Source organism: Ptychodera flava, chromosome 16 (assembly GCF_041260155.1).
Source record: "Ptychodera flava strain L36383 chromosome 16, AS_Pfla_20210202, whole genome shotgun sequence".
NCBI lineage: Eukaryota > Metazoa > Hemichordata > Enteropneusta > Ptychoderidae > Ptychodera > Ptychodera flava.
In genome coordinates, this window is record NC_091943.1 from 18,529,293 (window position 1) to 18,589,782 (window position 60,490).

The 60,490-nt window shown below is 38.8% G+C and overlaps 2 protein-coding genes across 3 annotated transcripts; one reads left to right on the forward strand and one right to left on the reverse strand.

Moving 5' to 3' along the window:
• Positions 1-3,817: 3,817 nt before the first annotated feature.
• LOC139114197 (uncharacterized) lies at positions 3,818-20,543 on the reverse strand. The gene is made up of 7 exons (XM_070675775.1): positions 20,396-20,543; positions 16,079-16,346; positions 15,214-15,270; positions 13,659-13,757; positions 13,264-13,392; positions 6,849-7,110; positions 3,818-3,997 (listed from the first exon to the last, which is right to left on the reverse strand). The coding sequence occupies exons 2-7, from the start codon at positions 16,334-16,336 to the stop codon at positions 3,990-3,992; spliced, it is 813 nt and encodes a 270-aa protein (XP_070531876.1). The 5' UTR covers positions 16,337-16,346; positions 20,396-20,543; the 3' UTR covers positions 3,818-3,989.
• Positions 20,544-32,116: 11,573 nt separating this feature from the next.
• Positions 32,117-42,634, forward strand: LOC139114198 (bifunctional peptidase and arginyl-hydroxylase JMJD5-like). Of its 2 annotated transcripts, XM_070675776.1 has the most exons (7): positions 32,118-32,725; positions 33,400-33,546; positions 35,059-35,243; positions 36,067-36,199; positions 37,656-37,709; positions 39,185-39,439; positions 41,208-42,634. In XM_070675776.1, exons 1-7 carry the CDS (start codon positions 32,243-32,245, stop codon positions 41,370-41,372), a joined length of 1,422 nt encoding a protein of 473 aa, XP_070531877.1. In that variant the 5' UTR covers positions 32,118-32,242; the 3' UTR covers positions 41,373-42,634. The 2 variants fall into 2 exon arrangements, with proteins under 2 accessions (XP_070531878.1, XP_070531877.1); XM_070675777.1 differs by lacking the exon at positions 33,400-33,546 and having other exon boundaries at positions 32,117-32,725; positions 41,208-41,730.
• The last annotated feature ends 17,856 nt before the right edge of the window (positions 42,635-60,490 follow it).

Sequence of the window (60,490 nt, forward strand, 5' to 3'; positions counted from 1 at the left end):
TTTTTTGCAAGGCGTTTGATTTCTTGTGAATTGAAAGACTAGTTTATTGTTTCTTGTGAATGTTCGCATTCTCATCGTACAGACATAGTATAGTCATTTGTGTCTTTCATCTCTTTTGTGTTTGGCTGTTTTGCTTTGGGGATAAATCTAAGCTCTCTGCTCGGAGATTACTTGGAACTAATTTCGGAGAATTAGATCTTTATATTTTTTCAAATTTTAAAAAGTACTAGGTGCCCAATAGCTGAATGTAGTCTTTCTTTCCAGACCTCATTCACTTCGCTGTCGCAATTTGAACTATCAAAGTAAAGTGCCCCGCTGGCGGTAGGACAGACATGTTGAGGAGCGAAAGATTGTGTAACCCGAACAACATAATTTTCATTCACCTAGTATATTCCAGCGTATACACATTGAAATGTGCTCTTTTATCACGCGGGATGAGGGCGCTATAGTAAGCACATATTCGTAAAAGAATTTAATAATATATTCATATTCGTCTACAAAGCATGGCTTTGTAGACGAATATGAAGTACTGGCAAGTCAAGTAAATGTGACCATTTTAATGAATCGAAAAATTACAATTTTATCACATGTACAGACCAAGTTATTCACCTGGTACTATATCACACAATGGGACATAATTTCGAAGAATCCGTATTCCCAATGAGTTTGAAACTATATATTATCGGTTGAATACTAGGGTTTATGTGCCTGAGAGCAGGTGACAATTTGCCCGACGCCAGGAGGGCAAATTGTGGCCTGCTGCGAGAGCACATAGAGACATGTATTCAGGCAATATTATTTTTTTAACATGCCTCTTCACAGTTAACGCTATATGACCGCATGGGCTCGTCCACCTTGTTTTCTGTGTGTGTTTGTTTGTGTGTGTTTGTGTTTGTTTGTTTGTTATTTTTAATAAAATAAGAGCGAAGAGCTCTTTTGTTTATATTTGTCAATAAAGAGTGGTTTATTTATTTATTTATTTATTTATTTATTTGTTTGTTTGTATTTATTTCCGATGGTTAGGGTTAGAGTTTGGGCTAGTAAGGTTTAGGTCTTTGGCTATATTACCATATAGAGGGAGTGAAATAAGCCTAACCTTAACCATTGGAAATACATACAAACAAACAAATAAATAAATAAACAAACCACTCTTTATTGGCAAATATAATCAAAAGAACTTTTCGCTCTTATATTATTAAAAATAGCAAATAAACAAACATAAACACACACAAACAAACATACACACATAAAACGAGACCCCTGTGATATAACATTTAGTTATGTGCAGGGCATTCTCAAACAATTTTACCATTATCGACCAGACTAAAACAGATTTTAAAGAAAGTCAAAATAGCAGTTGCGCATGGATATTGTTGTCTAAATATATTCTATCCACGCAAAACATTCTGTCAACACATTCTAAAAATATACATAAGGAACATCACTAGAACAGACGTGTTTAACGCAAATTGCAGACCAATAAAATGTTATATGACAAAAAGTTTTACAGACTTACATTGTACATCCATCAAGGATCCAATATGCAAATTTAAATTTAGTTTTTTATATCACGCCAGGCTATCCATCACCACAAATCTATAAAATACATAAAATACATGCAAGGAACTTTTACTAGAAAAAGACTTATTTTAAAATGTACTTCGTACAGATACATTTTTGAAACATTCTGAATTGTAGGGATAACGTACAATTTTTTTGTAGAAACAGGAAATACATAATGAAATTCTCTCTCTCTCTCTCTCTCTCTCTCTCTCTCTCTCTCTCTCTCTCTCATACCCTCAGATTATTATTGATAATGTATCCAATTAATTATCCAGCATTGTGTCCAAAGATGTTTTCAACATCTACAAATTCACTGACATCACCAAAACTATAAAAATAATAGCAATAATGTACCCTCTCCTTGCCCATAATGCATGAAAGCAAACTTTACACTCCATGGTGTACTCTGCTCCACAATCGTACATAATTTTGTGCAAAGTTTGCTGTCTTCCATTATTGGCCAGGAGGGGGTGCATTGTTGTCTAAATATATTCACACAGCAAAACATTCTATCAATATATTCTACGAACTATACGTAAGGAACAATACTAGAAACAGACATGTTAAATGCAAATATCAGAGCAATAAAATATATGACAAAAATGTAGTTTTACAGACTTACATTGTACATCTATCAAGAATCCAATATACAAATTTAAATTTAGTATTTTTATATCACGCCAAGCTATCCATCACCACAAATCTATAAAATACATAAAATACATGCAAGGAACTTTTACTAGAAAAAGACTTATTTTAAAATGTACTTCGTACAGATAAATTTTTGAAACATTCTGAATAGTAGGGATAACATACAGTTTTATGTAGAAACAGGAAATACATAATGAAATTCTCTCTCTCTCTCTCTCTCTCTCTCTCTCTCTCTCTCTCTCTCTCTCTCATACCCTCAGATTATTATTGATAATGTATCCAATTAATTATCCAGCATTGTGTCCAAAGATGTTTTCAACATCTACAAATTCACTGACATCACCAAAACTATAAAAATAATAGCAATAATGTACCGTCTCCTTGCCCATAAGGCATGAAAGCAAACTTTACACTCCATGGTGTACTCTGCTCCACAATCATACATTGTGTTGTGCAAAGTTTGCTGTCTTCCATTATTGGCCAGGAGGGGTGCATTGTTGTTAAATTATATTTTATCACAGCAAAACATTCTGTCAACACATTCTATAAAATATATGTAAGGAACATCACTAGAAACAGACATGTTTAACGCAAATTGAAGACCTATACAATGTTATATGACAAAAATGTAGTTTTACAGACTTACATTGTACATCTATCAAGAATCCAATATACAAATTTAAATTTAGTATCTTTATATCACGCCAAGCTATCCATCACCACAAATCTATAAAATACATAAAATACATGCAAGGAACTTTTACTAGAAAAAGACTTATTTTAAAACGTACTTCGTACAGATACATTTTTGAAACATTCTGAATGGTAGGGATAACATACAGTTTTATGTAGAAACAGGAAATATATAATAAAATTCTCTCTCTCTCTCTCTCTCTCTCTCTCTCTCTCTCTCTCTCTCTCTCTCTCTCTCTCTCTATATATATATATATATATATATATATATAAAGTGTACAAATGAACTCATGAGAAATTACAGTACTTGTTATGAAAAGCAGGGCATGATAGATAAAAAGGAAGGGGACATCTGTTACACAACAGAGAAACAGAGAGAGAGACACACACACATATCAGTTACTTTAATCAACTGATAACTAGACAAAGCTCATTAAAATGTCTCTTAAGATTGTACACACCCTAGATATCCAATCTAGGATGTAGGGAATATAAATGGCTTAATGGTTCAAAAAAGAGTAACTGTTCTGTTATGCAGCAGTTTCATTGATGGCACTGAGTGTGAATTCCTGTATGTGACAGTATAGAGTTCTCCCCAGAGCAACTAAAGCATAGTGGCCACCACTCTTGAATTTTGGTAAAACAATAGAAATTCATTGACATAACAATTATATTGTTATGCAAATTAGCCACTATCATAAATTCCTTGGGAGAACACAGAATTGTGAATACACATAGAACAGTACTTTCATTTGAAATTTCAACAGAACTGTCTATACACTTTCTAACCACTAATGAGAACCGGAAAGTACAAACACAGGCGGGAAATGCCACCATATCTACATCTGATTGGATAGGAAACTGATACATGAAAGCTCAATATCTAAAACTCTTCAAGTTCTTTTTCAACTTTGTGACCTTACATGTCTCCATAGTCAGACCATGTCCAGTGAACCACTGTGCAGTTGTCAAAAACGAAAAGATCTCCACGTTTATCAGAGTCTGTGTCATATGTAGATGAGAAATATTCAGACACTGTAAGGTACCTGTACAAGTCTTTCCTGTTCAACCCGGACTGTGCTTTAATATCCTGAAAAAAAGATTTGAAAGAGGAGCCAATTTCATATGTTTTTATCAACAGACTGATCAAAAGAACTCTTGAGATATACTGCATAGAAAAACAAGTCATCGTTGATGACACAGTCCCCACTTGTTAATGGGTATTTTGATTACATGTCCTCAGAGAGGATAGAGTCCTCTTCATTAATTAGGTCTGTGATAAAATACTTCGATACAGATGGCACTCAATGGCCAAGAATGAGTTCTATGGTGATGAAAACATAAAACCAAAGTAGGCCACCATCCTAAAGTTCATAAAATGAGTCTACTAGAAATTAATCAACAGGATGTTGCAAAACATTTTTGCATACAATCCTAACACTTAACAGATTATCACTTGTACCATATTTCATAAAGTTTGATGCAGTATTTACAACACTATGAGATCAACATCTGTATCAAGTTTCATCACATTTGACGTTGTATTAATTTGTGGCTATATCACCCTAATTAGGAAAGTTCATTACTTATGCAATTACAAATTAATTAAAATGACACTGATAAATGTCTTTTTCAATGTTAAAGCAATGTGAGCTTAACATCTGTACAAAGTTTCATGAATTTGATGCAGTATTTCTTGACATATCAGCCTATTTACGAAACTTCAATAATTGACATGTTACTGCTACATGACGTGAAACAAATTGAGGAGCATATGTATGAAATAGGTCAATGTCCTTGTACCAACTTTGAATGATACTGGTGGCAATATGTCTGAGTTATGGCTCTGTACATAAGAAAATTGTAACAAATTCACCGCCATGCAGCGATATTTGATCTTACTGTTTAAAAATCAACAAGTATATGTACGACATAAGTCAATGTACATGTACCAACTTTGAATAAGATCAGTTGAGACTTGCCAGAGTTATGGCTCTCGACATGAAACAACCATAACGAAATTGTACCATGTGGCCATATTGGACCATCTCGTGAAACAAATCGACATACATATGTATAAATAAGTCAATGTCCTTGTACCAACTTTGAATAAATTTGCTTGATACATGTCTGAGTTATGGTTCCGGACATGAAAAAATCGGAAAAAATGGCCACACGGCGGCCATATTGGATTGTATCACAAAACAAACAATGTGCATATGTATGACATAGGTCGATGTCCCTGTACTAAGTTTAAATAAAATCGGTGAATAAAATCAGTTGAGACGTGCCCAAGTTTTGGCTAAGGACACGAAAAAATTGTAACCAATATGGCTGCCATGCAGCCATATTGGATCATATCATGAAACAAATTGACGTACATATGTATGACATAAGTCAATGTCCTTGTACCAACTTTGAATAAAATCGGTTGAGATATGCCTGACTTATGGCTCTGTACATGAAAAAATCGTTAGAAAATGGCTGCCTGGCAGCCATATTGGATTGTATCACAAAACAAATTGACGTGCATATCTATGACATTGTTCAATGTCCTTTAACCAACTTTGAATAAAATCGGTTGAGATATGCCTGACTTATGGCTCTGTACATGAAAAAATCGTTACAAAATGGCCGCCTGGCGGCCATATTGGATCGTATCACAAAACAAATTGACGTGCATATCTATGACATTGGTCAATGTCCTTTACAAACTTTGAATAAAATCGGTTGAGATATGCCTGACTTATGGCTCTGTACATGAAAAATCGTTAGAAAATGGCCGCCTGGTGGCCATATTGGATCGTATCACAAAACAAATTGACGTGCATATCTATGACATTGGTCAATGTCCTTGTACTAACTTTGAATAAAATCGGTTGAAACATGTCTGAGTTATGGCTCTGTACATGAAAAAATCGTTACAAAATGGCCGCCTGGCGGCCATATTGGATCGTATCACAAAACAAATTGACGTGCATATCTATGACATTGGTCAATGTCCTTGTACCAACTTTGAATAAAATCGGTTGAAACATGTCTGAGTTACGGCTCTGTACATGAAAAAATCGTTAGAAAATGGCCGCCTGGCGGCCATATTGGATCGTATCACAAAACAAATTGACGTGCACATCTATGACATTGGTCAATGTCCTTGTACCAACTTTGAATAAAATCGGTTGAAACGTGTCTGAGTTATGGCTCTGTACATGAAAAAATCGTAATAAAATGGCTGCCTGGCGGCCATATTGGATCGTATCACAAAACAAATTGACGTGCATCTGTATGACATATGAAGTAATTCTTGTACCAAGTTTGAATGAAATCGCTCCTTGCATCTCTGAGATATCTGCGTGAACGGACAGACGGACGCACGGACGCACACACGCACGCACGCACGCACGCACACACGCACGGACACGACCAAACCTATAAGTCCCCCCGGATGGTGTCCATGGGGACTAATAAAAATTTGACTGACGGATAATGCCTATTATACCAGAGGAATCAAAGTTGCAGTTCGTTGATTTCCAACAGAACAGTTTTGTTCTGTTTCAGTATATCTCAGGCTTTGTTACACATACTGCACCATGAACAACTTGTACACATATGCTGTGGGGTTGCATTGTGACCAGAAGACCTGTCACTCATGGGTCTCCTTCTAGTTCTATGTACCCCTGTAAGAGGGATGTGTAGATGAATTGAGTTCCCTTAAGCCTCAAGTATATGTCGACTACATCATGTACTGATACTTGCAACAAACTGATCAGTGATCTGATTCTGTAACCATATGGTCTAAAAGCTGTTCATATACTGGTATCTAACCTCACAACAGTTAATTCAGGGGACTCCTTTTACTGTGTTTTGATGCATGTTATTCAACATATATTGCGGCAGAAAACAATTATGAGATACACAATGGTGATGGGGTTCAAGCATACCTTTTTCATCAACAGGGGCCGAAGGTGGGTTTTGTGGATAGTATTGTCCAGTTGCAGCCACTGGCTGGTTTGGTGCATAGGCAACCTGTTCGGTTGGGGCCATCGGTTGGTTAACCATATAAGGTTGTCCAGCTGGGGCCATTGGTTGGTTTGCCATCATGTAAGGTTGTCCAGCTGGGGCCATTGGTTGGTTTACCATATAAGGTTGTCCAGTTGGAGCCATTGGTTGGTTTTGCGCATACGATTGTCCATAGTAATAAACCTGATAAAATTAAATGACAAGGAAAACTATTACCACAATACAGGTTGCCTCACTGCCAAACAAACAAACATGCAAAGGGCGTATCTGTCAACACTGAAAAAGGGTGGTCCTTCTTCCATAATAAGTGTGCCTGCAGGTACTGCATTATCAATAATATAAAAATAATGTTTGAACATATTTTAGTTCTTTCATTTGATGATAAAATTCTCACGAGAGATAGAACAAGTCAATTTAGCGTATACAGCCAATGTAAATCAAGTGTATACCCACCTGTAAAAAGGGTTAGTGAAATTAAATATTGATATATGTGTTTCTGATATTTTTATTTGCTTTTTTCTAGTTTTTTAATCACCAAAAACAGAGAAAGCAGATTTTAACGTATAAGACTGCCGTTGAACAAAAAGTCACACCCTGACTGAATCCGCAGCAGGCCCTATAAAAGAGACTGGAGCAACGCGACAAAAGCAAAATGGCAATTCTACTTGGAACCACCCAAAGGACAATGCCACCTGCCTGCAAAACTGCCCTATTCCTCATACTAGAAGCACGAGATGACAACAAGGCAGGTAAGACGTGAGAGGATGAAATAAAAGATGCCCCAAACCTTTGAGAGATTCTGCACTGACTCCAGACATAACAGAGGCTTCGAAACAATAACGGCTTGGCATGAGTTACCCATAGCCAATGCACGTTGCTGACCAAAAAACTTTCAAACTGAACAACATGAAAAGAAAACCAAAACTACTGAAAACTCTCATAACTCAAAGAACAGGAGAAGACATGGCAGACTCTGAAACTTGCCCAGGAGGAATAGGAGACTGTAAAACAGGGTCGTAAGCCATGAAAAATGACAATAGCAAAATCCGGAAAGTTTGAGCACACAAACTCCGCACGTCTCCCATACATAAATCACTATAAACAAAGAATGTACAAAAGCACACAAAGAAAGCAGAAAACTACTTTCTAACACTAACACAAATCAAAGTGAATCTTGAGTGGACATCATGGCCAATCGGTATGTATTAGGGAGATAGTGCAGTGGCAAAGAAAATGAAATCCAACCAAGCACTAAATGCAGTCACTATTATAGGAAGATCAAAGTATGTGCATAGAATCATCATGTTGGCTTGAGTAAATTTGAGAAATGGCCTAATTATGAAAAAAAGCAAATTTGTGATTTATGTACAGGCGAGGCTCAACTAAACTGAATAACAGGTTACACTTTTGATTTTTGGTAATACTATATCATAGCATCTACAATGCACACAGCATCTACAATGCACACAGCATCTACAATGCACACAGCAAGTTTTGTCAACTTTCAAGTCAGTCCAGATATATATCCCCTTATTAAGAAAGTTCATTAAATCCGCAAATTAGTAATTGGCTAATGTAAAAATGCTAAATAACTTAATGTTACATTGTAGTTTCTTTAATGTTTATAGCATGTTTTGTCAACTTTGATTAAGCAAATCTAGATATATTTCTCTAATTAGGAAAGTTTGTTGAATATGCAAATTAGTAATTAGATGTTCTAAAAAATCTAAACCGACTTTTGGTCATTCTAGTTTCTTCAATGCACACAGCATGTTTCATCAATTTTGATCAAGTCAATCTAGATATATATCCCTAATTGGGAAAGTTTGTTAATTTGGAAATTAGTAATGACCTGAAGTTAAAATACTAAACAGCTTTCAATGATGTATTAACTGAGTATCTTTAATGTTTATTGCAAGTTTTGTCAACTTTTGATCGTGTCAATCTCGATATATATCCCTAATACGGAAAGTTATTTAAATATGCAAATTAGCAATTAGCTGAAGTAAATTACTTAATTACTTACAATAATGTTTAAACTTTGTATCTTCAATGTCGAACACAAGTATTGTCAACTTTGATAGAGTGAATTCAGATACAAATCCCTAATTAAGGAAGTTATTTAAATATGCAAATTAGTAATAAGTTTATCTAAAACAGCTAAAACAAGTTTCATGATTGCTATATCAATGTTTATCATCTGGATTCTGAATCAATTAGGCACGAGTTCCCATCTTGAAGATTGACTTTTATGTAATAGATATGTAATTTACAATTAGTCAATCACAAATATCAGGTCTTTTGACACAACCCTACATGGCTAATATCAGGGCCCTCTAAATTCAACACCAAATATGATGAATATTTACAACAAAATAGGTGCACAACTCAAGTTAAACCTCCCAAAGCTGTTGTATTTCATATGCTTTTCATTATGTTTCATTGTGTTTGCAAAATACAGCATCTTGAGCCACTTCACAAATCATGTCTGAATGCTAAATGTTCATCTTATCAATACACTCTGTATGCATGTATATGTCCAATGTTGAATGTTATGGTTAAAACCTGAAAAATGTTTTTAGGCCTGCAGCAGAATTAATTTGTCAATGATAACATTGTATGCTATGTGAAATGCGATGAGCATGGTTGCAATTTGTATTTCAAAACGCTCAACTGGAATGTGGGTATCTGATTGGCTGGAGCCAAGGTTTATACTCTCAACAAGAAGATTGATGTGCGTAACAGTTGGAAGCTTGTGCTATTTTGAACTGCAGCTTGAGATCTCAATGCACTATTATGTCAGACAGGTCTACAGTTTGCGGTTAACTTTGGTTGCTAAACTTTGGTCTGGTGCAGCTTGATGAACTCACAAATGAAGAGTCTACGTACAAGCAGCTACGGTAATTAACAGCTTGACTACCTTGAACGCCGGATATATCCGGCGCCATATTGAATTACCATATACCTTTAGTGCCGGAAATATCCGGCACAGTTAAATAGGCGTATTTGCTTCGTTTTTGTCCCTAAAAATCCCGTAATTTCGGCATCGGCACGCAGCGCAGACTAAGATTGATGTATTCTGATCTGGCCTGAATGTGATTGCGCCCCCGTACGTCCGAGTATGGCCAAAATCCGGAAGCAAATGTCGTGACCCATGACCTCGACCCTGAAAGGTCAGGCTGATCACAGAAGCGTCGCGCTGATTGTTTACAGTTTTCAGAAGTACGGACGATCGCGAAGATTTTTATGGGGTTTTTTTAATGAAATAAAATGTTTATTTATTGAAAACAAATTATTAATATGTAAATGTGTTCTATTAACAGCAATATTCTTTGAATGAAACTGGAGGAAATACAATTTTTTACTAAAAACCCAGTGAAATTTTATAGCAGCCATATTGTCAATATTACTGGTCACATGACTGGTCATCTGATTGGTCATGTCATATGTTGTTCCCTAAAATGTATTTTTAAATATTGTGAATTATTTTTTGATAAATCATAGCCATTTTAGATGCATATTTCTGCAAGGAAGACATAAAGCAGGTGTTTACATATAAAATATGTTGATTTTCAAATACAGAATCATGTCAGATGCTGATGTTTGTGGTTCATTTACTGTGCCTTTTGTGAGAAAAATCGTAAACAGGCACATCTATAAATAAAGTAAAGGGTAGTTATTATTACATATGTGTAAAGACAATGGCATGAAAATTGCAACTGTATTCAAATTTGCATCATTTTATGGATTCAATACACGTCCTGATGCTTCAAATATTGCACCAACTCTGGTCACATGATGAGTCATGTGACCAGTCACGTGACCTGGAAATACAAAACTTATGTATAAAAAGTGCAAATTTCATGCTGATTCAGAAAATATATGGTTTATTGGTACTTTCTTAATTTTTACTCTAAGCAGTGTTGATGCAATGACCACACCCCAGATTTTATCAATATTTACATAAGGGGCCTTGTATCATCAGTTGTATATAGGAATACATTGACCTTGGTAGTCAAGGGGTTAATGAAACAATAACATAAATTTTAAAATGTCTTTTTGAGCGTTTTTCAAGAAAAATTTTCAACATTCATGCATAATCTATGCATTCTGTTACCATATTGTAGGGAATCAACTGTGCACTCATGCATGTTCTGACACATTCTTTTTAGAGTTTGTGCTGAGGCTACTAGTAGGCTCCTGAATCCTCGTCCTAAATAATGACATTGTCTTGTATTTAACCTCTGCGGGACAAAAGTATGCCTGATTGTTATATTGATCTGTCTCTGCCAAGACCATAACCCCTGATATGTTTTTGTTGCAAATTAAAGATACATCTTTCCTAAGACCTGAAAGACTCCCATGTTTTTTTGACCAGTAATTACATGAGTTGGCAACTTTAATGTCTGCCTTATCAACACATTTTGTATGTGCTTTAGAAGAAAATGTGTGTGATGAACATGCGAGTGTAAACACTGATCTTAAATTCCCTCTGTGTGTGTATATATATATATATATATATATATATATATATATATATAGTCATCATATATATATATATATATATATATATATATATATTTATATTTATATATATGATGACCTGGTGAACCATTATGTACTTCTTATAAAGCTTGAAATCTATAATTGTGATATAATGTCCATAAACTGCTTTCATTCATATCTCTCAAATAGGAAACAAGTTGTCTGTTTTCAAGATCAAATTTCTGATGCTTTACCGATATCTACTGGGGTTCCTCAAGGAAGCATACTTGGCCCCCTTTTTTCATATTGTTTATTTATGATTTACCTTTAGCTGTCAACAACACCATTGAAATGTATGCCGATGATTCTAAATCATGGAAAAAGGAAAGAATCTGGCAGAAATTGAAAAAACACTGAATGATGATCTTGAATCAGTAAGACATTGGTGTATGCAAAATAAAATAGTTATAAATACAAGTAAAACAAAGACCATGCTTGGCACACATCAGAGATTGTCACGTCTACCAAGAAATGTTCTTCATTGTATACTTGGTCTGAATATTTTAGATTCTGTAAATGAAGAAAGACTTCTGGGAATAGTTGTAGATCAACACTTGAACTGGAAGTCAAATACTGTTTCAATTTATAAAAAGTTCAATTCACGTATAGCTCTACTTAGACATATAATACGGTATTTACAATTAAGTACTAGACGAACATATATATGTACTTGTCATGTTGTAGTGCATGGGGTGCAAATATAAACAAGTTATTCAAATTACAGAAACGCGTTGTGCCGTATATAGTTCCCCATTTGGACTATTGTTGTAGTGCATGGGGAACTAGTGCAAATATAAACAAGTTATTCAAATTACAGAAACGCGTTGTGCCATATTATATGCATATATACTTCCCCATTTGGACTATTGTTGTAGTGCATGGGGAACTAGTGCAAATACAAACAAGTTATTCAAATTACAGAAACGCGCTGTGCTTGTTATGATGGGCATTATCCGACCGATGGAGTTTTTAGATCATCACATATTATGCCTTTACCTGATAGAATTTTATACAAAAATATTTGTTTAGTTTTTTAATCCTTGAAAGGTATAGCCCCATTATATATGATGGATATGTTCCAATATGTCAATCAGTGTCATGTCAAAATAAGCTTGATATCCCTAGAGCCAAACTGAATGTTTTTAAAAAACACATGGTCAGTACAGGGAGCTATGGAATGGTATAAGTTGAAAACAGAACTATATCTTCTGAGACACTTGTCTCTTTTAAAAGCAATTATTTAAAACAATATTGGGCAGAATTTTAATTTTTTCTAGTTATTCCTGTTAAATGTGGCAGTTGTTATATGTGGTTATTTGTCTTTTCACTTTTGAAAATTGTTTTTGTGGTTTTGTATATATTTGTTGTAATGTCACACACACACACACACACACACACACACACACACACACACACACATACATGTATGTGTGTATATATATATATATATATATATATATATATATATATATATATATATATATATATATATATATATATATATATATATATATATATATATATATATATATATATATATATGCATGTACGGCTAGTTTTCAATCGGGTTCGAACCCACAACATATACGGCATCAGTCGCCTAGCGGAGAGGCAACAAAGAGAACCGCTCGGCTAAATCCCCACTCTCAAAAAAGAGTGGTTCAATAGCCGGCTATGTTTGTTACATTTATCTGACTGAGACCGCTCCACACGTTGAAGAGTTGTAGAGTTTAACTGTGCATGCTATGCTAAACCTATTCAAATATAACGCACATATACCGGTATACTCACCGCTTGTCGAGGTTGTTGCTGATATCCACAGCACACAGCCCTGCAGCAAACCACGGTATGGATTATTGCCAATATCATTTCAGTCACTGCTACAAGCAGTATTATCACACAAATGGCAACCAGAGGTGGCTGCAAAAACAAAGATTTTAACATCTGAAATACATATTTTTAAGTCTAAGACTGTATAACGGCAAATCATTTATTCAGCAATGATAAGTGGCAATTGGAGATTTAAGATCTTTGGAACTAAAATTGACTGGATTATTAAATTAAAATTTGTTGGAAACACCATTTGTATGTTATGGAGTATCTGTGTAAAAAATTGGGCGATTTTTCATGAAAAAGTAAAGTAAAAGATATTGCAAAATTATGATTTAACTATAGTGGCCACTAACCCATATACTGGCTCCCCAAACCAACGCTATGATTGTTCCTGGCAGCAGGCCAAATGCAGCAAGAGAAGATAGGACGGATAGCACCAAAGTAGCAGTAATCTGTGATAGAAAAAACAGGATTTTCAATATTCAATATAATTGGCTTAAAGGTATACAGTCACCTGTAATATAAATACACCCATATATGGTCAAAGGGGCGTCGCAAGTTCCTTGTATTAAAATGCCCATGTGAGGGCGCTGTTTTAAAAAGTAGCTACCCACTTAAAATCTGTGACTGGTTAGATTTTCTCTTTCTATGGTAACTGGGGCAAAATTGGAACAGGTGACAGTATACCTTTAACATTTTATTGTTCTATTTCTTGACCCACCATGGCTATTGTTTTGACCTATTGATACCCTAACTACAAAGTCGGCTCCATGACCTTGTCAGTTCTGTTTGTTGTCCTTTGAGTTAAGTATTGTTTTTCTGATTGCAAGACAGGACAGGTGACAGGAGTGTCGACTGATCCACTCATCCTACTTTGACAACTATTAATGTTTGAAGCGGCTGTTTTCATTTCCTACAATATTTCTGACTCATCTTCACTTATAATTATAGTTGAATGACACAGTAATTATGATATACAGATTTATAGTCTATATTTGTTAACTAACCACTTTGCCCAGAAGAAATTGTATACCGGTTTATAGTCATATGCCATAGTTGTAGATACTGTAACATGTAACATTTTAGACATGCATGCTCTAAGGGGCCGTCGATAATAAAAGCTGATGCACGACAAACGTAATTCTTTCGTTTAGGGGGGAGGGGGTAAAAGCTCATTTCGTTTTGTGTGTGTAAAAATCGCATAAGGATTTTCTGTTGTTTTCGAAGTGTGACTTTGCAGCGAGAAGGCAAAATTACCTTCGCATTCATCAAGAACAGAATGACCACAAAATTCGGAGACAGAAAAGACAACAAAAAGACATTAAGGTGAAATAAAAACTTGTATGGTTTTTCAATGTGAAACATGTATGTGAAACATTTTCCTACGTGCGAAATACATGTGCCCTTCTGGTATTTTTTCATGGGCGTGCAGATCGGAGAGGTGCGTGTTGGTTTGTCAGAAACGGCATATTATACGAAATTGATATCGCATAAGAACTTTCGTTTTGAGGGGGGAGGGAGGGGGTTTCAAGTAAAACAAAGGAATTGTGTTTCTTGTGCGTCAGCTTTAATTATTGACGGCCCCTTATGTTATCAATGTTTCTACAGTAACTTAAGAATGAAAAGGAGGCGATGTGTTCTACAGACTCCTTAGAGTGCCCAAAAGATCATGTGATTGCGGTACAAATAAATCCTTGTGAACCACTTGCACACATATTTCTATGCAAGTTTTCACACATGGGTTTCTTTGTACCATGGTCCATTTGAATTCCGGGTTTAACCTATATATTCCATGGAAATTTATCCTGTAGGCCTTATAGTTCACACAGAAGTACAAACACTGATAAATGGAGTAGTTACTATACTGAGATACATGTATTATATCCAATACAGTGAAATTATACTTACAAGACAGCGATTCTGGTTTGTGGCTGCACCAATACCTAATGATCCCGTGATAATGGACTGCAGATATTAACCAATCAAAACAAAAGATCATAGGTCAGATGTACTGACTGCATTATGAAGGTCATTTGTAAAGTAGATCATTTCAATTCAAAAGCCTGCCTCTTCTGAGGAATGAAAGTCATCATGTCTCTCATGTTCTATAAAAAAGAATTCCACACTATACCAACCATTTAGTGGAAGCTCAGAGTAGATTCTTTTGATACTTGTAAACAAATATTCCAGTTCACTGGTTAAAAAACACATATTCAATCCTTTCACCACCATGATTTAGCCAAATTTAACTAATAGTTATCAATGGTTAGTGTAGATCTGCTTATTGGGGATTATTGGGGTGGACAGGTTAATAGCTACGTACTTGCAAGGTACCTTGCAATTTTACTGGTACAGTACATGTACTTGGGAAAATGCTTGTGAATTGACGGTTTTGGAAATATGTGTATCCTCTAAATCAAGCTTGCTCGTACAATTTACTTCACAACACTTTTGTAATTTTGACAGAACAGATACACAGTGCTGATGTAAGGTGAATTACACACAAGTGAACTAAAATTTTACACTTACAGACTGAAATGTCTTTTTTAGAACTCTGTATTTAAATTTTAGGTGCGCCCATTCTGCTATACTATTATTACAATGATGTAAGGTGAATTACACACAAATGGACTAAAATTTCACACTTACAGACTGAAATGTCTTTTTAGAACTCTGTATTTAAATTTTAGGTGCACGTGGCCCATTCTGCTATCCTATTTTAGCTCACATGCTCCTTATATTCAAATGCTACAGAAAAATGATGCACACTTACAAATATTCCAGAAGTGAATAGGTTCCAAAGAGTCGTATAGTGAGATCCAAGTGAAAGCAGAATAACAGCAAGTAGTATCAGCATGACACCACATACAAGTTGGCCTATTCCAAGACCACGGCAAGAGCCAACTGCAAGATTAGGGGCTGTATTCCCATGCGACTGCTGTACCATCACTGTTTGTTGTGGAGCAGCTATTACAGTTGTAGTCTGCTGTTGGCCATAAGAGCCAGTACCTTTAAAGTCTGTGTTTTCCATCTCTTTTTATCTGAAAATATAAAATAAAACCAAATATGAGCTAGAAACAAGTCATTGACAATGACATAGTCCCTACTTGTAATAGGAGTATTAGTCTTGATGGGGCAGGGAAATGTGGTCATTAAGAAGTATCACTGGAGTGTATATGTTCAGATCTATGGGCACATAGGTTTATGTCATATATTTTTCCCAATTTTTAACCAGAGGCTTGTCTAAGTTATGGTTCTAAACCGGGAAAAAAGATCAGACCTCTAGCTGTATTGGCAAGCCAAGAAATACGTACATGCATAATAAATGAGGTACAAGATGTGACATCTTAAGGTCTAATATCATATATGTATAATCAAGGTCAAAGGTCATCAAGGCCACGTGACCTTTTGAAAAAAAAATTGTATTGCTAATTAATCCCTACATGCCAAAATTCAGACCTCCAGCTCTATTGGCTTGCCCAGAATTAGATATGTGCATAATTAATGACGTAAAGCGTGCATTGTCATAAGGTCTCCCATCCTACTAAGTATAAAGGACATAGCACTTGTGGTTACTTATTTATTGACATAAACATATATTTACGGTAAAAGGTTATCAAGGTCACATGACATTTTGTCAAAAAATTTCTATTCTATAGTTATCCTTATATACCAAAAATCAGACATCCAGCTCTATTGGCTTGCTCAGAATTAGATATGTGCATAATTAATGAGGTGCAATATACGGCGTCACAAGGTCTCCCATGATACAAAATATGAAGGGTGTAGCACTTGTGGTGACTGAGTTATGGACAAATATGTATATTTGAGGTCAAAGGGCATTGAGGTCACGTGACCTTTTGTAAAAAAATTGTATTGCTAAGTTATCCCTATATACCAAAAATTAGACCTCCAGCTCTATTGGCTCGCTCAAAATTAGATATGTGCATAATTAATGAGGTACAATAACTGACATATGTCATTGTGTGCTATTAGGACTCTGTATGGCCAACATCTGTACAAAGTTTCATCAAATTTGGCACGGTCATATCAGAAACAGAGCTCTAATCAGTAATTATGCAAATTAGCACTTCTTATATGCATGCCAAACCAAATTAAATAGACGAGCATATGTATTCCAGTTTGTACCAAGTTTCAAAAGAATTGGTTCAGGCACATCTGCGATATCTGTATGAACGGATGCAGGAGCCCCTGTGGATGGATCCTATAGCCCCTGTGGATGGACATCAAATATAAGAAACAAAATTGCTGTCACGCCGCCATTTTGGATCCGATTACAAAACAAACTGATGTGCACATGTATAAGATAAGGAGTAATCCATGTGCCAATTAAGTTTGAATGAAATCGCTTCCAGCATTGCTGAGTAATTTGCATTAATTGATGCACCAACATCAAATACAGGAAACAAATGGCCGTCATGCAGCCATATTGGATGGCAATCGGATCACAAAACAAATCGACGTGCATATGTATGACATAGGGAGTAATTTTTGTACCAAGTTTGAATGATTCAAATCGCTCCAGATATCTCTGAGATATCTGTGTGAATGGATGCAGGCACTCGCAGACACACGGATATGACAAACCCTCAAGTAGGCCTACCCCCACCTCCCTGATGGTGTCCCCACATTGGGACTAATAATAATAAATTAGCCAAGATTTATCAATATTTGAAAATCAAAATGGTGGCCATCCTTGTGTTAACTCTATGGAGGAAAATAAAATTTCGGAATTTCGAAAAACTAAGACTGTGAAAAATTTCCTATACAAAGAGCTTTAAAATGAGCCCCCACAAGTGATGGTTCGAGAAAGTGTTGTGAAAGTTTGAGATTCTGAATAATATCTGTCGCAAGGTGCATCTACATTAACTGATGTACACATCACCAAGGCTGTAATTTGCGGTACCAAAATAATCATGCACATTGTCATAATGACTGATCACAGGCTGCATCATGATGAGCAAAAAACATCAGCATGAACTGCATTGACAAGGATAATAGCAAAATTTCACCAGACTGTTGTGTAGAATTATGTTTAGCTCATGACTTGAACAAACATTTTGAAATACATCATAGAATAGGGGTTTTCACAACGCAGAAAACGATCCGCTAGAATCCTGACCAGCCTGGCTGTACAAAGTTTTACCTGAATTCTTTTCACTATATAGTAGTAAATAAACTTGATTGAAGATACCGGTACAGTAAAATCAAACAGTTTATTCAATTCAATGAATTATAGGAACACAATTTTCAGTGATTTTAATTCACTGTACTAATTTCACAATAAAACGAATCCGCGAGCTGATTATGGATTTTTTGGTGGTGTTGAATATAATTGAAAGAGAGAGCTAAATTTCAGTGTTCATGTTTGATAAAACCTCAAACTAACGACACCGAACGCCTGCCCGTAGGCTCTACTACACCGTGAGTGTACAAAGCACCGGCAGTCAATTGGAACACAGTACACACAACGCGATATAGGTCGACCTGAAATTTGACACTGTGATCGGCGTAGCGTTTCAAAAGTATGAAAAGTGAGACCACAGTAACTTTTTTTATTTAGATTTGATCTAAACCTCTCAAAATCAACAGACAAAGTCCTACTCTTACGCAGAAAATCAAAGTTTTCAAGCGTCGACTTTCTCTTCCGCGATGCACACAACCACGGTCCCTCAACAAACCGCAATGTCGATCGACTTGCATATTGGCATCGTGATTGACCATGGATGGATTGACATGGCGTTTAAAAGTATGAAAAATGAGACTCAGTAACGTTTGGTCGCTTTAGATTTGATCAAAAACCTACCAAACCCATCAGACAAGCTCTTACGCAGAAAACCAAAGCTTTCAAGCGTCGACTTTCTCTTCCACGTATGAGCGAAACAAAAGTCGGCTTCATTCGGAAATTGTCAGCTATTCTGCTTTCGAATTTCGTCTTAACCCCCCCCCCCCCCGGGCTTAGGGACCGTCTCGGATTGTCGCAGAAGTTCAAGAAACGAAATTTCTTCGTTTAGATCAAAACCCCCTCCCCCCTCCCCCTAAACAAAACTAGTCTTCAATAAAAGTGCGAAATGTTCATGTCTGCCTGAGACTACAATGTTGCATTTTGCTATAGCTACTAAAGACGTAAGCCCCTTGCCACATTACAACTAAAGTAATCGATCAGATTTGAGTACTAACAGGGCATTTTACCGCATAAAAGTTTCATTTTATTTTATTTTCCCTTTTTGAATCTCTTGTGCTGTTCTTTGTCTTTGTGAACACGCAATTTGTACTTGGTAGGGGCGGTACATAAGCGAGAAACTTTGACAAGGGGGCCCAGGCATGTTCAATCATATGCATTTCGCTTTTTGAACTGCTGCGACAATCTGAGACGGTCCCTTACCCCGCTTTTATATTGACAAGGTGACCTTGATTACTATTATATATAATGAAATGTTCTGACCGTAATCAGACCATGGCCAATGACCACGATCTTTATAGTTTGACCTTGACAGTATAAATCTTGACGGTCACTTGCGAACGCCTGACTGACGTACAAAAAATACATTTTTCAACGAGAGAGGAGCGCGGGTTCGACGTATCTTGCTGCGGTTCCGTAGCTTTGTGTTGGGGGAGTGCCCCAACACAACCAGCAAAGGGAGTGGTAGGGCTAGGCTACGGAACCGCAGCAACGACGTATCTAGCTACCGGGATATCATGCAGGGCTGCAAACCACAAGCGACTAGCTGTGTTTGTGTCCATGGTTAACCAACTGAGTGTCAGAACGCTGACGTACCTCCATGGTGAGAGTAAACATTCCTTGTGTCATGTGACTCCGAATAGGGCGTAACATATATCAAATTTAAATACGATGACAGCGGGGGGAACAAAAACAACCGTGCGAATGAAAGCCGTGCAATGGAGTATCTCAGTCACGTACGTACACTCTCTCTTTCTCAGTACCTCCATGGTACACTGCATATTTAGCGACGCGATGGCACGTCATTTTGAGTGTATTACTCCGTAGTTAAACAAGATCTCCTGGCTATCTGCTCCTAAAACGAACCACAAAGGGTCTAAAACTCACCTGGTCTTCCAATACGTTTGATATTTGCGCACTTCTGACCAGATGCGTGAAGTCAGACAGAAAGCGACTGTTCTTGTTGATCTTCTCTGCGCTTCCCTAGCTTAGTGTTTGTGAATACCCTCGCCTTGGCATAATGGCCGCGGCATATGGATGTCAGAAAAAGGCGAACGCCGCACCCATCTCAATCGCTATTCTTTGAAAGAAAACCAACAACAGAAGTCTGGGTCGTTTTTGGCACACAGTCCATGTAGCCGACAATGAAATGCTAATGATATGCGTACTGTACAAGGTTTATAATACGATTCGTGTTCGTGTCGCTACATACACGATCTGCCTTGTTTTTACCTTTCTCATGGAGGTAGTAGAGCGGACGAAGGGGGGGGGGGGCAGAACTCCGTCTTGGCAGGTGCAGCCAACGGAGCTATTCATCGAAAAAGCTATTCCAGGAGCAATTTTTGAGGGCAGGGGAAATTTTAATTTTGCTCGGGCAGGGGACATGTTTTTAGGTGGCAGGGGAGCAAATCTTAGTTTTTTTGTAGGGCAGGGCGGATATCGGTTGATTGTCCCGGGGAGAGGGCTTGGTGAAAAACTTTTTGAGGGGAATTGTTTCTAGGGCAGGGGAAATCTGCAAGATTTTTTGCGCCACAGGGCAGGGGAACTTCAAAAATTCACAGTGGGAGGGGAAACAGGCAAATATAATTGGGGAGTGGGTAAAAATGAAGTTTTAGTTCGGGAGGGTAAGTCGAAAAATTTTCTGTGGGAGGGCAAATTATGAACAGCTAATTAATTACCCTCTTGACTTAAAATTAGTCAGTTCACATTACTTGTCATGCACAATATATCTTATCATAGCGAGGAACTTTTTAAAAGTGCATTGTTCGTTGGCTGCACCTGTCTTGGTCCGGCCATATGCTATTAAGGGGACATAATCTGTAACTTGTGGCAAGTTTTTCAGTATTCTGCTTCTGAATATAAACTACCGTGTCTGACCCTAATCCGTTTGCCATGCTGAAATACAATTTTCAACATGTAGATTAGGCCTATACTCATATAGGTTGTGTTGATATGCTAAATACTTGGCATTAAATTATAGTTTAGGGATTCAATGCAGAAAGTGTAGGGAAACCACAAAAAATAAGTTCTGAAAAAATAGCTAAAAGATGCAGCTTATGGAGCTTTATTATATTATAATATTTGATGGCTTCTAATCACATCTGTTACGTCAGCTTGTCAATGGAGATGTCGCGCGTTTTTCCATAGGGAATTGCATAAAAGTCCGCCCCCAGGGGTAGGGATGTCTTGGTCTCAGGACAAGGTTCTTCTTGCTATGGTTTATTTTAGTTTATACGTTTGACTATGATATATATTGCCGATAAAGATTTATACCACCAACCTTTCTTTGCAGCCGCTTTGGTGTCTTTGTCTTATGTTGTAGCACTGATTTTGTAAATATTTTCTTTTTCGTATTTGTCCTTTGAAGTTTTGTCACTGTGTTGCGTCTGATGCGTTTGATTGCCTAATTCGCAAAAGCAAGCAAGGGTAGTAATTTAGTCTATTGTCTGATGAGTTTGATTGCCTAATTCGCCAAAGTAATTATTCGTTCATACAGGCAAAAATTGAAACGTTTCAGCGACTTTATTTGTGATTTGTAAACACAGGGGATTAATAGTTTGGGTCCGCTCGTGTCCATACTCACAAAATTAAGCCATTGTTTTGATATTTAAGACGTCTTAATGCGCCCTCTCGAGGTCAAAAGGTGTGTATGGCCAAGCATACTGCATAACAAGATGGCTGAAACGAACGACGTCGTACTGGCTGTAAAGAATGTGAAAGAGGCTCCCCACCGAACTATCCAAAATGTTTTTGTGTCGAGTTTGTGTTTTATTCGTTTCTAAATTGTGTTCCTACATTCTTATCCGATTGTTTGTGTTAATAAAAATGTTTGTTTCGCCTCGCCATAAGCTTTCCTCACACATACAAAACATTACCGTCCACACTAATCCAAACTTCCCTACAAATATCCGAGGCGAAACAAACATTTTTATTAACACAAACAATCGGATAAGAATGTAGGAACACATTTTAAAACGAATCAAACACAAACTTAATGACTCAATCGAATATTTTTGTTCCCAATTAATAAATCATATAGACAATCTCAATTCTCGGTTTATGGCAATTTTTGTCGACTGATAAAAGTCTTTTCATCTTCAACATTCCATTCTAATTTCACCTACGGTATATAATATCCTAACCTCCTGTGACTTTCCTTCTAAACGTTGATTTGCCTTGTGCACCAAAGAGATGCTGTATTTTATGCCAAACGATGAAAAAATATGTGAAGAAATAACCATGTATCAGTCAGTACGGCAGGCGAAACCCGGACGGCCATACCGATTGGAGACAGAGCAGAGTAGATCGAAAAGCAAACGGGTGTTATTATAGGAAAGGCGGTGACTTATTTTACAGCTGAATAAAATGCTGTCTCTGGTTGTGTAAGTCTGTTATCGAAATATATATTTTGTTCCCAGTTGATTAATCATGGGGGATGGCAGTCTCGATCTCCCCTTTATGGTTCGATATTTACTGACTCGTTCCCTCTCATTTTTGTCAATCAATGAAAGCATTTTCGTCTTCCATATTCAATATTACTTTGACCGATGTTACATCCTGACCTATACTGTCATTAGTTTTGACCAACGTACAAAGATATTGCCCATGCGTCCGGTGATGAGATGTTTTGCAAAACGGTGAAGAAATGGGGGCCCGGGAGACATCGATGTCAGTCTTTCCGGACTGTTTACATGTAGCTAATAGGGGATATCAAAGGAGATGAATCAGTTAGTTGAATAAAACATAACTTTTCGGACTTATTTTATGTCAATTTGTCAATGTCGGACTTTGACTTTTGATTCAAGAGAAACCAGAATCACCTACAGAGATGTCTGTATTAAACACGACGAACAATTGGGAATAGTTTGTTATGCTACTGTCGGTCTCAGTCGTGGTGTCTCTCCCATAAAATTTCGAAGCTATAGGTCTACACTTGTCGTTTCGATTCACAGGTAGCGGTACACCGATGACCAGATATTGTACTGTTCTTAAAACTAGTCTAAGCAATTTTACGACACTGCACTATTTGCCATCGTGTCTCCCCGTGAACGTCCTTGAATCTATGGACGTGACCATTGTTTTACTGCGCCCATTAGAGTGTAAACCCCTGTTCGTTACCAGCAGAATACTTTTTAAAGTTCTGTACATCAGTGTACACTGTGTGTATAAGCCCTAAACCTAGTTTAATTCAATTATGGAAAGGTATTAAAGAATAAAGGGTCGTTACAGTTGCTAAAATTGCGAGAAAAACGGCACTTTTTACTCAAATAGTCCTATTCACAAGCTCTATTGTTTTAAATCACGTCCATGGTGTGCTGTTGATTTCATTCTTTCGTGCAATTTCATTCGCTTGAAGCAATTATCCTTTCATTTGACTGCTCTGTGGGACTCTTCTGAATATGTGTTTTGGATAAAAAGAACTCTACAGTGAAAGACATAAACTTCGACGGTGATAGGTATACAATATCGGTTCTCGACGGTGATATAGGTATACAGTACATATCGGTTCGATGTGTGAAGATATACAGATTACAAGTTATTTTAGAAGTTCTCAAAACCAGTAAAAATATTCTGCGCGCCACTTATTGATAATTTCTTCTTGTGAACGTCCTTGAATCCGTGACCGCGACCATTGTTTTCGAAGTGTTCGACGGTGGATGATCGGTAGATTAATGAAGATATATGTTACTGAACTATCGTGTGATTGTTTAATAGCATGGTTAGGTAATAGACGGTGTAGTCTGTAGAGGCGATACGGCGAAATTCCACGGCCCAAGGGAGCGTACATCGCATGGTTTCTTACAACGAACCATAGACAGAGCCGTCGGTTTCCATACCTACTACGTGAAATCCGGCCTCACCGATGTCCCGGGCCGATGTCCCTGTCCTGATTCGGAGAACAACTTTCAAGCTGCGTGTTGAGGTTCAGATGTCCGATTTTTTCATATTCAAAAGGCTTATTGATTTACAGAGAACGCCCGTCTTGTTTTTAGCTTTAACTTAGCGCAAGATGGCAATTGAAAATTCAAAGCCAAATAGCCAGTGGGAAAAAATAGACGACTCGCTCTCACCAGCGGTCGAGGTCGCAATGAAAAAAAAATCGAAGTCTCTGAAATCGGTATCATTGCTCCGCCATGTTTATTGTTGCTGTTGTACGGCCAGTTTAAAGTCACAGACTTTCTTCAAGGTAAAGTTCATATAATTGCCATACCGCGAAGTTCCCTGTGCATTTCAATATGTCTATTTGGAAGCAAAAGCGCACGGACATTCGATCGATGGTGATGAACTTTCTCCAGGGCGTGACATGTCACCAGTTACGAACTTTACCGGTTTTCGATACGAAATATGCAATATATTTCAGCGTTGTTCACGTTGTGTTTTGAGTTTGATATGGAATATAACAGGAAAACACTAACAATTAGAGTGACGATAGAGACCATGCCCGATACGGAAAAATTGACATCAACTACTTGCAATGAGCAGTGACCTGAAACTTCAGACTGATATATAAATGTCGACAATATAAAACATTGAAATGCCGGAGAGAGAGAGGGAGAGAGAGGTTTACGCGGTCGCGAACTGATTATACTCTTTCGGATATGACTTCGGTGTAGACGATACACAGACATCGAAAATGTACACCTACTTTCCAGAAATTCGACTAATCTTATAATAAAGAGTGGAACAAATCCAAAAGTGTTGGTGGAAGTAAATCTTCAGATGTTGGTTTTCTAAAGTTAGATAATACTTACAGAAATATGGTCGTCATAGTCTTCTTTTAAAAACTATTATCTTCAACACCACGTTTCTTATGATCGGTGATGTCATTTTTTATTATTTTTACAAACTTTCAATGCATCAAACGCTATAAGACTATCTCATCTGCCTGTCAAGGAGTTACAATATATTTCCAAGGGCTGGCACACGATGTCAACTTACGTGTCGTCCGTCGAGCGGCCGGTGGCAGTCTCACAGATTGTTCCGTTTGTAATCGCGGCCACTTTGATTTTGATGTGACACCAACGTGCGTTTGAGGTTTTTTTGTTACGAAATTTGTCGACCTCACAAAATTTCACAGTCCATGCTTTGAAGCAGTCTCAACATGGCAAAAATGTCTCGCTTAAATTTCATCCTCGTCGTTCCAAATTAAATTCGACCACTAAATATTTCGGCAGTTTTAATTTCCTATTAATTCGACGTTTTCAAATCGTAATGAATTTTTTCTGGTCGAATTGATAGGGTTTTGGTATCAAGCTTATCTCTTCGTCGGACCAGTATACCGCGAGATGTAGTACTGTGTTCGGCAGCCATGGCGAAAGTGAATATTGTATATTGGTTGTTGTTTGTTTTATGTTACAAATACCTGTCGCGTGAGGGCGTTTGAAACGCTTCTGAAGCGGCTCAGTCTGTCCACACAGCGATTTGCGGATAGAGTTAATCCCTACAACGGCTCTGGTCGGGCCGACTAAACCGTCTCAAATCTGAAACGCTTCAGAACCATTTCGGAGTGTCCACACATAACTTTCTGTGTCAGTATTGGCCCAGAACCGTTTCAGAGACGTTTCAATGGCCTGTGTATGAACGGCATAAGCAAGGGTAAATTACTAATCTGTGGACGCTGTCACCAGATTACCACTGTATTAAATTTGACAAATAAAGTCAACAACGAACGCACCATGCAGCAACCTTCATGCCTGTTGTTATACCTTGCAACAAGACTTATGATGATTATCAGAGTCAATTGGATTTTTAAAACAAATAAATTGCTTTCATATTGACTCACTCTTGGCCTCTTGTTGTCGCAGCACAGACAATACGTGGTTTTTAAGGCCAATAACTTTTCAGACTTTGCAAATATCATAAGCTTATAACAACGCAACTCATAAACCAACCTAAGTATGCATTATCTGAAAGTCTAGATATTGATGAATGCTGTGATTTGTAATTTATGATCATTGTTTACACAAGCGTTCCGTGAGAGTTGATTTTAATAACCTCCTCAATTTTTTTTTCCCCGAACGCTGCAGTCTTTCCGGTCAAAATTTGGGGCTGACTCGCAGCGTGTTTGCAAGATTATATCTGATTGGTCGATTGTCACTATTCACAGCCACTTAGGGAGTCTATTTGTATTGTTTTCATTATATTGGTAAGATTCAGCCACCCAATTGGATAACAGCTTCGAAATCGCTGCGAGTCGCCCCAAAATTTGCAGAGGATCCATGCTGTTTGCTATGACGCGACAATTTTCCAATAGGGATTCCCTTGTCTTATGCCAATAACAAAACAATCTGGGACAACTGAAAGAAATTTCGGACACGCTTTTTTTTAGTTTATTTGATTTGTCGTCAATCTTTGTTCAAAATCATAGGACTTCCCATCAACGCCGCACGCAAATTAACGCCGTCAAGTTTTGTGAAGAGCCGGGCCGGGTGAAGCGGGAAATATTGCGATAGTTGCAACCACACGATGAATTACGTTCGATTGCTGTCTCTGTGATAAGCTTTCATATCGCATCATAACTGTTCCATTTTTTTTTCATAATCTACATTCAAAAAACGTCATTATTCGAGCTCGGATTCTGACTCTGGGCATCGAGAGACTGCCCACCTTGGCCTTCGAACGACCTATCACTATCAGCAGGGCCTGTCTCTTCGCTCAGTCCTCCACGTACCACCATGCTTCGATCAAAACTCACACCGTCAAAATATGACACCAAACAATAATCTTTTACATTGTGCGTCCATTATTCTTGGTCACCCTATGAGAAGTGACTGTGCATTGATCAAGTTTCCTTCAATAGAAGCAAGGTCGCTCGACAAGCTTGTCATGACAGCACGTTCGTTTGTAGAAAGTTCGTCTCTGTTTTACCGGCATGCAGTGTTTGCGATGAGATTTCGGTATACCATGGACAGTGGTGCGACGCGACGCCACTGTCTGTATGGCTGTCGTAAACCTGGTTCAAGTCGGTGAATTTCTAAAAATAAAATTATTTGCAGTAGTTTCTCATGTGTCTCTCCTTTCTTCATACAAACCTAATTGAAATTTGCCAGCCCGGGCCAGGTTTTCCGAGCGGTTGAACGCGTTACCTTTGAGTCTGCCGAGTCATGAGTTAGTTTGCAACGGCCCACCGGAGAAACTCCCCTGTGTATAGCGTTCACACACTCATCGCGTTCACCCCACTCACGCGTTTCACATTAAAACAGAACAATCATCGCGTTTATCCCACTCAAACATTCACAAATCAAGACTTGAACCAAGTCTATGGCTGCCATAAACTCGTGAACAATTTTGAATTCCTGATTAGAAATAGAATGATCCTATTCAAAGAAGCTTTTCATAGGATCTTTGAGAAGCTGATTAACGGGTTGAGACAATCGAGTCGGTGTATACATGAAAAAAAAACGCTGAAGAAGACTAAAAAAAGTTACTGCGTATGATTTGCACCGTGAAAAGACGCCTTTGCACAGGCGCTTGGCACATTGCTGGGATAATAATCGTATTTAATATGTAGAATGTCTATATACGACTTGATTATTCAATAAAAGAATCACCGTACGTGATATTAGTGTAGGCCTATAGGCCTACACGTTGACTTGCATTGTAGTTGTACCTATGGCTGCCAGGCTCGGGCCCGGCGAACGCACTGCATAATCATCAATGTGTAGAATGTCTACATGACTTCATTATTTATTAAAGAATAACGGTACGTGATATTACTGTACATGTCGGCTAGCTTAACCGAGGGCTGTAGAGCTCTGCAGGGCTTGGGCCCGGCTTCGGCCTGTTGTCCACTGCTGCACAGACAGGAAGTCAAGGCGTGAAAGTAATTCACAGCCCGATGTCATAAATCAGCGAAATTCACGAACTCTGAGCGTTTCCGGTGATAAAAACTGGTCAACGGTCAGATGGTTGCATAAACAATCGATCGACTGGCCTCTTTTGCCTAAAATCATACCTTACCCTATGCTACTGGCGAGAAATCGTTCTGAAATCGGCTGGGCACACCAACCCAGCGCCGGCCATTTTGAATGAGCTGCATTCAATGTACGCGTCCAATGAGAGAAGAGCAATGACGTCATCTGCCAAGGGTTGTATGCACAGGCGCATACATTGCATGCAGCTTATTCAAAATGGCCGGCGCTGGGTTGGTGTGCCCAGCCGATTTCAGAACGATTTCTCGCCAGTAGCATAGGGTAAGGTATGATTTTAGGCAAAAGAGGCCAGTCGATCGATTGTTTATGCAACCATCTGACCGTTGACCAGTTTTTATCACCGGAAACGCTCAGAGTTCGTGAATTTCGCTGATTTATGAAATCGGGCTGTGAATTACTTTCACGCCTTGACTTCCTGTCTGTGCAGCAGTTGACAACAGGCCAAAGCCGGGCCCAAGCCCTGCAGAGCTCTACAGCCGCTCGGTTAAGCTAGCCGACATGTACAGTAATATCACGTACCGTTATTCTTTAATAAATAATGAAGTCATGTAGACATTCTACACATTGATGATTATGCAGTGCGTTCGCCGTGCCCGAGCCAGGCAGCCATAGGTACAATGCCAGTCAACGTGTAGGCCTATAGGCCTACACTAATATCGCGTAGGGTGATTCTTTTATTGAATAATCAGGTTCAATATAGACATTCTACATATTAAATACGATTATTATCCCAGCAATGTGCCAAGCGCCTGTGCGCCTTTGTAAAGCACAAATCCTTATAACCGTTTATATAACCTGGATTGACCTCCAGAGTTTTAAAAAATGTAAAGTTATATTTTGATTTGCAGTGCAGTGAACATGCCCTGTTTACATTGCCGCTGCCATGGTACTCATTGTGATGGTGACCGATGATGGAATAACGATGGGTAATCGACATTGATTAAAATTGGGGTTTGTGTTTTATGTCAATATCACATAATGTGAACACAAAGACAACACACAAATAAGAAATATGTCATGTACTCACGTGTCCCATTCATTCATATTTAAGATGCTTATGCAAGAACGAATAATGGGGCCGTTCAACTTTAGACACCTTTAACTTGAGTTTATGATTTTATATGGCGAATAAATTGTTAAATTTTGTCGGTGAAGTTTTACTTTTATTGACTGTGACGTGAATGGGTACAAATTTATGAAGATTATATTGTGACAAATATGATAGTTGCCTTGGTTACTATCAACGTAAAAGGTTCGTTCCACTTAACGTGGTTTCACAATGTAGCGTAGGGGTGTTTAAACATATGCTACCATTATTAGGGCCGAGGACGAAAATGGATGCCAGTTTAATTTGCTTTCCAGGTCCCAAAGAAATGCCAGAAAGGATACTTAAAAATCCGTGTGCTCCAGCTTCTTCAACTTTACCACTTTCGCGACAACCTATGTTTCAGTGAATTTTGCCATCGACATAGCGGCGACAACTCGTCTCCAGAAAACGTCTAGTAGAAACCGAGACAAGTTTTACACATCACCTGTTTAAAAAGCAGATGTGAAAATTTGGTGATCTTCCCTTCGTGGTCTCCCGATTTACACGCTTTTGAATAGACAGCAACTGAAAGTGACAAAATGCCGGACTGAGAAAAGCGCAATGTCTTTCAACTCACCTCGTGTCCGCAACTGAATACCTGTAAACGATGTATTATTAGATGAAAATAGTATGATCAACTCAATTGAGTGAATGCTACACTTTATTTTAACTCGGTTTTATCATCGTTATCGGTCGAATTGTAGCGAAACTTAGTGGTTTTTAAAGCAAGGCACCGTCGCAGCGTACATTGTGCCCGAGAAGCGATTACACAAATTCACACAATTGTTCGTTCTGTCGGGATTTCTATGACATCGCGCAGTTGTAGTCTAGTATGTGGTATGAATAAAGTAGTACTAAAACCGATTCGATTTGCAGTCAAATCTTTTATACACGTGCACTGTAAATATATTTTTCAATTAAAACATTTCCGGTACGTACCACTTTCATCTAATTTTACGTAGCATGGAAGTAACAAAAAGACGTTTTACCCCTGATCGTAGTTTCACCCACTTTTGGCAGTACATACCATGGCCAAACGTATTAAAATACACAATAGCAAGAAGAAACCTGTACTGGGATCAAGATACTTCTACTTAACCCCATCCCGGGGATGGACATGTAAACAACCCCCTACGATAAAATGTAAAAATGTTCCGACAGAGTCATTGGATAGTTCGGGCACAGTGTGCAAACTGTTTTGTCTTTCATTTTGCGTTTCATGTTTATCTATTACTTTTTTTCAAACAAACAGTCATTTTTCAGCCACGATGTTGTTTACTCTAGCTATCCATTCGTAAACAAACAAACAAACAAACAAGCAAACAAACAAACAAACAACAAGGAAACATTGGAGATTGGGCCCCGTAGTAAAAAGAGAATCTACATCACTGCTCTTTTATGATGTTTGTAAATATGGTGCCAGAATGAGAAAAAGTAGAACTACAATTTTTGTGTTCGTAGGTGATTTCCACTTACTTCATACGCTCCTAGTGGCAATCTGCTATCCCTTTACGGTATTCTGGCGGAGTAACCCATGACCCTATCCAAGACCAAACATTCCCACGATAGATCATGTTCAGGTTGCCGAAGATACACCCCAGTCCTTCTCAAGGATGGTGGCACAATGAATGCAGAATCCGGAGTTATTCACAATAATGATCTTATTAGGAGTAGAACTGTTGAACCATCATATGGGCAATATTTCAGTCAAATTACTGCGGTAATTCATTTTCAGAGCTTTGTGCCACTTTTTAGACTGAGAGACTCTGTCTTGCAGTGTATGGATCTCCGCCAACTCCGATCCGACACGACCCAACCACTGTGGAGTTTGCGACATCATGGTCAGCATGGCCCGAATCTATTAGTCTAGTCATCATTGTGCCCTACTTGATTTTATCATTCAAAGAAAACGCGTTTTGATTATTTTGCCGAAGTACGGTGTGATATGAGATAATGCCATAATTCCCTTTTCTTTAACCCTTTCACCCCCAGTTCCCTGTATACAGGTTCAACTTTACCATAGAAAACAATGGATTTGGGACAAACCATGGTGGTGAAAGGGTTAAGGATAGAATCTGTCGAGTGAGAGTCTATTGTCATTCCAACACACAGATCGGGATTTAGATAAGTTTGGAAAAGACCGGGACAGTGTCTATCACTTAAATCTTCTACCGCATCACTGTTACAGAGTCAACTTTCTGGATTTTAGTTAGGTTATCTTAGCAGAGCTTCCCGAATTGACTTTCTCATTTTTATCCAAGATTGACACCTCAGTGTAAAAGAAGGTACGGACATTGTCAAGTGTTGAAGTCCTAGGTTGCCAACAGCTGCATATATCTTGCCAAAAATGCTTATGCAAGAAAACTACTTGAAAACTCAATAAACGATATGAAAGTTTGAATGTGCATGAATTATTATGCATTACACGATTGTCTGTAGTATCAACTGTCAGTAGAGGTTTTGTATGCACGATTTAGTAACAGTGAGAGATTAGTTTATGGCGTTGGATTAATGACAACTTTTTTTTGTTTTTTGTTTTTCACAACTTGTACAAGTCAGTCTACTACAGCGCCCTCTAACAAGAAAGACGGTAAATCTGGAAATTTACAATATGGCCGCCCACAGTGGAGCTAACGCTCCGAGCTGACGGTATGTACATGCATTCTGATGTTGACGGGATGCCATCGTGGCTTATCATCAGAGTTATAGTCATTCATGATACCAAGCAGCTGCAGCTACCTAGACATAACCGAATTACTGGTTAACAGATCCGTAGCGAATGCGTGCAACCACGGAGGCGGAGGCAGGACCTCCACTGCTTCAGTTCATCGTGCAACAACATTTAAAGGCATGAATGTTCTTCCGGGACGTTTACGATCAGTCGCACCGTCTACTGCGAACGACTTGAAACTTCAAACGCTGGAATTCGATGAGAAACTTCACAGTGCGATATCCTTCAAGCTGCAGGGTTGTATCGATGCATATTTCAATGGTAACACTCGTGGGTGCTTGAAGCTGACCGAAGAGATTTTGTCGTACACGTGGGAGAAACTGAACACTGGTCACTGGAAAGATGTCCACATTGCGTGGAGGCAACTCTATTCGCTCGCATCTCTGTTGAAAGCGTTGTCACTCTGTGTGGAGTGTGTATGTTTGAACGAAGATGCAAGTGCTGCCAACGATGATTGCATGTACAAGGTAGGCAGTAGGTAGGCCCTTGAGCTGCAACTCTGCAACTTCTGCGAAATTTGTCCAACCTCAAGGTACATGTTCCTCCAATTTCCTCAGATATTCATTGCAATCTGTAAATTGAATGATGAAGTCATTAACGGTATGCCTCAACAACGTTTGCTTGTCGCAGAACAGGCAAGAAATTGAACAGATTTTTGTCCATTTTAAATTTCCCGCTAATTTCAAAAATTGTGAAAAAACGGAGAATTTTTTTTTCAAAGTGGAGTGAATCCCTTTCCCATCCTTTCAGTGGTTTGCACCATGTAAAGATTCAAATGTGTACATCCACCATTTACATGTACGTTGTTTATAATATAGTTGCATGAAGGCAGTCATATTTTGATGCGGCACCTGTTAATTAAAGTTGTCTTACTGAAACCTCCCCATGCAGTCCCACTCAGTGGATCAGTTGAGGAAACATCTCTGAGGAAAGACATTTCTATGAACTAAATATAAATCATGAAAATAATGCCAAAAGTTACAGCTCATCATGTGCCTTTAAGACTTGTGGTTTTGAAACATATAAAACAATGGCAGACACATCTGAAAAGCAAAAAAGGAGGCTCCATTGATAAACTATGAGGTATATAAAGTGTTATAAACTGTTGACTTTTTCTGTTTCAATTCACAACACTCTACAGGCAGCAATCAAGGCGTGTGATATGGGTTTACTGATGGGAGCTCCCGTACTTGACAATATTCTCAGTCGCCTAGCAACTGCCATCCACCACCAGCAAAGTGATGCTGGAACCGGTGAGAGAGAAGTCAGCAAAGTTGACAAAGAAGAGGTAAAAAGTGAGAAATTACATTTAGTCTGGACTAATTGATCTTGGTGATGACACTGTTGATTTTTGTATTCACGGCGCTTTGAAATTACTCAGAATAGATGATCTACTGAGTAGCAGGCTTTTTTAGGAAGAAACATTACAGTGTATATCCATTATTGTATCATACCAGTACATTGATGGTGCAAATACAGTGATTTGATAGGTCAAGACGTGAAAAGAACCGTGGTATATTCGTGATATACCATGGTTGGCACATGTGCCAACTCTTGGCAAGTGCAAAAATCCTTTTTTAACGTTCCATTCAAGAATTTCAATATACTGTTATGATATGATAGCAATAAAGCGTACCCAGTGACAGTATGGTCCACTCGATTGTGACTATGGTAGTCCACTTCATATATGCACCCGCTATTGCTCGTGTGTATATGTGGTGAACTGGTCAAAATCTTGTGGTATACCATTGCTTGGTGTGCTTTATTGCTGAAGTACAGACTCATTTTAACAGGGTATATTTAAGGATAAAGTCCAAACCCTTGAAATTTTAATTCTAAACTTGAAAGTATTTTGTCCATAGAGGGCATACAAATACAGATAAAATACAAGTTTCAAATAATCATAGTGTTTCATATATCACAAAATGTAAATAAACGTCGCAACAAAATCAAAATTAAAATTCCATTACATGCTACAGACAAGTTGTTGCGTGACATACTGGTATAATGACCTGGTCTTGAATGCAATGACTGTTCTAGAAGTTATATTTTAAACTTAGTGCTGTACAACTGATACATGCAATGACAGAAACTCAGAAAACTACCTGACTCAAGTACATGTAGTGTAAGAGTTTTAGGCATTGAATTGAAACTTGGCAGCAAAGATTAAAAGTAAGTCAAGAATTTCTTATGTCAGATACCCAGAAATGCAGTAAAAATAACCTTGAATCGTTAAATTCAGTTGCTGCCAAGTTCACAGGTCACCATCAGGTCAAGTTGGTTTAAACCAGTCAGGCAGAATGTGTCCCATTATGTTGTATTTTTTAACGATCACTTGAAGGCTTGGAAGACTCTTGAATACAAATGATCTCAATGTGATTTGTACTGACTAAAGCTGCTATAACAGACCATGCCAAGTAGTTGAAAATACCTGATGGTTTTGCTCAATACTACTTTTTTAATGATTCAGTAGATACGGGAAGTGATACTGTCTGGCTGGATAAGGGTTAACATGAGTGACTGCTAAAAGAATACAAATATTTTTGTCTCGTTGGGATTCAGAAAATTCCAGCCTACAATAGCTTGGTTCATTTCTTCTATTGACCAATACTTTCGTGAGTACACCAGTATTGCTGTCTCCCCTTCATTTTATACGGTAGTGTGTTTGGCACATCAGTGCGAGCAAATGTTTTTGGTTAAACTGTCTTGGGGAAGGGGCTTTTTCTACTGTAATTACACGAATGATCCTGTTCTATGAGCTGTACCTTTCATTCAAATACCGTAAACTTTATGGTTTCAGGTATCTCCAAGAAAGAGAAGGCGGCTTGATAATCGTATTCCAGATATTGATAAAAATAAAGAAATAATTCGTACAGTGAATCCATCCTTAGAACACTTCAGATCAGCGTACATGCAGAGCAAAACACCAGTGGTCATTCACAAAGGGATGGATCATTGGCCCGCCATGACAACCAGGAGATGGAGGTAAGAGCCAGGTCATGGGCTTTCAGACCAGTCAAATGAGAGTTTGCTGTAGTGAATTATTTTTTCAGGGTTCTCACAAATGCTAATTTTATAAAGTAATAGTATTTTGTTTTCCTCCAAAAAAAGTCAACACAGGGATGACGGCCATTTTGAATTTCAAATATCGGTAAATGTCAAGTAATTTATTTCTGTAGTACAAGTTTAACCCTTTGAGTGCCGTATTTGTCCCACCAAAATTTTAGTGCAACATTTTACCAATTTTTATGAACTTTTTGATATTTTTCTGTATAATTTTGGACCAAATGGACACAACATTTCATTGGCTACAGTTTTTTATCCAAATTTTTGCAAAAATCTGACAAAAATTGACAGAGGTATATTTTATAAGGGCAACAAAAATTGACTTTGGCGCTCAAAGGGTTAAGCTCTTCACTTTTAAGGTGCATACTACCTTAACCAATGGTGAGGTGAACCCATGTTCCTCTATGTGCATAATAATACATCTGTTACAGAGAACCTGAATGTCACTAGTAAGGTAGAATGCATGCACCTTGGTGACAAATATTTTAGGCTCTAAGATTTTTCAATACTTTTCTGGTGTACCACTTATGTTGGCTCATTTTTGAGCTCTTGAAATAAAGAAAAGAAAACACCAGTAGTGACAAAACTCATAACAAATCACAGGTACCGGCCCTGTAACACAAGAAATTGCAATGACGCAATGTGAGGGAGGTGAATTGGAAGTGAAGGTAGACAGTGTATGTCGCTCTCAAATAGAAACTTGGTTAACATGTTCCTTGTTTCGTGTTTTTTTGCTACACAGTATTGAATATCTTCACAGAGTAGCCGGCAGTAGAACAGTACCTATTGAGATTGGTGCAAGGTACACCGATGAAAATTGGTCACAGTCTCTCATGACGGTGTCAGAGTTTATCTCTAAGTACATTGACAGAGAAGTGAGTTGCTGTTATGTCCTGTCCTGTTTGTGTGAACTTTGATCCATGACCTTTATTTCATATCGTATGTGGTCCTAGAGACCGCAGTGAAAAAGTCTGTGTGTTTCACATCTAGATTTCCTTGGGGAGATGTGGATAGTGCAAGAAATGATGGAATCTTTTAGTGATTTTCATTGCAAGCCTTGTAGAACCTGACAAACTTGTTTATATTTCTCACAGTCATTGCTTTTGAATTTTTGAAGACAGATCATCTGAGGGCTGTGCTCTCTAGAAGAATTCATTGCCAAAAGAGGTGCTTCAAAGTTAAGAGTGTCCATTGCTGTCAGATCAGAGCATAGATCTTCTGTAATTGTTGCTGTAGCTATTTCCGGCACACAGTCCATGTAGCCGACAATGAGATGCAAATGATATGCGGTAAAGGTCTCCTCGACTAACTTTCAGCTGGTTGCTCACTTTCTACTATTTTTATAGTATTTTATACAAAGGCACAGACTTATTCTACCTTCAACTTAAAACCGATAGTGATTTTGTAGCTCGTTCTTTACTATTTTTCATACTTTTTGGTAGCCGGTAACAGACACTTCGTGTTCGTGTCGGCTACATGGACGATCTGCCCTATTTCCTGGCATGAAAGATCCCTTCTCTTATGTAACTTTCAACAATTTTCATCATAATGGTAATGAGATGTTTGTGGCAGTGCAAATTAGACCCTCTCACAACCTGGTTTTTTTTAGGCCTTCTAAAAGCCCCTCATTTTGGCCTTCTCAAAGCCCCTCACTTTAGGCCTTCTCAAAGCCCCTCATTTTAGGCCTTCTCAAAGCCCCTCATTTTAGGCCATTTCACAGCCCCTCATTTTAGGCCACCTCACAGCCCCTAATTTTAGGCCTTCTCAAAGCCCCTCATTTTAGGCCACCTCACAGCCCCTCATTTTAGGCCTTCTAAAAGCCCCTCATTTTTGGCATTCTCTCAGCCGGTCATTTGAGACCCTCTCACAGCCCTCATTTGCTGCTCTATCTCTTCACCTGTATATGCCCTCAACAATGAAGCTGTTCACAACAATAGCCAAGCACAGAGAACTGGTGTGGCCAGCTAAACTCACTCTGCAATGCCCCAGCTTGTTCTGTGGCCCTACCTCAACTATAGGATATGTACATCAATGTTAGGCAGAGAGTAGCAGTGTAGGAATGAGTTGTGTGAGAGTCTGTACATGGCCCAGGACAGATCTAAATATAAATTTGGTTTAGAGTTACCATACATGTACCTTGCATCACATACACGTAGGTTTGCTTACTAAGTTAATAGTTAGCATGACTTTTGAATTCTCAGATTATACTGAACACTCTAACAGTTTGATATTGTCACAGAGGTGTGTTTTTACAAATATGACTTGGTCAGTGAACGATGTTTTAGTGGTCGATTGCTAACCCATATGAATCTGACTTTTTCATATTGTCAGGAAACTGATTCCAAAGATGTGGGTTATTTAGCTCAGCATCAACTATTTGACCAGGTAAGTGTGGTATATCTTGATAATTAGCAATTGTACCAGTGAATGTATGCCCATACATGACTGCACCTCTGATTTCCACCTATAGTATTAAGCCTCCGCCAGCTGTAACTTTGTACGTATTTTCCGGTAGGTTTATATCCCTGTTTGGTAAAAGTTATTCCGTGTTTTATTCCAAAATATTATTGAAATACCAAGTATTTGACTTAGAGCTGCCACACTGCAACAAGGTTATACTGCCGCATGCATCTCTGCAATGCAGGGTTTTGACCGTACACGGACTGCAGTGTGATTGTCAGGGTCAAATACATTATTAACAGGTAGACTTCATGTTTAATGACAACCTGTCCTGTTGCAATTATAAATCTTATAGGCAGCATTCTCTTTCATGATTCAGTAGGACTATAGCTTTGGGTTAAGTATGTCAAGTTCAAAATGCCCAGTTGGGTGCTAAACATGATTCTGGGTAGCCTTGTATGGTTTTGAATGTCCCATGAGAAAATTAACAGTACTCTTGCAATAGATGAGAAGCAATGTTATCCAGAGTCAATTACATTACCAATTCAAATGATCTAGGTAATATGAAATTAAATCAACAATTATCTTGAACTGTCTTCAAAGTGATTCATTAAATTCTGAATGTGTGTAATGATGTGAAAATGTCGGCAAAATTACGATGACTTGAAATTCTGTGTTACCTCTTTCATGAAAGCCTTTCAGTGTAGAGTGACTCGTGCCAATATCTGCTAAAAAGTGGAAATTGCTTGTAATCCGTCACCAAGCAAGCATCTGCAAATTTCACTGCTGGTTATTTTGCGTCTCACAGAAGCTACTGATTCCACACGCGGGCATTGTACACAGTTAAGGAGTGAAGTGAAAGGGAAAGCGCCCCCTAGTGACAAGCCAGACAGTCTTGCATGGAAGGATTTTTTTACGTGTATAGCGAAATACTAAGCAATACTAAATTATTACATCCACTGAACGGTTGTTTCCCGTTTGAAATTTGAGATAAGCAATTTGGCAGTAGGAAGGCTTGCTTCTGTTGTCTCATTATCAAATTTTAAATTATTCTTACTGTACATACATGCAGGCATCGCATTTCAGAAATAGTTCACAGTCATGTAACGTACATATCCAGACTGTATGTAGAATGAAGGCAAAGCCTAATGAAAAATAGTTGTACATTTTGTCACAGATCACAAGTTTTATACATAACATTGGTGACATAAGTATTAGAATTGATTTAAAGGTTATGGCCACTTGACCCTTCTTCTATGGTACTGCATATTGGCACTGTGATAATGTAAAGTTTCACCTGAGCATATCAGTATGCTCTGTGAGGTCTGACCAAAGCTGTGTGTCCACAAGGAACTTTGCATTTTTTTCTGGCCAAATACCGGTGCAGTTTAAAAGCCGTCTGTAAATACAATATGCCACACTGTCACTCCTGCATACTGATGCGATCAATATTGCCTCAGATTCCAGAATTAAAGAGAGACATCTGCGTCCCTGACTACTGTTGCCTCAGTGACAGCGACGATGATGATGATGTAGATGATGTGGACATCAATGCCTGGTTTGGTCCCAGAGGTACCGTCTCTCCACTCCACCACGATCCCAAACACAACTGCCTTGCCCAGGTCGTCGGCAGCAAATACATCCGGTTGTACTCGGAAGAAGACAGTGCTAGTGTTTATCCACACGAGGGACACCTCTTAAACAACACTAGTGAGGTAGGAATGGTTCTCCTCTGGAATAAAAAGACGTGTAGCCTTCTCCAGACTCAGTATGCCCAAAAGATTACATAATGGTGGTACAAACAAACCCACGTGTACAAACGCACATAGAAATACACACATTTCATGTGCGCTTGTGCATATGGGGTTTTCGTGCCGTGGTCCATTTAATTTCTGGATGTAACCCATTGCTCTATAATTCTCCTAGACCATAAAGAATTCAGCAAGGCATGAAAAAATTTTCTTAATTGGAAATAGTTGTCAAGCTTTACGAACTTGAGGGTCCTCTGCCCTTGTCAGGATTAACCCTCACTTGTGTAAACCCTGTATGTCAGGGTGATTTGGATATTAAAGGATCAGAAGCTATACTTGTAACTGTAATAATATTGCAGTTAATTTTTGTTCCGTAAAGCAAATAGATTTTCTCACTTTTCTTACTTTTCCAAAGAATGTTGAAATACATTAGTATTAGCTATGCCAACTCAATTTGTAATGTTATTTTGGACAAAAGAATTCCAGACATGATATTTGGTCCACAATTCTTTGCATGTACCATAGACACCAACAAATATGTTTTGGTCTGTTAGGATCATTAATTACTCGCTTTTCCTTTACATTTCTCTCAGGTTTGTCAGTCAGCAAAATCTAAATCTGTACAGTAGCATTACAGGAGCTCTAATTTATAATCACATGTTCTTGCAAGAAAGTTTTGGCAAAAAGAGAATCATGAAAAAGAATGTCAAAAGTTGCAGTTTCTGTATTTTAAAATCAATGGCCTTGTTGCGATAGGTGGTTTGCTGATGTCAGACAGTTACAAACTGAAAGCCAATGATCTGTATTTAGCAAGATTTCCATGTTTTTACGATTATACTAAGTAAACATACAGTGAACGTAAATGGACTACACTGAAGGATGTATTATCAGTTGACTATCCCACTCAAATGTTGGCCACCTTCACGCAAAATATGGGGTGTACAAAAAAAACTGGACATGCTGCATATACACATTTGAATCTTCACGGAATCAATGTATTATCATCCATGGGAGCATTCACTGAGCTTTGAATGTCCTCTATTAGCATGTTGTATTCTGGGTTGTCTTTGTGACGTGGCCAGTTTTTGACATTTTTGTGAATTTAAAATGAAATCGCCAGCATTTATTGTCCATGCCAATTCTGTCACATATGGACGTTGTTGTAATGGAGTAAAGACTGTTTCATTGAATTGAATATCTCACGAGGAAATTGCAAGTTACCTTGATGTCAACAAATTATACAGAGACGTAGCATAATATCCTGGAATGTGTTATTGGGCTCAACTCCTAAGGCAATTGCACTGACGGGTAGTGAACCTCAGATATGAAGTCTCATACTGTCAGGATGTAAGCAAAATGTAGTGAACATCGTGTACACATTTGCTTTTTCCGCCATGTGAAGGATATGGGCATTGAATAGTCATGTCATCAGAATGGCGCCCTCAACGTCAAAGATATAAAAACTTTCCTTTACGAAAGACGATGATTTTAGTACCCAACATGGAGGTCATCAGTGCAAAGGCTGGCCATTATTTCAGATGTCACTAGTCGTAGAGTTTGCATGACTATAAATAACAGACAAATGTGTTTACGGTGTGTATTTTTGTTTTACGAGTGCCAACTTAATTCAGAGGGCAAGCAGTCCACCATTCCCAGGTCAGTGTCAGGCGACCAAAGGGTATGCCCATTTGATAAGTAATACAGAATGATACATTTTCTCTCCGTATTGCAGGTTGATGTCGAACATCCAGACTTTGAAAAATACCCACTATTTGCCACAGCTCCGTACCTGGAATGCATTTTAAATCCGGGAGAGATGCTCTACATTCCTCCAAAGTGTTGGCACTATGTGAGATCACTGGATGTCAGCTTCTCGGTCAGTTTCTGGTGGTCGTGACGGCACGAAGGGCGCCCTCTGTTGTTAAAAAACCAGTTTATGCCACACACGCACCCTCCACGTTGGCAACTGTGGTGATGGATGTTCCAACAGCACATGTAATGTCAGTGCAGTTGATGCCCTGAAGTTCTTTGAAGAACAATGCTATGGGAAACGCAAAAACATCTCTTCATTATGGCAAAGCTGACCAGAATCTCGACTTAAAACTTGTTTTGAAACAGGACTAATGTGAGAACAATGGTGTGCATATCATGATCACAGCCCTTTCATCGTGTGTTTTTGCCTACAGTAGTTTTCTGATTTATCATAAAAACATTTTCTTTGTACAGAAGGTGAATAAATAAATAGTACAATAGTAGTGGTGTGGCCATGCGCTTTTAAGAGCAACTCAGGGAATCAAGCAGAACTAAAAAGCAGAGCTCAGTGGGAGTGACTTTATGAAAACTGGAATGATATGGCAGCAGTAATACCATATGTTCTAGTCTGCCAGCAGTCAGTATTGAAAAGAATAGATCATTATCAAAGCCCCATTATCTGTGTCCTTCGACGCATCTTCCAGTATTTTTTGTTCACTCAGTAAAACACATGTTCTTGGTCATGTCAAGTCATTTCAAAATAAAAACTGCTCAACATGTCAATGCAGCTTGCATGTGCATCAGGTCCAGTAGTGGACGACTGGATTTCATCCTGGACTAGAATTCTCTATGTCAACAATACCATTGCGTTTATAAACAATGCATTATGTCTGAAAGGCGAAACACCATATTTCTATGCAGAAGATTAAAAATGTTCTTGTTTTCCTGGAAAATAATAAAAATTTGATCAAAAGTTCCTGCCATTTTCTGATTAACTGACAAACGTCCCGCCTTGGAAAATCATGGAATTCTCCAAGATCCCAATCAGTGTATCACAATCTCTCCAGACGGGTTCTGCCACGCCAAACTCTGATAGTGATGTTCTGGTGTGGGTCCTTGTTGTTTTGGAAAAACTCTTGAATTCCCCCTCCCTACAGGGCCACCAAGGGTGCAATGCTATGTAGATATCGCACCGTCTCATGTGTTGATTTCAGCAGCAACCTGTGCAATCCTGTCTGTTATCATGTGATCCAGGAAATGACTCAAATGGAAAAAGCCATGTGCTGCTCCGTCCACGGAATGTTTTAATCATGGAAATAATCCAGCCTTAACCACATACTTTCCTGGTATGCAAGACTCTTTAAGTTAGAAGAAATGGAAAATAAAGTTCTTTTTTATCCCCCCTGAGTGGGTGAAGTATGCCATTCATTGGTTCCATCACCTCAAATCATTTTTGACAGTGAAATATTTTTATGTCTCAGAACCTGAAACATGAGCAGAAATTGTGAACGGTAAAAGCAAGTTGGGTAAGGCCACTTCAGGGATGTAGAAATTTTACTTTATACAGTGAAACCGGTCTAAACTAGAAACCTGTCTGAACTGGAAACCTGTCGAAACTGAATCCTTTCCCCAGTCCCATTGCAATAGAACTCTTATGTTAAACGGACCTCTAAAAACAGACGCCTCTCCATACCGAACAATTTTATCAGTCCCTGAACGGTTCAGTTTAGACAGGCTTTACTGTGCACACAGTTTTACAAAATGTAAACACACACGATTTCATAACTACATACATAACTATACATACATAATACATACGTACATACACACATAAACACGTACATAAATGCATACATGTATATACATACTACATGCATGCATGCATATGTATGTATGTGTGCGTGCATGCATACATCCATTACATGTATTCACACAAACATGTATGTATATGCGTGTGTACACACACAAACACGCCAGTACGTGCGTACATGCATACATACATACAGATATCCATGCTTACATACATAGACACCAACATACACAATTTCTACATTCATACAAGTAACAGTATTTGGAAAGCTGGAAGAGAACTAAGATTGACAAATTGGCCTGTTGTACCGTGTCGAAGAGTTCCCCCAACATTGTTTATGAAAAATGCCGAGTGGAGCCAAGCACTTTGGTTTTTGACAGGCTTCGTACATGCTCTGCCCTCATCAAGTTGTCCTCTTTCGCCGTTTCGAACTAGGAGCATCAATCCTGAAGTTGTCAATGCAGATATTATGGAACACTGAGCATACATGAAACTCTTCACATTATTTCAAGTGCTTGTGGCCATTGATGTCCAGTATTTCGACACATGTGACAGACAAACAGACGTCAGCAGTCTTGCTCCACATACTGACAAGATTTTGACAGGCCAGACGATTGATGAGGCCGTCTATGTCAAAATTAATTAGCCGTAAGAACGGCAAAAGTGATGTGTTACCGGCGAGGGGACTATGCGGTCTGTTAAACATAAAATGTGTTCCCCGAATGTACACCAGTGCACATGCACTCTATAGTATGTCGCCCTTGGAGCCGTTTCACAGAAGGTTGGGTTTCATAAAGGCCTACGCATATATTTTACAATTATTTTGATAGACAATGAGAAAACAACCACCCGGGCATCATTCCAAAGTCTAAGAGGTTCCTTGTATTTTCACTGAGCAGAATAATGTACACATGCGCAGACACCTACCCAGAACAGCCAACCTCCTGTCTTTGACTATTAAGTCTCACTTAGGTCTGGTCACTTTCCCGCCCAAACGACATAAACTGTTCTACATTCTACAATACTTTCTCTCATCGCGAGACTCGCGTTGACCAAAGTAATATGCAACTCTCGTTTGAAGTCGTTTGTATATTTTATGTTTCTTGGGAAAACACCCTAAAACTTTAATGATACGGTTTTCAAATTCCCTTCCCGAATTTCTTGGCACGAACGTTTCTCCAAAGTTCTTCGTACATCTTACACCTCTGTGAACAAGTTGGTTGTCTGAAACATCGGTAAAGCTGTCAAACCGTAATGTACTCATTAAATGTGTAAACTAGAATGATATTTCACCTTTTATGTGTGGATTTACGGTTTTACTGAAGTGTTCATCAACCCAAACGGCAGCCTGAGGAGATACTCATCCCGTCTCGCATGGCAACCCCAACAAGAGGAATCGCTCAATAGTCCCATTGTGTTGACCTCGGTTGACCGTTGAAAGCAGACAAGCGCAGTCTTGCTACACTCGTACTCCACACTTATAATTGCTGGGGGATGGTTCTCTGGGTTGGTTGAATAATTTCAAGAACACCCATGTACAAGGCAAGGTCAACGAATGTCAAGGCAACTGGTAAACAGGGCATCGCTCCAGTGGCAGTTCTGCCATTTGTGCGCGATCTGACAGACAAGCTGATCTAGTTGTGAGACGTCGAACCGACGGGAAAATTGATAGCGGACAGTGACCCCGACTTACCGTGCTGCATTTCAAATATCTCCTTTTAGTTAGGTAGTTTTCGGTGTGCCAAAAAAAAAAGATCTAGGTCGTTTACGATGTTGGCGTCCCTCTGAAAACGAATGATTTATATATTTTTCTCGCTTTTCTGCGAAGTACTACAATCTGTTTCAGCTACATTGTTTTTTTTTTATTTAACGACTTTCTAATTGATAAAGTTGTTTGTCTAAAAAACGTGTAAATTGGCACAAATGAGAGCCATCGCAACCCTCTAGCAACACATTTTCCCATTCACTTGGGCGTTATTTTATTGCCTCGTGACGGTACGATATTAACAAAGCGACAGGGAGGACGATTTACTGCGCAGTAATTAGAACCCTCCGTAGATTCGCGACGATGGATTTCTGCCTATCGGTCAGAACGAGTAAGCATTCGCAAGATTCTGTGGGTAGAATTTCCGCAGACAGGATGAAAGAGAAAAAAACCGGAATGTATATATATATATATATATATATATATATATATATATATATATATATATATATATATATATATATATATATATATATATACATGAACAAAAAGCCCCATCTGTTTGTAACTTTCGATGTATTTTCAATATATATATATATATATATATATATATATATATATATATATATATATATATATATATACATGAACAAAAAGCCCCATCTGTTTGTAACTTTCGATGTATTTTCAAGTACAATTTCACTTTTAGTAAACCAAAGGGTTTTCCCAACTCCCATAATTATTGTCGAAATGCCCAGTGTTCAGCGTATGCATGTTAGATGCGCAACGTCATCGTTTAAAACTGGATTGTAGTCCGGACGAAAATTCAATTTTCAGCGCCAAACTTTGCGTGTTGTGTACAATGTTTTATCATAGACCCTCGAGAGGGTCTATGGTTTTATATGCTGGCAGGACCGGGTGGCAGGATTAGCACTGTGTGTTTCAGCATACTTGCGAGAGTACAGTAAGTATTACAGACATATTTTATTGCATAAGAGTGAACAGCAGTGGTTTGTTAATGGTTGTCTCAATTTAGACCAGTAATAAAAATTGTTGACGCGATACATCGTGACCGTCCTTGCCTTCGCTACTCAAAGTCACGACGACTCGGAAGTCGAGTATGATGTATGGTCAGAATAGAAAGATTAGAGTATACCATTATTCAGAGGGGTGGTGGGAATGACGGGGATTGGAATATTTTAAAGAAGGACAGGCAGTGCGTGCACCTCCACCCCGAAACTGTACATATTGTTTTTTTTCAGGTCATGTGTAAATGTGTCCCGCAAAAATTGACAATTTTCACTCCAATTTTTTAAAAACGTCTTCGTTTATGACTGTCCAACCTCCAAAGATCTTATCCTTCATCAACAGTGCAGGCGACCATGAGTCGTTGGTGAAGAATCACCGCTTTGATCTTTCGACGTAAGGCATTGCGTTGCTCTATGTTTATGCCCTCTACCATAACATCTTCGTTCAGATCTAGAGTCGTCGAAAACCGCAAAAAGCGCACCTCGAGAACGGTTGTGGGATATGTAAGAGTAACTTTGAAAACCCGAGATGTGATGAAAGCGCTGCTGTGGCTGACTTTAAATGCGCAGTGGTACAATCGTAAAAAAAATTGATGTTGTTGTTTTTCGCGATCTGTTTGGACTCAATAAACGCAATTGGTTGTACAGTTCACGACCAGCTCAGATCGTTAGAAAATGAAGTCTGTAAATAAGACAAAACAGTATTCTAATTATTGACTTTCCAATTGACATATTGCGTTGAACACACGTGATTTATATACAAATACATATGCATTTTCGGATAGATTACAATGTTTTGCCCTCCGCTGACGGCTTGTTTTCCATCAGTCACGGTTTTTTTATATCTCGGATCGCATTTTTCGCAGTTAAACTGTCTCACCGTATACTGTTCAGGCTACTTCAAATTGTAAACTGGGACATTTCATCTTGTCTGTCGGGCTAGAGGCCGCAATGTGGTATGGAACAGGCATCACACACACTGGGACAAGATAAGTCAACAAGTGATTTATTGACCGGTCGCCAGAGTGACGTCAGAGGTAAACATTTGCATAACTAAGTTGTAATTTACTGCCATTGGCGTGCTAAATATGTCTTTTGAAGCAGCTGATAGATCATAAACCTCTGCAAATAAATTATGATTGCACACCTGTCGCTTTGATTTAATGGTTATGTAGCTGTACCAGAATAAATTACCAGATTTTATTAATTTATGGTTTACCAAAAGCGCCCTCTTCTGGTCAATATTAGGCATTCACAAGGGGTACCGACCAGCTACCCGCCGTAATATTTACGAGTATGGCCTAAGTGCCCGAGCGATATCCGGCCATTTTCTCTAGGGTGCCATATAAGTGGTATTGACCTTGAAGTTCTGAATGCATCTTTCCAGAGTTATGGGACACTGTTACTCTTCCTGGGATCCCAGTCGTTCCTATTGTTATAGAGGCAGGCTTATCACCATGCTACAGTCAAAGCTCCATTAACTGGAATATTTGAGCAATTTTTACAGCATTTTTTCTGTTTGAGAGATACGTTTTCATGTTGTACTCCTTAAGTCATTTCAAAATGTCTTAGTATTAAAATATAATACAGGCTGCTTGTATGCCGTGCTGTCCAATTTTTATATTGAAAGCTAAATTTTGTCCGGACTTTCAATATTGCACAATGTATGTTTTTGTTTGCTCGGATAGAGAAAACAACAGAAGCGAAAATAAACTACTGGCACAAAAATTGGCAAAAATTCCTTATAGGCCCTTTCATACCTGGAAACCACATTAATCGTGGGCTTTCCTTGGAAGAAACTCATCAAATACAATTTTTGGAGGGGTTTAGAATTAGGGTTAGGCTTAGTTTTAGGGTTAGCAGATTCAAAAGTGTTAATATCCTACATAAGGAAAAAATGGGGTGCGGGTGGGGGTTTAAGGAAATCTTTCCAAAAATTATCGTAATATTATCAGAATTACAGCTATTGCATGCTCATTTAATATCACATCACGTTTTTTCCTTCAGGTTTATAAAAATCTTCCGTGGGTGATGTTTACCACAAATGTCTCAAAGAAAGGTTCAAAGTCAACAATGCTACATGAGCAAATTTGCTCCGGATTTCACGTATTTAACCCTTCCACCACCATGGTTTTGACCAAGACCCCGTTGTTATCTATGAAGATTGTGGACCTGTTTACAGAGATTTAGGGGTGAAGAGGTTATGTACTGGAATTTAACACGTCAGCGCATGAAGGAATTAAATTAGGAGAGCAGAAAATGGTCCGTCGGCTATGTGGGCAGCACCACCCTGCGACTCTACAGTTTTGGTATGTCCTACTTAACTATCATGCCATCATTAAGAAAGGAAGGAATATATTTGGAATGTTCCATAAGGTTTTGGAAGGGATGGTCGAAATTTCGGTGGGGATCCACTCAGTCCCACATTAGGCACAGGTGTAACCCTGACAGTTCAAGCAAAAGCGGACCTGTTCTCAGTACAATATTCCTTTAAATTGAATGGTGTCAAACTTTGTGAATAGTCTACATTTTTTTCTACAAAATGTTAGGTCAAAAGTGATTCTTCGCTTTCAGAAGTCGTGTCAAACGTCATCATGAAGCAAAAAAGAGGGTCAAAATCATATTAGGCCTAGTGATGTGGTAGTGTCCCCCCCCTCGGGGAAGTTGGAAAACAGTAGAACATAAATTCTAGCAACATAAAAAATATTCACAGGACTTTTAACCGAAAAACGTGTGGAATGAAGTCCAGGGGCGTGCTATTCTAAAACAATATGACAACTGCACTCCGTCCTTTGAAATATTGCATTGTCTCTTTGAGAACCCTCAAAAGATTCAACGATCCATCCATTAATATTGAAAACTTTGAGACGCAATACCTATCTCGAGTCAAGACTTACCTGCTTTGCCCAATATTGTGACATGAAGTATGAGGGTGGGGGACAATGCAACCCCTTGTAGACACGTCAGACTACTTCACTGAAAGTATAAAATAGGTACATTCTCTACTTCTTCCAAATGCATGTTGAAATGCAAGCTATCAAATTGCTACCACAAATATTGCGTACAATATGTAATGTTATGTCCGTCAATTTTCAATTATAATTATCATAGTGGAGTTGGAAATTACACACATGCAAGTTGTGCTGTTGAACTCTGGGCATTGCTACATGACTTGAGGAATGGAACAATAAACTATTTTATGAAGAAATTAAACAAACGGAAATACAATCACAGCCCATGAAACTGTATTTTTGAAAGCTTATTTCTCAAAGTGCGCAATTTATTTAGTTGCTCTCTGGAAAGACACTAGGATTTCTCCTCGTCAAATATCTGTGAAACAAATCGACCTACTTATTTCAACTTTGGTTTATAAACTGGCAAAGTGTTCCACTTCTTCGCTGAACCGGATGGCCCAATTAAACCCTCTTGATTTCTTGGCACGGTTAATGGCGATTACAAATTGATATTTATTGTTCTTGGGAACTGAAAATGCAAAATTAGGGCGATAATTTACTTTCAGTGAAGTCTGCTGCCTTTCTCACGATAACCTGTTGCCTTCCTAACAGTAACCCGCGGCCCAAACGAGACATTCTTTTAAATGAAAACGCCATATGCCTTCCAGGTTCTGGTAATATTTCTCTTATGCGTGTAACGACCGATGACGTATATGGAGGTACAGTGTTTACGATATCACCGCCTTGCCATTCAGAATAAAGTAGCCACTATATTTGAGGGGACTCGCGTCTTTTTATTCTTAATCAAAAAATTGTGAATGAAATGGATTGCGAGAGTGGCTTGTTAAGTATTTCGGGTGCTATGAGGCCCCCGGTTGAGGGCCAACAGCGAAAGAGGCAGCAATACACACACGAGCACCAAACATCAGTGAAATCGTAGCGATTACCTTGGTGGATCAGCGAGCGGATAGCGAAAGTGCAGGTTTCAATGGATACCACATCCCGAGCACTGTTACATTTTAATTTGCTGGAGTGTAGATGTGTATCCTAGTTCCATCATGTATACTCAATTTTACGTACCATCGCCTCGTGATTTTAGTTTGTCCTGAAAAGAAACATTGACCCCGATGACGTGTTGATACTACCGTGAGTGAACGTACCGAGAACTGGTATATGGGTTGGCTTTAGGACCTGCCTCCCCGAAACCACCGAAAAACACCCGCTTGAGATTGTACCGCGGTGCCGCCCACATGGACAATTTTCCGATGTTTTCAGAGATGGTCGTACATTTTATTGCAAAGCCAACAAATCTACCCCGGGTAGCAATAACGCCCTGTCTCATTAACGTCAAAATACAGGTGATATGCTTCTGGACTGCAGCGAATTGTGTGCCGTGTTTATTTGTTCAGTCCAGTGATTGCTTTGCAACGCCACACAGTTTCAACGAATTGGGTAATAATGGAAGTGTAGGGCAAATAATAAAAACGTCAATTTGACAGAAATTGTCCAATCAAATAATCGCACGCATTGCAGCTCTCTCTCTTTCTCTCTCTCCCCTCTCTCTCTCTTTCTTTCTCTCTCTCTCTCTCTCGATAGATAGATAGATAGATAGATAGATAGATAGATAGATAGATAGATAGATAGATAGATAGATAGATAGATAGATAGATAGATAGATAGATAGATAGATAGATAGATAGATAGATAGATAGATAGATAGATAGATAGATAGATAGATAGATAGATAGATAGATAGATAGATAGATAGATACTAGATAGATAGATAGATAGATAAAGTTCAACCTCTCTGTAGTTGTTGTAAATGTAAGAACATCATGCTAAAACTACGGAGTGGTTTCTAAACAAGCAACTTGGTTACTAGATCATGCGCAGTTGTGAATGGATTTGCGGTGCTCGAGTCTGGAAGTAGGTCTCCAAGCTACATGTAACTGAGAATGGTGAACACGTTAGTCGACAGAAACACGAACGTATCGACAGCGGAGCTTGCCACTTGTTTTGTTTTTTTCCAAAAAAAGGGGGGAATCTGGTTGTCGGTCTCGTCTTTCTGAAATCTGTATCTGTAACCTTAGCTGCAAATGCATATGTGTTCGGTTCGCTTCAACGCCGCCTCAATGGGCTAGCTAAACTGATACTCGTAGTGACTTGTAGGAAGTGCGATGAACGTCTTGAACTTTGATTCCCTTTATGTACTTGTATGGCATTCACGGTTTTTTGTTTTAAATAGTGCATATTCGTAATTGTTCAGTAAAGCTTCCCTTAAGGTAGAACGTACCTCGGGGACAGACATTCGGACTCTCAAACTTTTACAGTTCTCTTCTGATATACAACATGTGGGGGTTCATTTTAAAGCTCTTGGTGAAAGAAAACTTTTCATCGGCTTAATTTTTCGAAATTCGAAAATTTTTATTTTTCTCCATAGAGTTAACACAGGGATGGCGGCCATTTTGAATTTCTAATATCGGTAAATCTTGGGTAATTTGTTTCTCTAGAACCAAAATTTGCATGGTGACCCCCTGTTTTTATTCTTGATTTTGAAAGAGAATGATTGAAAGATTCCTTGAGGAAAGTTAGAGCAAAAGTTTAAGTCTTTCACTTTCGAGGTGCATACTACCTTAAGAGCCATAGCGGCAGTCTTGCAATTTTAAGATATTTCGGTCGCCTGGCCCAAGGCTGCCCCTATAGTCTGCTCCGACACCCGTCGCCACCCTAATAATCTGTATCATCATTTATATGCTCCTGTATGTGTCTAAGGGTCCAAGGTACCTTCTATACCTGTATCTGACCGACTACCAGCCCGTATATCTGATAGTTTAATGTTGTTGCCTCTCCCTGACTTTCTCCTCCTGCTTCTGTCTCTCTGTCGTCACGAAGGCGAAATCTGAAACTTATTTTCGACTGAAATAAAATCTATATAGCGTGCAACCATAAGAGATTTCAATCACCTTTATGACACGCACACACGCACATACGAGCACATACACGCACATACATACGCACACACACACGCAGACAAAATTGGCCACTGTACTGGTTTAATCTTCAGTACAGAAATGTTAGCAAAATACGAGTAATGGCAAAGCTATTGAAAACCGTTTAAAATTGTTTTGCTGTCGTTATGAACTAATTTTTGGTAGCACGAGACATTAATCTCTGCTAATTACAGAGAAATAAAATTAACGCTATTTGTAAGGGGGCATCGCTTTCCATGGGAACGGAATGTCGAAAACAGAGACACGCGGCTTGATATAAGTGATTTCAAAACGCCCCGATGCTTCAACATTGGCTCCCCTGTCCTTGCCGATGACCGACTAGACAAAACAAATCGTCCCCCCTCGCAACATTTACCGCCGGGAGTCGGTAATTGATTACACCTGGTTTCTGTACGTCGGGTGTGACAAATCACCAAGCAGGCATGCATCGCTCTTCTTATCCGACGATGAAATAAAACAGCAGGGACTTTCACAAGGAGGGCACGGAACGCCGGCCGAAATTCATACATTTCGAAATGTTGCTCTCTCCTCCGGCTCAAACTTTCCCACCGCGGCTGCGGTGACGTCATCGGTGGTTATCCTAGTAGGTGTACTAGGGGAGACTAGACGAAATTCTCCTCCGACTACTCGTTAAAGATGCTAAATTCTTTCTCAGAACTTTGGTGAAACTTTGTTATTTTGAGAGAACGAGGCGAAATATTTACACATGTTGACTTTTGAAGCTGGCGTATGTCATAATAAATAATTGTGCGTGCAATTGACAGGTCGTTAGTAAACATTAAAACAAGCAAATCTTAAATAGGTTTTAGGAGAAATGGACGTCAATTAGGCCACACATTAATATAGTACTGAGCAAGACGATCTGAGAAGATACTTCCTATCATAAAAGAGCATAATACAAATATTTTTATTTGTGTTTATTTGTTTGTTATTTGTTAGGTCGTTTGTTCATTTGTAAGCGAGTTTATTTTTCCCACTCTTGAAGAAATACTGGATTCCTCTTCATTCATGGTTGCAAATCTATTATGACAGATATAAAGTGGGCAATTACGAGAATTTTGCCGGTTTTTTTTATTCAGAACAAAAGAAAATACTCTTTCTCTCTACTCCCTAAAATGTAGCGAAAGGACGAATTTTAAGTTCAATGGCAAAGTATTTCTATTTTCGAAGAACATCGATCTACAAGCGAGAAGATTTAAATCCTGTGTTTCACGCTTAAAAAGCACGTATACTTTGACAAATCATGGAAAAACAGGAAACTTTGACAAATTCGATGAAATGCAACCGGTACAGTAACTGTAATCGTTGGTAGTAAGGACGCAGAGCATGATTAGAACCACTGTGCAATCGGATGTGATGCAAATCGTCTCAGTTTTTTCAAGTAACGAAATAATTTTCGGGCAAATGTTTAACTCTTCGCTATGAAATAACAAAGAAGATAAAGCAAGAGTCTTAACTTCTTTCATTTCTTTCGACACCATGACACAATTATCCATAAATAGTTTCACATGTGTTGGAAGCATTCGAGGCAAACAAATTGACTTTTGACTCTTTGGGTTGTTCATGTAGGATTTGGTACGGTATGGTCGCTAAAATACTAGGCCTGAGGAATTGGCGTGGGCTAGATTAAATTGAGACCAAGCAACTACCGGGTATTTTTGGACGTTTTCCAAGGGTAATATCATTATGTTTAATTGGTCTATTTGTTTTCGTGACAAATGACACATTGAAATTTCAACAAAATCACGATCCGTGTACCCTGCAGAAGTGAAGTGCCGTGAAGTGGCTCGCTAAGATCCCCATTTCTTGCCATATCGGATAATCTGGACCTTCCAACTTTGCAATGCTGTCTACGGTACACTTTGTACTCAGTTGTAATACATCAGTTACGATGAAGTAGGCGACCATGGGCCGTAATCGTTATTGACATCGCTCAGCTATACGGTGATCGATTATCCGATTTTATCGTGGAACAGGCTAATCTCTGTATCCGCCTCGTCAAATTGCGAATCGCGAATTCATAGAACTTCATCATCGCAATTTTTGCCCAATGTTACAGATTAATAAGGTTTTATAAATCTATCTCCGGTGGTATGGTGGCATATCACCGTAGGATGCTATGGACAACATACATCGATCTTCCCTGCCACTGCTAAAATAATTTTAAATACTATAGACATCGGCTATGATATAGGCAAACTTTGAGGAAACCCGTGTTAAGAAAGAGTTCACTCGGACGCAAAGGCTCGAGGTCTACAAATCTGACAGTCCTTAAACAGTCTACGCCTTTTTTGCGATTTGCTTATCTGTGAAGTCAGTTGAGAAAAGCAAGTTTTCCCGTGGCTTTGTGAATGTCGAAAATTGATGCCTTCACACAGAGTTGCCATGGAATATGGCAGCCGCGCTGATATATACATACAGGTAAATCTGGGGTAGTGTGGTTCTCTAGTGAAACAATAGGAAGATTAATCCGTGATGTTTGTTTATGAAAGAGAGTAGTTTAAAGTTTCACTGGGCAAAGTACGAGAGAAAGTTAAACGCTTTCACTTGCTTGGTGCATATTATTAGCTTCTACACTACATTTCCAGGGTAACAGGTGGAATACGATCACGAGTTGTACATGTTTTTTTTTATACATCGTAATTTGAGATAAACTTTCCACTGTCCAATGTACAAATCTGCCATAGCATCTAATGAACCTAAGTGGTGGAAAGCCTATTTTTCGCGTCGAGTTTTGAAGCGTTATTTCCCCTTCAAGTCAGTACAGTTACCAGACTTCTTTGAGCAACCACCAATGTTCAGTAAGCTTAGGACTGTCCCTACCGTAGAATACATGATATATAAATACTACTAGTCATACGATTCTATTGTGGCAGTAAAAGTATGTATTGCTATTTTTGCAAGAAACGTAAAGATTCTGTACTATAAGTCAAGAAAACTTTTGGTCTAGTAAATTTGCTTTATTAGACCAGAAAGAATTATAGAATCGTACACGTCCTTTGTACTGAATAGCCAACTTTTTCCTCCGAAGTGCGGCAAAATCAGCCGTACAAATGGAAGGAGATTATTACCGCCTTTGTTGAGTCATCGGCGCACGGTGAATACGTTTCCACATCTGTTCTATCCAATCATATGCTTGCAGTGATTATGTATTCAATAAAAAGAAACACTTTGCCCACCAGTCTTTAATTGCCAGACACGGGAAAATACTTTTTTTATCTCTTTAAAAGTAGTTGTAGGAGTCGCTATCCCGTATCGGCAAAAGTGAAAAGCAGCTTCTCATCTATCATCTGCGTCCCGTCATTAGCCAGGACAAGTGAGAAACAAACCACTGCCCTGACACGGGTCAGACGCAAGGAACAAAATGCCGTGATTAGGGTCAGATGAAAATCTTGTATGTCTTAAGCACTTTCAGGCTTAGACTCGTCAATATTGTACTTAGCGATGAGCATATGCGTAGAGCTAAGGGGAATACACAATCCATCGTTAAAAAATTGTCGCTGCCGTTAAATAGCTGAGCAGTATACGTAGAAAAAGCCTTCTGCAATTTAAACCATTTAAATTTAAGAGCTTATCACGTTCGGTTTGTAAAGAGTTCGTTGCATTTCCTCAACTTCAAGTTGCATCATAGTTGAAAGCACTTTGACCTTCTAAAATCCACAGCCCGTCGGCGCCGGTAGAACAAAGGCATTTAACTTCCCTACGCCAGCACGACTACACTCTCAGAATGACTAGTTTTATAGATCGCCTGTCTTTAAACCCAGAGATGCACTTTGGTATCTTAGTTGTGAAGTCGATAAACGTCAGGCAAAGGACAACACTATTTGCCCGCAAGGGGGGGGGGGTTGATAATATTTACTGTTTACTTTGCACTTTGTTTTCTGTAAACTTCTCTTTCTCAAGGCATGGAGGGACTGTGATCAAGAATGGGAATGTAAAATATAAAGTGCTTTAATATTCCCTATTGCTGTTGTCAAATAATTCCTTTTCTCGTTTTTTGTACTCTTTCGTCCACACTATGGGGAAATATTCCGAGACTGGAGCGAGAACGTGACACTCTCCAACAGTTTATAAGAAGCACCTGTTACTCTCACCGCTGTCAGTAGGTGAGAACTTTTGTTGGTGACGAGGCTGGTACATTCTCACCGAATAAATTGTGAGAATTTCTAGTCTCACCTAAAAGTATGGTGCCACGGTGAATGGCCAGTCTCACCGGTGACAACCAGGTTGTCATACTAGATTCTCAATAAGGACTACAATTCTCACCATATTCGTTGGTGAGGATAAGATTTTCTCACCGACAGCAGTGAGAATAATTAGAGATTCTCACCGATTTGCGCGACAACGTAACTTTCTCGCTCTGGTCTCGCAATATTTTCACATAGTGAACGTCCGCGCGCGTACTCCCACACGCATTCCCATACCGAAGAAATGGACGAGTGCCAAGTGCGTAATTTGGTTCCCCTTGCACCAAAGAAGCGAGAAGATACTAGCACTCTATTGAATAGATATGAGAACTGAAAGTTGGTGCCAAACGAGAAAGCCTTCAATCCGTCATCTGGATATGAGAGATATTCCAGTACTGTGACAGGAATCTGTACAGACCGTTTCCGGCAGCTACGGTCCGTCAGCTGACCAATTGGTCGTATCTGTTACTCTTCAGCGCCAATAAATTAATTTATTTCATTAAAGCACTATGCAGCGATACGAATACACAATACATGTAAGCTATATCGATTAATCATGTGCATGTAACACAACGCATAGCTCGGATCTGCTTCTCGACTGTCGCCACGTTCGACCACGTGCAAAATTTCTCGATAATGACCGTTTAAACTTTCCTTCTAGGCTCTCCAAGATATTCAAAAGCCGACGACGTCACCGTGTAGGAAAAATGATGCCCGTTTTGGCACAAATTCATCAATTTTTGTCAGCTGCAGTTCTCCTATGACTGTAAACATTTCGCGAGGTTGCTGTGCTACAACCCTAACTGGGGCAATAGCTGTTACTTTAAATGTTTTTAACATGGAAAAGCAGTTATATTTTTATGTCTTTCTATGGATGCAGCAGAAACTTCAATGTTCTGTCAAAGGCATGTTTAAATAAAACTTTCAGCCTTTGCAAATGCAATGTATAATGTACAACATGCAACGCTTTCGTTGACAAGTGAATCCACACTAAAATTCGCTTATCAACAATATGACATCAGAGGCCGTGTCTAGCAAGTGGAACACCGGACTTTCCGTCACGATTTCGCAAACCAATTACAAAAGTGGCTGGTAACACACCAAAACGTCACTGCTAATGGAGCTTTAATTTGGTGTAAGTAACATTTTGGTGTCTTGCACATTCAGATTCCCATCCCTGGAGCCCTGCCATGCGGAATAATGACTTTTAGTACCATTTCGTTTCCCCGCCGTTGCGGCATACACCCCGAGGACATAAAGATTAGACGGTAGTGCTGGTCAGACTTTAGTTTATATTTCCAACAAAGAACAGGACCCATCTCTTCTGTAAACGGGTGTTATCTCTCAGACTGACCTTTGACCGTAAATGTAAACAGGCATAGTTTTCTGGATCGCTCTGGACACTGAGTTGAAGAGTCTTCTATTTACACAAAGCATCAATAATTGCGTATTTCAAAAGTACTCGTATAGAGTTACGTAGAGGGTTGCGACGAAAGTAAGAAATGTCCACTGCTTGTCCATTTGCGCACTTAGAGCTAATGATGGCACCTTTCACATTTGAATGCTCGAGGATTTTGTTTCTTTGTTGTAATTGGTTTCATTGTTTTTTATTTAAATGTTTATTTCTGTTATTTTTCAAGTCCGAAGTATGAAAGAGTTGCTTCACAGCCACTTCAAGAATGCAAACTTGACAACCTGCGTTGGTAGTGCTCTAGAATCAGTTCCTGAGGAAAGCTATGGAGCGATCCTATATGCTGTTATTTCATTTCTGACGGTCTGAAGATATCTGAATGAAAACTCAACATATAAAGCAATGCTATCTGAAGTCAGTTTGCTATATGTTCGTTTTCAGATTCCATTCGCTACACTTAGATGGATGGATGGATGGATGGATGGACGCACGCACGTACGTACGTACGTACGTACGTATGTATGTATGTATGTATGTATGTATGTATGTATGTATGTATGTATGTATGTATGTATGTATGTATGTATGTATGTATGTATGTATGTATGTATGTATGTATATGTATGTATGTATGTATGTATGTATGTATGTATGTATGTATGTATGTATGTATGTATGTATGTATGTATGTATGTATGTATGTATGTATCTATATCTATCTATCTATCTATCTATCTATCTATCTATCTATCTATCTATCTATCTATCTATCTATCTATCTATCTATCGAAGTATACAGATGTCCTCTTGGGAAATTACAGTGCTCGATGCTAAAGCAGAGCCTTTTAAATAATAAAACAAAATTACTTCAAGTACAAAGTATTTATGTATCTATGTATATATGTATCTACTGTATCTATGTATCTATGTAAAAAGTATCAATAAATCAATCAGTCAAATCTGTCAATCTATCGATCCATCGGTATGTACATGTATGTCAATGTACATCAATGTATGTAATATGCTCACACAGAAACTGCGCGACAATCAAGTTCCCTTTGTTACTACCATCTGTCTATACACCTCGTATGTCAAACCGCATTGCTACAAAAAGACTATGCTGTATATGTTACAAACGGTGAAGCAATTTTGTGTCTGTACATATCACATGAAATATTTATTCGGTCAGTCCTCTCTCTCTCCCTATACCCTATCTCTCTGCCTAATTCTCTGTGACGCTGATCATTCAATCTGTCTTCTGTGCGTAAATACATATTTATTCTGGGTATGAATAAACTTTTGACGGCTATATTCCCGGAAGAGCAACGGAAATATTATATTATGATATGAGTAATTTTCCCGTAATCTTAATATTTTATATTGATTATAAATCTAAATTGATTTGGAATGGAAAGAAAGTGAGCATAACACAAGGGAATGTCATCGTTTAACACAAAGTACATATGTTACAATATTGGTTCTGTTCGCAGTGTTTACACTCTCCGTCATCGCGCCACATGGCGTCTGTTTCTTCGCACACGGCTAATTTTACAAAATGTTGTCTAATTAGTTGTAAACCATGGGAACCGAGAACACATCCCGCATACCGACCAGCTTCAAATGAGGTTAAAATCGCTGAAAGCGACCGAGCGGAAAATATCACCGGATACTTCGGGGATACAAGCCCAGATCGTTGCGCGAGAAGTCACCATAAGTGCCGTGCGGCGAGATACAGTTGTCGGTTACGTGCCATGTGTGTCAATCAAGTCCCATAAACTCCTACTTTTTAGATTTCTGCTATTCAGCGGGACTGACCATTTTTCATTTGCACCTCTCATGTCGTTTAAGTAGTTGATTAAAAACTGCTGCAGCAAAAATAACTTTGCAGTTCGCAAAAGTTCGGTTTCGTTTCCTACTCAATATCAGGGGCTCAGGGGAAAAGCTTCTAATGGTTTTATGTCAACAAAGCTTAACGTAGAGGGTCAGTATCTGTTTGGAAAATGACGCAGTGGTTATTATGGCTGACGATGATGATGACGACAATGATGAAGATGATGACAATGAAGACGAAGACGACGATGACGACGACGACGACGACGACGACGCGATGATGATGATGATGATGATGATGATGATGATGATGATGATAATGATGGTGGTGGTGATGGTGACGATGATGACAATCATGTTATTGTTGTTTTGGTTGTTTGTTGTTGTTGTTGTTGTTGTTGAGGAAGATGAGTAGGAGGAGAGAAGGATGAGGAAGATTCTTTGTAATAATCACATGGCGGGGACTTTTATGGTCAGGATGGTAATGGAGATGACAAGATTACGACGATGATTATGATGACGACATCATGTTGTTGTTGTTGTTGTTGTTGTTGTTGTTGTTTTTGTTAAGGAGGAGGAGGAACTCTTAGAATTTGCACACTGATGAAGTGTATTCGGCCGGTTCAAACTTCTCCAAGTCACAAAAGTAACGGTCAAGTATAAATTTTACAACGACAATCTCCAGCCATCAAATTGGCCGTTCCATACACACCCAACCCCTTCTCAGAGCGGTGACTGAATGAATGTACAGGCGTATTCTGAACAAGATAATGAGCAGCCGAACAGATAACGACCGACACAAAACGGCCATTGCCGAGGTTGTAGGCTGTCCTGTAAATCCTACATAGCCGCTTCCTGTGTCTGAACCGCGCATTTTGTTTAGTTTTCCGCACGTACAACCCGATTATTTTCTCGTTTGGTTGGTTACCGCTCGACTCTGTGCACCCACTGGGACCACCTAGTGAGCGAGTGGCCGTGCCCCGCTCACTGCAGTGGAGTACACAAATCGAACAAGTCGTAAAATTCTGCCGGGAAATAGTTCCAGGTTGGTTTGCATCACTCCTGACACTATCTCTCGCCGCAGAAAGGTAAACAAAAGTGGAGCACACGCGCATGTGGTGTCCAGGGAGGAAGATTGAAAAAAACAACAACTCTCACGTAACTCTCACGTTACACAGTTTGTCACGAGAATCGTGTGACAGGCCAACATCAAGATATCCGATGATATAAAAACCAGGAAAGCCACAATCTTTGATTTGTCGCAGAAAAGAGATAACGACATAAGCGCATTCTTAACCCAAGGCGCTAGAGCAAACAAATACACGCC

Bases quoted from the DNA above. Each gene is read 5' to 3' on its own strand.
- LOC139114197 (XM_070675775.1), bottom strand. From the start codon at position 16,336: ATGGAAAACACAGACTTTAAAGGTACTGGCTCTTATGGCCAACAGCAG. The intron at 13,393-13,658 runs GTTAGTGGCCAC...TTGTTTTTGCAG, and splicing joins TTTGGGGAGCCAGTATATGG to CCACCTCTGGTTGCCATTTG. The intron at 7,111-13,263 runs GTGAGTATACCG...TAATTTTATCAG, and splicing joins AGCAACAACCTCGACAAGCG to GTTTATTACTATGGACAATC.
- LOC139114198 (XM_070675776.1), top strand. From the start codon at position 32,243: ATGATACCAAGCAGCTGCAGCTACCTAGACATAACCGAATTACTGGTT. The intron at 32,726-33,399 runs GTAGGCAGTAGG...AACACTCTACAG, and splicing joins ACGATGATTGCATGTACAAG to GCAGCAATCAAGGCGTGTGA. The intron at 36,200-37,655 runs GTGAGTTGCTGT...TCATATTGTCAG, and splicing joins CTAAGTACATTGACAGAGAA to GAAACTGATTCCAAAGATGT.